The sequence below is a fragment of the Homalodisca vitripennis genome, chromosome X (assembly GCF_021130785.1).
Source record: "Homalodisca vitripennis isolate AUS2020 chromosome X, UT_GWSS_2.1, whole genome shotgun sequence".
NCBI lineage: Eukaryota > Metazoa > Arthropoda > Insecta > Hemiptera > Cicadellidae > Homalodisca > Homalodisca vitripennis.
The window spans coordinates 55,890,342-55,962,430 of NC_060215.1; the positions used below are offsets into that span (position 1 = coordinate 55,890,342).

Sequence of the window (72,089 nt, forward strand, 5' to 3'; positions counted from 1 at the left end):
TCACGCGTAACCGGGTTAAAGAAGTGAGGCTTGCTGATTATTATCGCATCTATCAATCATACACTCATTTTGTTTGTGGAACCCACTCGATCGCCGGTTAATGAAGTACCGACCAACACAAAAAGAAGCCACGAGCCTAAACGTATTACTCTTTGATGCGACGTGGTATAGAATTACGTACCAGATTGAGATGGTAGCCTACGACCGACCAGGCTCGAAAAGAATAGTCAACTACATCACCAATTCGCGTCATCACTCATAACTTATTTATTTTCCAAAATGGTTTACTGGCTTAAATTATGTTTAATTATTGGAAATAATTCTCGCATACGCTATAAATCTTTGAACGGTAAATGAGTCCAACAGCCAGTCCATTCATTGTGATGACAAGTAAATTAAGGTGACAAAATAAATAAACAAATGACAAAAATTTTAAACCACACTATATAAACCACATATAATAGGTATTTTATTGTTAATGTTAATTATTTGTACTATATAAGATATAATTATAAATGGTAAATATTACAAAATAACATATGATTATATTTCAGTGATTAGTACCTACCAAAGTTTGCTGTGATATTTTAAAAATATTACAATTTCTCAATTATTAATTAAATTACATATATTTAGGCTACTTATAAATCTACTATGACGTATAGATACATTCGAGTAATACCCATATTTTACAACGTTTTTATTTTTCATGATATTGGTAGTAGTACCTACCAAAGTTTGCTGTGATATTTTAAAAATATTACAATTTCTCAATTATTAATTAAATTACATATATTTAGGCTACTTATAAATCTACTATGACGTATAGATACATTCGAGTAATACCCATATTTTACAACGTTTTTATTTTTCATGTTATTGGTAGTAGCACAGCTGGTTGTGTAAACAAAGCAGACGAACTCGAATGATTGCCGGCTGTAAGTTTGTTTGGTGGGAACGGGAGGCGATAGAGGGCAAGGTACGTGTAAAAACAAATAATACAACCAGGAATTCCGGGTTGATACTAGCCAGAATTAGAAAAAATTGGTGGGGGAGTACAGGGTAAGGTACAACGTGGCTGTTATTCTTTATTAGTTAAGTAATCGCTTCGGTGTTTATCACTTTCGTCTTCTTTATTGTAAGTGTACTCTTAACCTTTGTAATTTATTATGAAACATAACCTCTTATATAAAATAAGTCAAAAATTATAAAGAATGTATACATATGTTTATAGTAATTCTATTATTAAATATAGATTAGTAAGGATATAATCAATATGACGTAACTAATAAATGTACATTACATGGAAATCATCACTGCTCAAAATTTATTAGGACATAAACCATAGAAAGCTTGGATGGAATTTTTTAAATTCAGTTACTTATGTATTAAATATTAATTTAATAATAAATAGGCATAGTTGTTCCATTTGTTTAATTTTAAAATTGATGAGCTATAATTGCAATATTGATATCCACTCACGAGCTTATTTCTATATTATAATTTAATACAATTTTCATTTTATTCCACATAGGTTAACTTACTACTGTAAAAGTATGTTCAATATAAAGTCTTAACCCTTTGAGTGCCGCAGCGTCTACATAGTAGATGTTGTGAAATGTGCATAAATTGCCGGCATCTACCCAGTAGACGATTTTTATTTAATTAATATCACATATAATTCATTTTTGTTTTGACAAATAACTTATTTCACGGCAATCTACAAGTTTCGAACTATCAATTGTGATTGATTTTTATTGTTCACCGCCCCCTTGTAGTTATTTGTCATCAGAAAAAAACAGATGACGCAATAGTTGATCAGCTGCTACTTGTTGCCATTAACTACACAGTTTCGTTCATTGTGTGTTTACATTGTGCTAGTTTCGTGTGTTTATGCTGAAAACTTTTGTTATTACTATTCTGCAATTGTGTTCAGTAAAACTTACAATGCATTTACAAACTTCTTTTTCCGTGTTTAGTGACATATATTTTATTGTTGGATTGGTGATGAACTAAAACGCAAGTTCCAATCAAACTATTGATTTTAGGTGAAGTAAGGTTATAGAAGTAAGGTTATATTGTAGGCCTGTGTATATTTTTATATACTTTTTATATAATTAGTATTTTACAGTCGTCTTACTTCATTGAGTGAAATAGGGTAGTTATAATATTGTTTCTAAACTTTTGACAAACTTGAACAAAAATTGATTTTTGTTGTATTTTGTATATATTGCAGTATCTGGTTAAATATTACTGTAACACACCATATTATGCATTATTTTTGTTCAGTTTTTCATGCTCTTTCATATGGTATAGCTAAAAAAAATTTAAAAAAATATTGTATAAATAAAATTTTAGTTCAAACTTGAAATTTATTTTTTTTCATTTTTTAGTTTTTTGTTATAACCTATATTCTTTTTGTTTAAATAAAAATAAAATTATAATATTATATGGAAAAAATACCTTGTTTTATAACACACAAACCAAAAAAAAAAATTATTCAAATCGGTTGAATAGTTTTTTTTAATATAGTTTTTTTCCCCACACGCTTGCAAAACAGAAGGCAATGCTCCGGCAATTTATGCGTATGACTTGGGAATTATGCTGTGGCACTCAAAGGGTTAATAACTTTCTCTTGACAGGAAGTAACATTGTATTCTACTCTCTACAGAGACACAGTTATTTTACTTTCTAGTAGCTCTCTATGTTTATTACTAGCCTATTAGTCTAGTACATTGCTAAAAAATGTTATTCATGGACTATTGAAGTTATGGTGTACATAAGTGTTATATATAATGGATTATTACATAGAATCCTAAATGTGCTTTTTATTAAAACTTTTGTTATTCAAGGCTGCAGTATAATAAGCGGCCACCAAGGAAAGCGAATCATCCATATTCATGATTATCGAATCACTGATATTCATGAATAATAACTCCTCAATGTAACTACTGAAACCAATTTAAGTTATAGGTATTTCATTCAAATTAAAGTATAGTTGAAATGTTTTAATTTATTAAAAAGTAATAATTTAATCTTGAATTATAAAACTATCTAGGCACTGTAGGGGAGACCGGGGGCACTATTGGACGTAATTTCATGTTTCACTTTATGCATTTTTCTAATTATGAAAACTGTTAGTTAAAAAATTTTAGTTTTTTGCCTTTGTGTTTAGTTGGTCTTCTAGAACCCCACAACAAATTTTTCTAGATAATTTGAGCACCCTTTTTATGTGGATTATTTTTTTTTATAAACCTCTACATTTTGTCCAAATTTTGCCCCGTCGGGGCAGTTTTTGGACAAAATGATTTTTTATTGGGGCACAATTGGACAGTGCTAAAAATTGGTTTAATTGGACATAAAAATAACTCATTTATAGGTTTCAAACATCATCTATATTTAAGTAAACATATATACAAACTTTATAACTGAAAAAAAACAGAAGACACACGTAAAAAAACTATTTGAAATTAAAAGTAGTCAAATTTTCCTTGAAAACAAAGCAGTTTGCTGCTCTGGATGTCCCACCAATTATATCTGGTTGTCGCAGCTTGAACTCGATGTCTTTTGGTTTCGACAAAGCTGACTTCAACATTTTCTGGGAAGTAAAACTTGTAAGAGTTTTGGTTCTTTTTGAGAAATTTCACACTGAAACCATCAGTCCACATGCTCCTCTATTTGGCCAATAAAGTGGTAGATGGCCTTCTTAGAAGCAAACTTTGTCAGTATGAAGTCATTTGTGGCATAGTTTTTATCAGGAAGGTAATCAAACAGTTCTTCTTCATCCTCAGAAAAGTCTTCAGGACTAAGGCCCTCCATCGTCTAGTTTTATTTGTATCTCATCTTCGTTGCTAGATGAGTCATCTTGATACAGCTTTCTACAGGCCCCCCCTCAGTTTTTTTCTTCTTACTTTCCTTTTTTACTGCCCTCTCTTGTTTTCTTTTTTCCACCAACATTTTCTTATGTTCTTTTTCTTTTAACTCTGCTACAAGAGCATCTTTCTCTGGAGTATCAGTCAGAATTCGCGAACGACCTTTTTTTTCGGCCTCGCCTTTCCTTTCCCTTAGGAACGTATTTGGGGTAAGGCATGACATCCTCTGGAGTAAGCGTCAATGTAGTAGGTCTTTTAACATTTACTGGTTGTGGCGTTGATGGGCCAGGTACATTCGGGTCAATAGTTGGCTTGTTTGATGATTGTGAGCCTTGTGGGTCGTCAGAGCTTTGGCTATTTTCCATCAACGGAAAGTCACATGACGTACCAGGCACTGGATTATGGTTGTTGGTTTCTTCTACTTGCGATGACCTAACACGGTCAGTCACACTGGCACCCTTGAAATCATTGTCAGTGAACACACTGCGGCTGAGTGGATAGATTCCAGCTTTAACGAAATCCACTTTTGATGTTAGATGCAGTGAAAGATTCAACAAATGGTTTAGCAGTAAGCTGAGCAATTTCTCGAATTGTAATCGTATGACCAGGATGTTGAGATAGCCAGAGATTGAATTCAGAACGTAAGCGCCTTTTAAACGGACTAAAAACTGCTACATCCAGCGGCTGACTTTTGTGCGTTGTGTGTGGATGGCTAGTGATTCATATGTATGCCATGATCTCTGCTGTACATCACCACATCCAAGCCAATGTGGGACTCATGATTATCCAGGGTTAAAACCACGGGGTTTTCTTTAGAACATTTTGTGGCCTTTTGGATATGTTTAAGCGTCTCTAAAAAGAGAGCTGATGTCATCCAACCAGAATCAGAATAAAGAGCTTTGCTTCCTTCAGGTGCCCCAATCATGTAGGCAAAGTTTGGGCGTTTTCTGGGGAAAATGTAAATTGGTGGCAAGTAAGTCCCATCGGCGCATATGACGGCACAGAAAGTTATTTGCTCCCCCCTCTCTCCTGATACGACTTGGCCCACCTGTTTTGTTCCCCTTGCTGCAATCACTTTTGGCGCCTCCAGCACAGTACTTATTCCACTCTCGTCTAAATTTAAAATTCTTGACGGAGGAACTTCTACTTTTGCGAACAAAGCTTCTAGGTTGTTCAAAATACGTTCCCACGTTGTGTTTATTAAAGCTAGTGTTCCTGGACAGACTAGTCTTTTCTGCTTGGCGAAGTGAAAGTCCTTGATGTCTCTTCATTAAAATGGTTTAGCCATTCTTCTCCTGATAAGCCTGTAGTACGCCATTTAGCAGGTATGCGTTGATCGAGATTCAAAGCCAAGGCATATTTGAAGGCTAATTCCCTGGCCATCATGTAAGTTAGGCCATAGTTCATTCTGGACCTTTCAATGCAATAGTCTGCAATTTTTTGTTCTTGTTCAGGGTGTAAATACTTGTCTTTGAGAGTATTTAGTGTTTATAAACAGGGGCCATATCTTCTATATAGTAACCTCTTTTACTGGCTGGTGCTCATCTCTTCAACCTCTTGAAATAAAGTTACATTTTCATTGCCCACAGGTCATTGACATGATCCTCATTGTTAAGCTCATCAACTCCATTACCATTGTTAGGCTCATTAGCTATAAGACTATTCTCATTGTTGACTTCCTTTTGCTTTACTTTGTTGAGTCTGAAATGTAGGGTCGACTTTTTAAGCCCATGGGCTTCGGCAAGCTTCTCTAATGGATCGGTAGTTACCATTTCTATAGTCATTTAATGCCGCTACTATAGATTCTTCAGAAATATTAGCCCTGTCTGTTTTCTTTATATACTTCCTAACCATCTTTAACCTGGAAAAACAAAAAAAAACAGTATGTAGCAATGACAAAACATAAAATACTGTTTTGTCCAATTGTGCCCCATATTTTGTCCAAAACTGCCCCGAGGTAGGTTAAGATATAAAAATTGAAGATTACAGAAAGGAAGTGACATAACCTCAAAATGAATGAAATTCATTGCATAGTCAGTTAAACTAACAATTTCAAAATAATAGACACAATTGTTTCAGGATAATAACTTACTGTGAAAGAGATAAGTTTGTGAATATGCAAAAATCACTTCATTTTTGGGTAAAAAACATAAAATATGAACTCAATTTCTAAGAAGATGTGCCACAAATAACCCAAACTTTCCACAGTGAAATGTGACCGTCTCAGGCATACCAAAATGGGAAATTGAAGGGAGACAAAAATTTCCCTCTAGCTATAAAAGGCATTGTCCAATAGTGCCCCAGTCCAATAGTGCCCCCCGGTCTCCCCTATATTTATAAAATGTAACAACAACAAAATTGTAATAATTAGCTGAATTTTTAATATTTTGAAGGATAGGCTATGCATGTCTGATACCTCATGATATGAATAACAAATGTACATTGCCATTGTACTTGCGGCCATTAGAAATGGGTGGTTCGTAAATTATTAGTGGCAGAAACGTGGTTATTCACTGGTAACGTATAACTGAGATGAAGTGTTACCAGAAATACCCTGTTATTTCAGTAACAGCTGGGCTGAATGAATTGGCGTTCTCATAACGTCACTGAAGGCAGTAAAAGAAAACTTTTCTGAGATAGTACCTAAGTTCAAGTTCTGATCACGTAGCATGATGCTATATATTACCAAGAGTGGATTTGGCTAGTGACATGTTACCACAGTAACAGGTTACTGGAACTGGAACATAATACCTGACCACGTTATATTGGTAATAAGATATTGACAAATAACAGTATTTGCCACCTCTAGCGGCCATTACTCAAATGCCATACACAAAATTTAACTTTTTTAAAACTGATTTTAATGTTCAACCGTATTACGTTGTAGGCGTCTAAGATTGTACTAAATAATATTTTTATTCTGTAAAATAAAGACAGGTGGTAATTATTAATTAGGAATATCTGTAGGTCAAATGTTTTTATATTTGATAGTAAAGATATTTCTGATTGATAGTTGGTGAACACTTGTTCAAATCAGATAAGCTGTTTCCTTCTGGCATTTTAGTTGTGTATCTGGATTCGCTGGTCTGACTTATAATCAGTCCTACTCATAAAAACATTCCCATAGCCTTCTTCTTTAGAATGCCAGTACAGCCAGCTCTTAACTCAAGAACTGGCATCTGAATTACCTTTATTGGCAAGCCAATTTTACATGTTTTGCAAGGGTATTTTATAACAAATATTAGAAATACTAAAAGTTATTTGATCATGTATTGTCATATATAATCTTTTTCTTAAATGTGTATATACTTACTAAATCAAAATTTAAAAAATATACAAATTATGCATACGTTTCTCTAGTTTCATGGACTTATTTCATAACTTTTAATTTTTATATTGACAAATATTGCAGTAGAGCATTCTTATGAAAATTTACCCAAGGATGATTCCGATAGGCGATTGGAATTCTGTGAGACAATGATTATCCGCTCTGAGGCTGATCCAAAAATGTCTTGCGATCAATTTTGTACTGATCGGATGTAAATCCTCAACGTAATCCAAGCAGAACTCAATGTGCCTGGTGTTATGGTATGGGGAGGTATTTCAAGTACTGCACTGATAGGTCCTTATTTTCTTCTTTTCTTCAAGGAAATGTTAACTCAGAAAGTTACTTACGGTTGCTGCAAGAAGTAGTAATTCCCAAGCTCAGAAACAATCCTGTTTTCAGTATTCATTCGCTCATCTGGCAACAAGATGGTGCCCCAGCTCATTTCGGTATCCAAGTTCGAGATTTTTAAATAACACATTTAATGAATGGATTGGTCGCTGTGGTACAATCGATTGGCCTGTGCGTTCGCCAGACCTGACTTCAAGTGATTTTTCACTGTGGGGTATTGTAAAGTAGACTGTGTATGATTAAAAACCACAAAATCTTGACGAACTCAGAAACCTTATTAGAAATGCATTTGAACTTGTTAATAACGATAAACCTTTATTGCTAAAAATTTGTGATTCTGTTCTTAGTCGTTGTATGAAGTGTATACAAAATTAAGGTGGACATTTTGAACAACTGATTTAACATTGTATGGTAATATGTAAGTAATTTCATATAATGAATTTGTTTTCTCGCGAAAAAGTGTTTATTCAATTAACCTATAACGCCTTTAAATTTCTCTCCTAGGGAAACTGGTATATGCGCCACCCTGTATAATGAATCTAAGTTTGGGAAACACGTACTGAGTTTGTGTCTGCAAATTGACATAAGATGTTTTAAGTGGTGTTTTAAACCTATAAATCAGTGATTTAAATGCTCATAAAAGATTAAAGTGAGTGATTTATTTTCCCAGCTAGTGAAATCAGTTATTGAAAATTTAACAGGGTATATTGAAATTAATCTGCTTTATAAAAAAAGTAATATTGCAACAGTGAGAGAGATATTGCAACTATGTAGTTTTGACAAGTGAGAGTCAAAAATACATAGTATAAAAGTGCATCACACTACATAAACAATGAACATCATCATATGGCTCAAAATAAGTGGGGCTAAATGCTGATCAAATTTGATAAACTCACACCAAATCTTCATCAATATGACATTCAACTTCTGAGCATTGTCATTATGACAAAAAATGTGGGCTATAATAATTTACACAAATTGAACATCTTCATAATATGATACAAAAATGTGCGACCTCAATAATTGACAAACATTTGTCTACTTCATCTGGTGACCAACTAGTGGGGCTAATAAAATTAACACAAATCGACGTATGATCAACATCACATTATAAAGTTATAATATTTAAGACATTTAATGTTATTTAATACTTTGTTTTACTTACATTCAGTACATAAGGTTTACATATTAATTTGTTCTAGGTCAAAAATGGCTGTTGTTTTCCAGTCTTCACTCAGAGTCTGCAGAAGGAGTTTACAGTTTACCCCTGTATCACTCAAGGTAAAACTAAAAGTTACTGTGCTAAATTAGTCCATCGATCTAGGGGACCAGGAGGAATCAGGGTTTGTGGGTGGGGGAGGATAACAATTAGGGAGGGGTAGGTATAAGAGGAGGGGATTTAACAGGTTTGTCAACATTCATATAAGAATTGGAACGAAAGATTTTGTTGCATAGACATTTACAAAAATAGTAATGGTTCTCTCTCTTGTGGTACTAGTGAGTGTATTTTAAAGTATACTACTACTACTACTACTATTGTGTTAGAATGGTTAGAAAAGATGTGTTGTTTTCTTTTACTTCGTAAGGGAAATTTAAATTTTTGTGCAATTCCAAGGTCGGCTTATTGTTCTGCTACGTAGAATAATATGGTTAAGTGAGGTTGTAGTATTTTTTAGTTCTCAGGCAAGAGTGATCAGCTTTTAAAATTTTATATTTTACTGATCACAAGGGATGTTTTTTTGTTCATCGCCATCATCGTGAGGCAGGATGATTGGAGGCATTACTTTCAGCCTGTTTTATTACTAGTTCCTTTAACATTTGTTTCTTTTCAGCCATTCAGATAAAAATTTAATCGTTTTCTGTTTTTTTAATTATTATTATTTACTTTTTAAGCATTTTCATTTAAAAAAAACAACAAATATTGTGAACCGGTTATAGTAAACATTTAACCTCATCTTTTCACAATTTGCAACGATATTCCAGACGGGGTCAGGCGTACAGAGAAGTATAATACTAAAAGATGACAAAAATGTAAAAAAGACACACATTAATCAGATATGTCATAGACTTTTTTGTGACTGTTAAGTTATAAATTGATCCTAATATGATAGTGTTAACCTAAATAAGTATTGTTCTTTAAAATAGTTTGTTTGATTATATTATAAGTCAATTGTAATTAGATAATTTTTAATTATATTGGCTATATAAATATAGTACTGTACCACTTGAAATGTCAATAGCATTGTTTCCCCTGTTACACATACCCTTGGGTGTAGTGTCTCATATTTAATTTTGATAACTGTAAATTTTGAATAAATAATTAAGACCATTTAATAAAAAATGTGTAGAATTTTACATTTTACTATTACTCATTTCCCAAATGCTGTGGCAAGGTTCATTAATACTGTATGAGGAGACAACATGTATTAAATAAAACAAACATGTATGAAATAGGAGTCCATCCTATAATAAAAAAATTAAATACCATCCTGACTAAATGTTTCTAAACTAACTCTTCTTTTCATTGTTATTCCCTTCAACTTGTAGTATCCATTTCCTCGGGACTCAAACCTTATTGCTCAAAACCTATGAATAACACAAACATTCTGTTAATTTCCAATTGATACAAAATTGAATCTATAAGTTACTTAAATTCAGTGTTAAGTCTACTTTTTTTTTATTATGTATTACATTTCAACATTATATATGATTCAACAGAATTTATATTTTACCACAAAGAGAATATTCTTTGCTTAGTTTATTTTGTGGTCAGTAAGAAGAATGAACAAGTTCAATAACATTTCTCTTTTGTAACTGATGTTCAGTTTAACGTCTTTGGTGAAACTGCATTTCATTAGGTTTACAGATCAGTATTTATTATAAGTTCTTCAATTTTTTCAGTTCTTTATTTTATAACGCTTTCAGCAATAATATACTCTGATTACTGAGGATTATGAAGCATTACTTCAGCAAATTACGCTCTTTGCCTCAGCAACTGGAGTCAAATATTCTTAAGTAATGGCTTTGATACCCAATTGGATTTTGGATATTTTGTTAGTGAATATCCGCAATTTTATTTTGTTGCTGGTGAGGAGGAGTAATTCTCTAGCTATTCTAGCTAGCCCAAATAGAAAGGCAGGTGATACTATAAAGTCGGTTCAAGGTCATGATAAGAATGACTCAAATGTTACAGGGAGTGTATAGAGCAAAGATCAGTTTGCTTTATAGCACTTATCTACTCATCTTATATGCCTTTATGGAAACAACCTTTAAATTGTATTAAAGTTTATTTTTAAATTACAATTTGAGGTTGCTTCCTAAAGATCTGTGCAATTTGTTCATATAGAAATTGACTGTACTTAATATTGAGGGTCATAGCTATCACCCTACTACTATACTGGTCCCAAAAACCACAAAAGCTTTAACCCTGGAACAGGTATTCGACATTATAATGTCGATCTGACACACACCCGTTTTGGCAATTCATATAGTATATAATTCAACAAGACATCTTACATGTGAACAAAATGACATTGAGTTGCAAGTTTTTTTCACCCACTAACAAAACTGAGGTCAAAAATATAATTTTAAATCTGAGCAACAGTAGTTCAAGTGGATGGGATGAGATCCCTAATAAGATACAAATGGTCCTAAATGGTCTGTTGATACAATCTCTGATGTACTAAGTGGACTTATAAATAAGTCCTTATGTGAAGGAATTTTTCCTGAACTATTGAAGTTATCAGAAATTCACCGAATACATAAAAAGGGTTCACGTAGCGAAATAAACAATTCTAGACCAATTTCTCTTCTAAGTTCGATTTCAAAAATTTATGAAAAAATTATCCATAGCAGACTTTTTGACTTTTTAGAATCTAATAACAAATTATGTAAAGAGCAGTATGGCTTTAGAAAAAATTCTAGTACACAAGCAGCTCTGTTCTCTTTCGTAAACAGTACCATTGAAGCCTTGGATGAGTCAAGTTACACTGCAGGAGTTTTCTGTGACTTATCTAAGGCTTTTGTTTGTGTAAACCACACACTTTTACTGACAAAGTTAAGAAGAATGGGTGTCAAAGGCACAGCTCTTACACTATTACATTCTTATTTATTTAACCGTAAACAGACGACAGTTATTACTAATAAATCATTAAAATATTATTCTAATTGGGCAGATGTAAAACATGGTGTACCCCAAGGGTCAATATTAGGCCCATTGTTATTCATTATCTATGTCAATGATCTGCCAAATTACCTCCCTAAAGAAGTTTGTAGCCTCTTTTTATATGCAGGTGATACAACTGCTCTAATTAGACGGAAAATGTTAAGTGACTTAGAACTTTACACCAAAGATGTCATTGACAAACTTCACAAAATTTTCCTTACTCACGGTCTGTTGTTAAATCGAGACAAGACCAATACGTTACGCTTTAAATTAAGAAATGATAATTTTTGTAAAGGGTTTAGTAATAATACACACGTAGCAAAATTTTTAGGCATACATTTAGACACTAAATTAAATTTTTCCGACCATATCAATATGTTAAATAAGAAACAATTCAACCAGATATGCTTTGAGTATACTAGTTCGAATAACATCTTTGGAAGTTGGTTTAGCTGTATATTATGCCCATGTATACTCGATGTTGAGTTATGGAATTACTTTGTGGGGTAACTGCTCAGATGTGCAAAAACTTTATTAGTCAAAAGTCAATTATTAGAACAATAGGTCATTGCAACTCAAGAACAACATGTAAACCGTTATTTAAAAAATTTACCATCCTTACTTTGCCATGTATATACATTTTTGAAATGCTTAAATTAGTACATAAGAATCCTGATCAATTTGTAAAATACAAATTTAATCATAGATATCACACAAGAAATTGTAATTTGTTTCAATATCCGGCACATAAACTAAAAAAATTTGAAACTAGTTCTCTTTATCTAGGTTTGAAATTATATAATAATATTCCACAGGCATATAAAAAACTTCCCTTATCTACATTTACAAAAAAATTAAAAGAAGTACTTTGTCAAAAAACATATTATAGTATAAATGAATTCTTTGAAGATAGTTTATGATGATAACGAATAGTAAAAATATATCTTTAAAAATATGTACAATGGGTTTAGCCTTAGATTTAATCAATGTTTTATAGATCAATGTGTCAAAAGTTATTTTTTATAAGTATGAAAGTAATGTTTTAGAATAAGTTTAGTTATGTAGTTTTTAATCATTGACTATGTACCAGTTTTTATTACATTGTGATACCAGAAAACGTATTGTACAATAAATATTTGTCTATTGTCTATTGTCTATTGACTATTTATATACCATTTCAAACAGAAAGAATTGCTGATTTCAGTGCTGAAATTTGTTTTGCTGTTTCGGCAACAGTGATGTCACATTGACGTGATAAACTTGCCAGACGAAATGTATTGTTTGTTTCTCCAAGTACAAAAAATGTTTAATAGCTTTACATATAGACAATATATTCATTAGGAATCACAAGAAATAAATACCTTTTAGACCTGCCCTCAATTAGACTACATCAAATTAAAAATAGTCATACGTTTTTAAGAATAAAACTCTTAACTAGTTACCAAAAAAAGAATGGGATGTTCCAGTCAGTAAATTTAAAGTAAATGGAATGATGGTTGAGCATTAAGGCTTTTTCCTCAGTTCATGACTACCTGACCTGATATTTACTCCTTAACGATTTAAACCTGCTTTTAATTTAGTTACAAGATTTTATTGATAAATAGGTGTTAATTATTTGTCTGTTATCGTCACTGTAACAATTTATTTTAGTATAATATAAGATTTTGTTCCTTGAATTACATGAGTGAATAGGTTTGGAAAGATGTCCTTAATTATTGTCTATAATAAACCTATACAGTAACATATTTTGACTGTGTATCACATAATCTGTAATTGTGCTTATTGACAATAAAAATATCTTGAATTTTGAAATAAAAACCATTCTTAAAGTCGATAAACAGTTTTTCTTGTTTTCAAATATTATTAAAGTATGCAGTATTTTTTAATGTAAAGAAAAATTCTTTGTTTGAATAAGATTTAAACCGTTTTTGGTGTCTCTGCTGCTTGACACTACTAGGAAGGAGTCCGGTCAATATGGCTATAACAATAGAAATTAGGAAACACTGAAATGGATTGATGAAATTTAATATGAAAACGTAAACTTGTGCGATAAGACACATACAGCAAGAAGAAAATTTTCAAACAAATGAGTAGAAATTATATATTATAAGTAAATAATCTAAGGAGGCCAAGATCCTTTTTTAAGGGCCAGCCTATTACCTAAACTCTGTTTTCCTTATACTTTTATTGAAAAAGTTACCTTTGCCCATTATTAATATGTAGAAAGGAAGTTGAACAGTTTTGAAGTTGGTGCTCTCTTGTTTACTAGTGCTAAGAATGATATCATGATAATTTTGCTTTATTCTGTTAAACTCGTAACTTATGAGACTCTAGATAACATTATAGAAAGATATTTCAATGCCCAAAGATGTGGTATAAATTCTAATATTAAGCCCATCTCTATGCCTCTAGGATTATATATTTTGTATCCATTTTTATTATGTATGTAAAACATTCTCATATAGCATCTATATTCAATTTTTGTTAGATAAAAGTCTACAGTTTTAGAAAATAATTCTCTGCGGACAAGTTTTAACTTAGGACCTCAGTTTTTCTTGATAGTAAAATAATTCAGTCCAAATAAGCTAAATTGGTCATTTATGTGTACATGTATGTATCTATACACTTGAAAACCATTATTTATGTGTAATGAAGACTTCACACATATATCAAATGTATTGTAATAATATGGTTTTTGCTAAGAACATGTGATCACTATGTAGTGTTTACTTTGATTTATTTTCTAGGTTTGTAATCAGCAAGTGCGATATTTGAACCTATTGGAATGTCACAGCAAGGTCTTGCTTCAAGATAATGGTATAAATATTCAAAAATTCAAAATTATAGAAGATTCAAAAGACATCAAGAGTTTAAAAGAGGAATTCAGTAAGTAAGAAACAAGTATTTTTGTTTATTTAGAACTCCAAAGTAACTTTATAACGTTATATTAAACCATTAAATAAAATTACAGTAGACCTGAATTATTTGCTCTTTGCAGAGGTCTGTACAGTGGCATATTGTGGGATGAGGGTAGGGGTTTACCCTAAACCATTTGAGAAAATCTAGAATATCCCCTGAGAAGGTTCTATAATTTCATTTATTACTTTATGAATTTCTACTTAATAAGAACTCAAATAGAAATCTTATGTATTGGTTTAGATATGATACATTTGTTTTAGTTATTTGTGCAATCCAAAGATCGAACGGTAATTCAATTATTTCAGCAGCACCACACAACTTAGTAGGTTGGCCCTTATGTCTAATCGTAGTACATGGTAGTTGTAATTTTGTTACTCATAAAGAATCCTACTTTTTGTGATAAGCATGTTTAAGAATATTGTAGAGATCTCTGAAAATAAAATCTGAAATCAAATAAATCTGGCATTACACTCAACTCGATTGGTTTATATAACTTGCTTATATTAAACTTACAAATATTTACCACTAGAATCCAATTCGGAGGTATTACCATAGACAACTACTTCTGCTTGGAATACATGAGTGGACAAACCGCAGCTTATTGACCTCTCCATTTATTAAAACCATTACATGTTATTATGCGGAATACGTAAGTGGTTCGACCGCCTGGTGAGGACGCATCAGTGTGGCAGTTGGTGGATCGAACACGTCAAATCGGCACACAGATCGTCAGCTCTCTGGATTACAAGTAGCAGCAACAAGTGTTTCCCCTGTGCTTCCTATCTTCCTGTCCTTGGTGAGCGAGTCCATCACACTGAAATAGTGTTTTACAAATTGCAACATGTCAATTTGTGTTGAACACAACATGTGACAGATGGATTATGTTCGTGTTAGGTACATTTTCTAAGTAATCTAGTCTTGTATTTTCAAAACATCCTGTATCCTTTATACATAATATTAAAAAGGATAAAGTCGATGTACTCATGTTCATGTGATGAATAATAAGTGTCTTTCACCATTTTGAATTACGAATTATTTCTTTCTGACTATAGTTCTATTATAATTTTATCTAATGTAAAACTATGGTTACATGTAATTACTAACAGTAATTTTTATCTTCTACCATTCTCAATTATGTAAAAAACAATGGTAATCAATAATTACAATATTAACTCACTTTTACTTTTCTTTTCTTGAATTTTTGGACCATGTGGGACAAGATTGAACCAAGTTGAAAAATATGAATATAGTTCAATCCTACTTTTTATGGTAAATTTAATTTATTTCTTTTGAATTACTTTAATTAGTTAATACTACTTACAAACCATTAACAACTTTACAATTATTTCAGTAGTTTTACTTAATTATGAAAATTAATCCATAACTGCTACTTTGCAAAATCCCTCCCACAGTTTCTTAGTTAATCAGAAAAAGTAATACTTTCCCACCTTATGCCATAAATTTCTTTTTTTATGTCTGTTACTATACAAGGTATGTTAAAAAAGTAACAGGGAATTTCATTATTTTAGTATTTATTGATTTGTCTACATTAATGTTATCACCTTCAAAATAGTTTGTATTAGATACCATGCACTTGTGCCAGCACTTCTTGCAATCCTCAAAACACTTCTCAAACTTGATCTTTGGGATATTCTTTAGCTCTTTCAGTGACGGCCCTTTTAGGTTCTCTTTATTTCTTTTCAGATTGTTTCATGCAGAGTTGAATGTACAAGTAGTACTCCTTATTGACCGTTTCATATTGGCAAGAATTCATGATGCACTATGCCATTAAAATCAAAGAACACAATGAGCATAACCTTCACGTTTGACTGCACTTATTGAGCCTTTTTCGGTCTTGGCGATCCAGAATGCCCTACGATTCAGTTATTCTCCATCGTCGACTTCATTTAGTGACTCCTGAGCAACTGCCATTCACCGCCGGTTTTGTTCAAAATTCAACGATTTTAGGACAAATTTTGCTGTCACACCCAAAACGTTTCAAAAAAATTTCATGGTATGAGCCATATTATATGTCAACATCATCAGCGACTTCTGTGATCGTAATACGGCTATCGTTCATTACCATTTCTTCCACTTTTTTCTCGTTTTCATCGGTTGTTGATGTACTGAGGTGTCCAGAGCACTTGTCATCCTTAATGTATTTATACAATCTTTGTACACTTTGTTACACTTTATTTCATCTTTCACACAAAATTTGATACACATTGTTTGATCCATTTTTTTAACAAATAAAAATCGGCAAGCTCATAAAATATGTCTAACCTTAGCAGCTGCCACTGAAAAAGTAAAGAATTAATACAGTTAGAAATTTTATTATACTTGACAAGCTGAGTACCAGCATAATAAAAAAATCTTGGCAATTGAACTCTCCAAACCCGCAAAACTTTAAAATGCCCGTTACTTTTTGAACACACCTTGTATAAAGAGGAGTAAAGCATCAGAGTACATTTCATTTTATAAAATTAACTTCTGCACAACAATTTAGACATTAAGAACCTACTTTTATATGCCATCATCAACCCCTCACCTCATCTGGGGGATGGATGAGTTGGTGAAAAAGGTTTAAATAATAATAGAGTATCAGTTCAAACATAGTGATAAAACAAAAACAATTACAAAAAAACGCTAAATGTTTGAGAACTTGAACAAAATTGCAGGTACTTTTAGATTTCGAATATTGAGTACTATATAGTGCATACAATTTTTTTCATAAGGTTTATCAACAAACAGGCAATGGAAATGTCAAAAAATAACTTATGATAAAAAGAGCTGTTTCACGTTTGAAGTTCATTAAACACTTTACTTACTGTTTACATTTTCTCATGTTAAGATTCCAGAAAGTGTAAAAAGTTGTTTATCACATCTCGACTTGTGACACATAATGTTTCCAGATTTCTTATATTAATTAATCTTTAAAGCGCGGAAATGGGAATAGCTTGCCTTATATAAGTTTATTGTGTACATTATAATTCACGAAAATGCTGAGAATATGTAGGAATGCATGATTGTATTGATTTTCAACTTTTGAGAAGCAAATTAGATTGCATTACACGTGAAAACCAATAAAAAACCAGTTCTATTTTTTTATCAATGTTTTGTCTTACAATGTATAGCAATGTATTACAATGTATTACAAAGTATAGCATGCAGATATAACCATTTTTTAAATATCCACCATTTTATTTAGGGTAGTTTAATTGTCATCTTATCATATTATTTGATTTTAAAGACCTGTAAAAATTTCATGTAAATTTACCTAATTTGACATTTAAGATTTAGGGAAGGTTAAAGATCAGTGGTTACAAAAATGTTATTTGTTAGCCTTAATTCATATTCACACTTTCATTTCTATAATTTAAAAATGATTACTCTGATCCAATATTTCTCAGCACTTTGCTTTTAAAAAGGAGTTTTAAACAAAAAAGTTGTCTTTTCAATCATTATTGGTTATAAAAATAGTGAATGTTTTTTTACAGTATATACATACATACATACATTCAATTGCACTCAGGAAGATATGCTGAGTATATTGATATAAAATACTTGAGGTTTACATAAACAAACACCAGTTTTTTCTATCTTTTGCATATGACAAATCTGACATACATTTTTTAACAAATCTTTACTCTATACATAAAAAATGTGCCTAAACGTGTACAAATGTGTACAAAAAACTATAATTATGAAATAATATGAAAGGGCATTTCCTTGCTAATAAAACAGTATGCAACATAGGGTAAGTATAAAAACTATATTTTTTTATGAATTTTTTGAAATATAGCTTACAAATACATCAAAAACACCTTGCTAGTATAGAGGGGGTTAAAGGACACAAAATCATATCTTACCTGAAATATTCTTTCTTGTTTTTATCTGTTTGACAGGGTTCAATTTTTATTGAGCAATTGAACTGTTATGCGGTTTATTTGGTAACACTGTAATTTATATATGATGTGTGTATTTTTTTACAGAAGTGAACGAGTATGTAGTCAAGGCTCAGGTCTTGGCAGGAGGGAGGGGGCTTGGACACTTTGACAATGGCTTTAAAGGTGGTGTTCACTTAACCAAAGAGTAAGTCAGCGTAACTAGTATTTTTCTAAAATTAATTTATACTTAATATTTTAATTTTATCAGAAATGGATGTGTGAAAGAGATGGTAGAAATAATTGAAACTGTAGTTACAGATTAGTGATATGTTACGATTAAATGAGATATCACAATGTTAAGTGTGGCTCAAATATAAACCAAATTTTGTTTTACCACTAGTAGCCTACATGAAAATGGTAAATATTTAGTTAGCTGTGTAGTTTGGTGTATTTATCAAGGGCAATTTTCTCTCATAGTTGAGTAGCTAGTTACTATCGGCATCATATAAGAATACATCTATGACCATTATAAATTATTTTTAAAATACATTCCAAAAATCTGATAAATTTGACAACCAGTGTTGATATTGTTGTTTTTACTTTTAGCCCCTCAAAGCTAGAGGAAATTATTGCCAAAATGGTGGGCCACCGATTAATCACCAAGCAGACTTCAAAAGACGGAATACTTGTGAAAAAGGTTATGGTGGCAGAATCCGTAAACATTTTTAGAGAAACTTACTTCTGTATCCTTATGGACAGGTGAGTGTGAACTTTACTTTGTAAATACAAGTAATTAGGAAAAATCTGTGGATATGTTTCTAGAGTAAATTGTGAGTAATTAAAGAATGTTCGCTTAGGTGTATGTTGCATCACCTTAAAAATGTTGAACCACCACAGTGAATTGTTTGCCAGTTAGCTTCTTTCTCTCTATAAAAGAATTTTGCTCCTGTACACTTTTATTGGTGGTTTTATTTACATACACCGCATGTATTAAAATGTAAAAAACATATGTATTTTAGAGAGAGAGAGAGAGAAAATAGGAAAATAGTATCTTGAAAGGAGGTGGCTCCTACCCCCAACTTACCCATCCAGAATATCCTTTGGAAGCAGTGCAAAGGTCCTTTTAGGCATAGGTGCAATTTCTAAGCTTCTTGTCCTAACAGAACAAAAAAACCATGTATATAATAAAATACATAGTAATGTAACAGACGTTTTATTCTGTCACTTGTAAGCTATAATATCTTTCACTACAGACTAGGGATTTTGCAGAATTATTAATCTGAGCTAAAGTTTTTTTTGTATACAATAAAATGTGTGTTAATGGTATTTTTCCAAAGAAGTTACAATATAAATGTCATGGAGCATACATAAACTATTCATTGCAATGGTAAAACTTTTGTCTTTTTATTATAATTGTTTCAATACAAATTGAAGCATTATGTTTTTAGTAAGGTTTGTATGTGTCAACATTTTATTTTAATTGCAACTGATCTTTACGTATGAACCTAAACTCATTTCTGTTTCTTTATTATGTATACTTAAACACCATATCTTTCTTATCAGAAAGAGAGCCAGCAATGCATACTTACTTGCTTTATCTCTAGAGATTTGTTTCATTTAAAGGTTTTTTTCATTTGAATTTTTCAGATATTTTGTTTGTTGTTTTACATGTATAACTTTGAGTATTAACATTGTTAATATTCATAGATAGTATTGTCACATTTTATTTTAAGACTAATATATAAATATATTTATTTAAAAATAATACTAACAATACACAAAATGTAAAATTAGGAACAGCAGATAAAAAAGGACGCAAAGCAATCCAATGAAATTATAAAAATTTGACTTTTTATTCATTACAATTATAACTTGAGCACACCATTAAAAAGTTATTTGTACTAATAAAGATTTATTTACAAAATAGGGGCTCTGCAGTAGCCACAAATATGTTATTTTTATTGTTTTACAACATTTTAAATTTCAACTTTAAAAAAATGTTTACAGGTATTACAATATTACTATTTTGAGTTACATTCAAGGTTTAATATTCTATAGGTTCATCATAATTATTCTCGTTTCTAAATAGTGGATCCTGTGATTTAAAGTTAATTTTTGGATTTACCAGTATATATAGCAATAAATTAAATAGGTTGAAGTAACTAACCGTCTATATCCTGATAATATTGCAATATTAGAAAGAATCAGATGTTTTATATCTCTTATACCATTTTTCTTGCTACATCCTCTCAGAAGAAAATCCCAAATGAATTAAAAATTACATGATAATGTAATTTGTAAAATCTTGTCAGTTGAAGTTAATTCCTAAATAGATATATATCTGGTGATCCCTAGATTTTTATCAATTACATAAGTTACTAGAAAATCAAGAGTTTCAATATGTAGTTCTAAATGCTACATTACCTTTTTGTGTTTGCGTTGTATATATACAGAAAAGTTGTTCTCATCAACAGAATGTAGCATTAAAAATAATTATTTAAATATTTACCTGCTAAAAAGGAGAAAACTCCTCCTTTCTTTAACCCTTCAACTGGCTTTAAGCGATTATCAACGTATTAACTATATTGTAGTATGATCTTTCACAGCAAGTCTACTTTCAGTTTGTTTGAACTAAAACATGTGTAAATTTAAAGATAAAAATCCAAGGTTTCATATGATACTGTAAAATATTCTATAGTTATCCTATATTGTTTACTGAATTTTAAACTGGGAGTTTACATTTCTGATTGGTTTTTATTCTCGTAATTTTCGTACATAAAAAAATTATTTTGTGTTAGGTATATTTGTCAAAATTCCCTGTAGAGAGCTTATGTTCTACTCGATTGTGAGTGATTGTATTGAAAAGGGTCTATTCTTGGCTTTCAGGAACATAGTTTCAATAGCCTGTAAGCAATCAAATGTTTATAGTTGTTTAAAAAGGTCATGTTCTATAAATTCCCAAAATGCTTGATGCGTCAAAAATTGCTTCATTGTAATTTTGTAATTTATCGTTGTCCGGAAGTAGTGAAAATCATATCAAAGCAAAGAAGAATTGTACTAAGCAACAGAATCGTCATTGAAGACCATGAACTAGTATTTTATTTTTGTTCTGTTGCACAATCACGACTCAACTAGTAGGTAAGAACTGCGTATCTTTTAGGTGCTGTGGAGATTTCTCGGTTGTTATTACACCATTGTCAATACTAGTGTATTGTTTGCTATTTATTTAGATATTTTAGAGTTATCATTGTTTAGTGTGTATAAGTAAATTTTTTTGTAGTGTTTTGTGAATTAATGAAGTGAAAAATGTACACATTTGTGTAAGATATAGTGAATTGATTGCATTTTGGCCTATGTTCATATATTTTATCAATACTTTAATTATTAAGTAAATAATTTATCTTACATTTCACAATGAGTGTCAATTTGAAAAGTAGTGGCATTAGGAATGTATTGGATAGTGAATCAGAAGACAAAGTTAGTTTTGTAGATATGGATGAAGACTTATCCGATTTGGATGAACCAATGTCTAATTGAATGAATCATTGAATTAATTTCGTGTGATTCTACTGATGGAAAAATAAAAATACATTGTAAATTTAAATTTTAGTAAACTTATATTTAAATGTACTTTCTAGAGGCCCATAAATAAATTTTTTAGGAAAACTAAATTTGATGTAAATAACTGTAGGTCCATATTTCACAATGTTTACTATTGTACAAATTAAAAATAATTGCTGTCATACAACAAAATCTTATAGAACATAAACTTCCATAAATATAATTTTCTTCCTCCTACTCGTATTCACCTTTTAGAAAAAAATGAAAAAATGAGTTCATCCAATAGAATCCAAACTGTCATAATTACATACAAAATAGTGCACTCTAAAAATTTTGCAGATTTGGTAGTCTTTATGAATATATTATTCAAAAGTACCACCATATTTTATACCTCAAATATTTTTTTAGATATATTTAAAAACTTACATTACATAAATTATATTTTATATTTATTCAAATAAATTTCACATTCCTTGTAAGGGTGGTATACTTTGGAAAAAAGTGTATTCGTTACAGTTTTGTTTTACATTAATTTATTTATTTTTAAAGGTAAAGTTAAATGATTAAATATTTAATTCTTTTGTTGTAAACTACATGCATTTCTAAAGACACTGATACTTAAAAATATTTGTATCTTTAAAAATAGATGAGCAGTGATTCAAATTTAAAAATCCTTACAAAAACACAGAAAAGTGCTTGCCATCTTGAGAGAAATGATGGTCAGTTCCAGGGTTATCAATTTATTTGTTTTTTACTTAGTACATACATATAATGCTTGGTATGTAACATGTTATGTTGCAGATTTTCTCCAATAAAAATAATTGATTGACAGTCACAATAGTTTTGAAGGGGATTGAAATAGGAGGATAGTAAAAAGGTTATAAATAGCAAATGATAATTTTGTGAGAGGTTCTTTTCATTTAAAACATTTAAACCAGCCATCAGATGAAGTAGCCCAATAGTTTTATCGAAGTCAGCAATCAAGATAAAGAGACTTGACTTTGACCTTTTGCTACTCTTATCAAGTTGACTCTCACCAAAGATAGAACAGCTGACAATAAATTCCTTTCTTTGAATAAATTCATCTATCTAAAACTATATTCTGACCTCATAAAATTCAAATTAGCTCCTGTCATGTAGAGTATAATTACATTTCTGTAAAATATAACTTCAACAACCATAAACCCTGTCTTGAAGGTGAAGAGTGTGCATAAAAATGCTAGTTGTTTTTAAATCCTATATTGTACTACTGATTATGGCTATCTCCGCAGCTTTGCAACTTCCCGATGCCCAAAACATCTGTCCCCCGTGTTTTCAGGATGAAGTTGTCTCAAATCTAGGCTTGAGTCCCGAACCCGTGCAGGACATTGATTGATGACAACCACGATGCCTGTGGAAGTCTGGACACCTCGCGGGTGTCGGGAAACTAGCCGAGAGGGGGGGTGAAAGACGTCTCAAGGTCGCGCATTTAAACATGAGGTCTCTTAATACGGGCTTTGATGAGATGAGTTCTTTCGTGCGTGACTTTGATTTTGATGCGTTTGGGGTTTCTGAGACCTGGCTTCGTCCTGAAACCTCATCAGTTGGTTTCAAAATACCAGGGTACACGCTGCTTCGTTGTGATTGCCAAGGTACCCTAAACAACTCCTCTATTGATACGACAGGTGGAGGTGTGGCCCTGTACGTGAGAGAGAGTATTCCTTTCGAGCGATACACTCTAGCGGATGTGGGCTCTGGAATTGAAACTCTTTGCATTATTGCCAAAGTGGAAGGGGTGAGGTTTGGCCTGTGTGTGGTTTACAGGCCGCCACACGTGAGGTACACTTCGATGTCAGCTCTTCTACACTCTCTCTTTGTTTGCCTGGCTATGGAAGTAAACACAGTAATGTGTTTCGGGCATTTTAACATTAATTTATTATCAAAGACATGCCATGAAGCTAAATGTTTACGCCGACTCTTGAAAGAATCAAACGCATTACAACTTATAAATGAACCAACAAGAGTTACTGCAACTTCAGCCACCTTGTTAGACCACATAATCGTGGACAGGTCGGCTGAAATCGAGAGGACCGGCGTCATAGACGCACCTAGTATTATAGATCAAAGAGGGATAAAAATAACGGATCACAGGCTTATTTATTGCACGGTTAAAGTTCCTAAGTATAAGAAAAAAACGCCTAAAATGATTATCTACAGAGATTTTAAACATTTCAATGAAGTAAGGGCTGTAGTGCAATCGCAAATGTTAACTGGAATAGTGCAACGCAATTAGATGGAATAGATAATATTGAACAATTTATTTCAAGGAATATTAAAAAGGTATTTGATGAACACGCCCCTCTTGTTTGTAAAAGAGTCACAAAAGAGAAGGCTCCTTGGAGAAATGATGAAATAATTAAGAATACAAAAATTAAAAATAGACTGCATAGAAAATATTGGAAGTCCAGAACTAATGGAGACTGGGAACTGTACAAAGAGGCACGAAATAAATTGAACCTGATGATGGAAAGCAAAAAAGGCATATTTCACTGAAAAATTATCATCTTCAAGTAACCCAAAAGATTTCTGGACGAGCCTCAAGAAATGTAATGTAGTTGGAAATTCTACCAATAACTGTTTGCCTCATAATTTGAATATAAATGATATTAACAGATACTTTGTTGAGATGGGCAGTGCAAATGAGGGTAGCGAAGAAAAAGTAATTTATTTCAACTCGGACAAGATAAATAATGATGCCGTTAATTTTAACTTCCATGCAGTCACTGACAAGGACGTGAAATCAGCAATGAATGAAATAAAAACCAGAGCAGCGGGCAGCGATGAAATTACTATTCAGATGATTAAAGCCGTGAGTCCATATGCACTAGGTGCCATCACACATTTGATAAATGAGTCCTTGTCTGAAGGCATGTTTCCACAAAGATGGAAAGAAAGTATAGTTCATCCCTTACCTAAGGTACCCACCCCTCATAGTGTTAATCAACTTAGGCCAATATCGATTTTACCAGCGATGTCCAAAATATTGGAGAAAAATGTTACTAAGCAATTGATGAAGCACATGGATGATAAGAACATTCTTCCTAAAACTCAATCTGGCTTCAGACATAATCATAGTACTTGCACTGCCCTGATGAACTTATTTTCAGATTTGATTGACTCTAAAGACAGTGGAAAATACAACTCCATTGTTATGTTGGATTATTCGCAGGCATTTGACTCAATTAGTCACAAAATGTTGGTGGCCAAGATGCACTATTACAGCTTTGGAGAAAACGCTATTGAGTGGGTGAAGTCTTATCTTGAAGGAAGAAGCCAGGTGACAAGGGTTGAGGGCGAGACATCTGCCTCTCTAAGTAGGGAGCGAGGTGTGCCTCAGGGAAGTTGTCTTGGTCCTGTACTGTTTAACCTGTACACCTCTGACTTCCCAAAGTGTATTAAACACTGTACGGCTCATATATATATGCTGATGACTGCCAGTTGCATTTGTCCTATAATCCTAGCTCAGTTCAGGTGGTTTTTGCCCATATAAACTCTGATCTTGAAAACATCAGTAAATGGTCTGTAGACAATGGGTTTAAAGCTCAATGTAGGCAAGTGCACTGTCCTTCATACTATACCACACAACACAATACAGGCCTTGACAGACAGTGGTGTGGGGATTGCTCTTGATGGGGAGTTTTTGACCTTGTGTGACAGGGTGAAAACGCTCGGCATCATGCTTGATAGCGATCTAACATTCTCTGAACACGTCACTTATGTCATACAACGTGCACTTGGCAGATTAAGAGGTCTATACAGATTCAGATCTCTACTGCCGGAATTTGCGAAGCTTCAGCTTATGCAGTCGATGGTTTTTTCCGTCATTTACTGCTGCTATCCAGCCTATGGTAACAGCATCTCGCGGGGGGACGTAGAACGTATTCAGAGACTTCAAAACTCTGCTGTGCGTTTCATTTTCAACTTGAAACGTTTTGATCACGTGTCCCCCTTTCGAGATGCTGCCAGCCTGCTACCAATGGAGTCCGTCTGCAGGATGTTGACTTGCTCATTGGTCCACAAGGTCCTATCACACCAGGAGCGGTTGTTGTTCCAGGAGGGGGTCTCGCAATGCAGTACCCGCCATGGCTACCTTCTTGACTTTCGAAAAGTCAGGCATGAAGTCGGGAGGAGAAGTTTTTCGTATTTCGGCCCTAAATTGTACAATGACCTCCCCCTTAGCCTTAAGCAATACAGTTGCAATTCTTTTAAATTAAAACTTAAGGACTACATATGTGTTGATAAATAATGTAGTTAAGTTGTTAGTGTATAAGTTTTAGTATTTAGTATAATCCAATGTTGTTCCTTTTAGTTTTAATCACAAGTCTTTGTTATTTAGTATTTAAGGCCATTAAATGACTTGAGTTGTTCTGCAAAACAGTGTATGTACTGAGAAACGCTTGTACATAAAGGCATTTTGATTTGATTTGATTTGATTGATTAAATAGGATTTATTGGAAATACAATTGTATATTTTTGGAGCCTTCAGGGAAATTGTTAATACATTAATACAACATGTTTTTCAAGTCTTATATTAGTTTAATGAAGGTTTGTGTGCAGTTTTGAATGTAATAGTGTCATACTAATACACCAAATCAAATTCTGTATCTCCCCAATGGAACTTGTGATAACAGGTATTTTGAATGGGTGTTTAGGTCACACAATGGCCCAGTGATAGTGGCATCACCGGCAGGAGGAATCGACATAGAAAATGTGGCGGAAAAAACTCCTGAGCTCATTGGGACATACCCAATCGACATATTTGAAGGACTCACTCAGGAAAAAGCAAAGGAAATTGCAAGATTTCTCAAGTTTGAAGGAACTTTACTGGAAAAGGTAACAGAATATTATCTTATTTTTGGAAAGTCTTTGTTTTTGAATTGTGATCAATTTTCTGCTTTATTTCATGAATACTACTAACTTAACACTGTACCTCTAAAACCACATTATATAAACACAGAGTGGCCACCTGACCGGGGAATCCAGGAATAAGCCAGGAATTTAACAAACCGGTAATTAGCTGGGAATCTTCCTGTAGAACTGGGACAATCTTAAAATCAATTTTTCCGTTTCCGAAAACCTATGAAATCAAGAATCAGGACCTGATTAATGTCAAAACATTGTATTTTATTTGATGTGGTTCGCGAAACTGTGAATGAAGATCGTCATATGTTCGCAAGTCCTATCTGACAGTATCAGTAGCCTCCACTAGTGTAGTGGAGTTTTTTTTGGTTAGTTCTATTCCTGTGTTGTAAGCCCCCAAACACGTAACAATCCATTGAACAGTTCAAGTTGACCAACCAATTGTCGTGAGGCCTCTGCCACTATACAAGCGTAGTGTAAGTGGTAAATCTGCAATACAAATGGTGTTTTTGTGTTGTAAGTTTAATTCAGTCACCAAAATGGGTCTCTGAACAAAGTTGTCCAATTCTTATTCTTGAGTGAAAATATTATTTTGAAAAGACGTTTGTTAGATTGATTGTGCAGGCCTAAAATGTGTAGTGTTCACCATATAAACACACTTAGAGTTTGGTTCTGTGAATACTATCATCTTAATATTGTTGCCAGTCTGCAGACGGCCAGCTGGTCAAATCTAACACACACGTCAGTTTTCACTGTGACGACGGTTAGTAAAAAATCCCATCAGTTCTCTGGTCAACTATTCATCTGAACATCTTCCCTGCACATGTAACAATCGGTCTGAAAGTATTGGGACTGTTCAAACCAAATAGTCTAACGTATATGAGGAGCCTTAAGTCGTGTTTCGTAGTGCTTGGCTATAATCTAAGGAACACATTGTGACTTGAACTTAGCCTTTCTTGTATTTATTTACTTTGTAGTTGTGTTGTCTTGATGTGGTGATTCTATTCTTGTATTATTTTAAAGAGCAAACACAAAATATTTAAGAGCCAGGAATTTATAACACTAATTGCGCTCTTATTTTGGGGCAATTATGGAAGGTTCTGTTCTGTACTGGTGTCTACTTTTTCTACAGATCACAAATTAACTCCATTTCAGTAATATCTTGAGTAACTTTCTGATGCATTCTTCATATATTGGGCGGGCAGTGGGATATATTTGGAACCACGATATTTGCGTGGGACTGTAACCAAGACTGCTAACAACGATGATACTCTGGAAAAACGTGAATTATGCATGAATTTCTATAATGCCCCTGGAGTTTTTACTAGGGATGAATTGATTCCGATACTCAATACTGTGTGTATGGAGGTTGAATCTCAAATTCAAATAAGACTCTTTGCGCACGACAGCTAATCTGCAGTTCGCAAATTACCGATTGCTAACTAATTTTTTACTTTCTGTATGAAAAATGTAGATAGATAACCAAATTAACAAATTATTTTAATTAACAAATAATATTTTAATTATAATTTTTTTATACTTATTTTGGCACATCGTCGCGAGTCTGCTGTGTCTATTCGTGGACAGCAACTGATCTGTAGTACACAAATTACTGATTGCTAAAACATTTCTTCTAATTCTTTATGTATAAAATCTGTATAGAAACCGTTTAAAAACAGTTTAAAACAGTAACAGTATAACAGTAACAAAAAAAAATGATGTACAAATAATATTATAATTGAAGTTCATAAGAAAAGTTTGTTTATTGGAGATTTATTCGTATTATGTAATTGTATTATGTATTTTGTAACTGTAGGAATACAATAAATTGTAATGTCTTGGTATGAGTTGCACAAGTAAGGTTAACTCTCAGATCTGCAGAAGGAACTTAAAAAACAAAAAAACAACATGTGTCTAAAAAATGTGTAATAAAATATTCTGTCATGAAAATTAAATAAAATTTGAGATCAACACAGTTCGTCAAGTCTTAAGTGGTGACCATTTTATATGATGATGGGTAAGGAAGATTAGAGGTGTTAAATATTTGTTCTTTACCTGCACAAACTAATTAACTAGCATTATAATAGATAATCAAGGATAATTTTCAATCCTCATTGTGGTATAAAAATGTCACTTTTCAATAATGAAATAAGTAATAGTAAAGACAAAAAATTCAAAATGATTGAATTTGATCTGGTACAATTTTGCAAAATACACCGATCCCATTAACTTTTACCAAACCAACTCTTGTTAATTTAAGGTGGGCCCTTCTGCCAGCTTTATCAAAGACAAGTGACTCATATAAGTACACATCAGACCGCAAAAATCCCTAATGTAAGGCGTGAGTATTGAACCTGCGACTTTATGGCCAGCTTTAAGAATAGTGCCTTAGATAATATAACCATCCTGACTTGATGTCTTGGATGTACAGAAAGCTCACTTACCATTTCGCTCCAGCAGCACTCACTCACTTATCGTTTTGGTGCTTAACATTTATAAGGTTAATGGAGAGTTTTATTATGCTGTTATTGTTAGGGTATACATTCACTTCCAGAAAAAGGAAAGGAGCTAACAATGAACAATAAATATAATTTTTACAATTTTCAATTTTTACATAAAAAAATAACAAATATTAACTCACATATTATTTAATTGCGTTTTTTTAATATATGTACCAAAATTCCATATTTTTCACAAGTACTTTAAAATATAACTGACTGCTCAATCTTACATGTATTTTATTTCGTACCAATACATATTTTTAACAAAGATGTTGTGTTACACAAAGCTGATAATTTGCTGCATCTATTAATTTCAATAGATTGAGCAAAACTCTTGAAAGCCATTCTGTTATTACATTGAGGGTGTACAACCATTTGTTACCCTTAGTCCTAAAGTACAATAAAAAAATATTTTTGAATAAATATTACTTATGGCTGTTAAATAACCCATTTTATGCACTGGACGAGTTCTTCCGATTAAAAAATTTGATTTTAAATTCCCCAATGCCACTGACTGTATTTGAGTATTGTGGTTTATGTTTGCGTAACTTAAGATATAATTAATCTAAGTTTTATAACTGACTTGGCTATATTTATAATGAAAGCTGTTATGAGACTTTGTCAATTATCTTTATTTTATGGCAATAAAAAATGTTGATTGATTGATCTTTAAGTAATCCTTGTGTTACAAACCTAAATTACACTGTAGAAACAAAAGTGTATAAAACTGACAAAAACAGAATATACTTGTTCGGGAGTTATAGAAAGTTACTTAACTGTTTGGAAATATGATTCTGCGATTAACCCAATTATTTCTGGCCAATTTAATGCTCAACACTTTATTCCTGATTTATTTACAAAACAGTATCGGGTAGTAACATTTTATTTGGTCTTATTTTAATACATTTAACTCAGTTTTATTCTGAAACTCAAACCCACTGAAGTAGCTCTGTGGTTAGCATGTCAAAGAACGGAAAGGTCACCAGTTTGGTACTACTGCTGAGTAATTTATGATATCTTCCCTCGTCTAACAGAACCATATTTGGCTAAAACTGTTGGGGTAGATGATGTAAAAGTCTATTTAACAAATGTGGGTGGTTCAAACTCAAGGGATATGCGAACAAATTGAAATCATTAACAAATTTGCATTACATAAATGAGAAAGGAATGCAAAAATTATGTAAATTCCATGATAACCAAAAACCTAAAAACATAGTTGAATGCTGTTTATACTGAATTTTTAATACAATAAATTTATGTACTGTAAGAAAAAAATTAACTAAATGTAACTTGTTACATAACGATTATTATCATTATTACCTGTTTCATTGTTACTGTTTATGCTTTACAAATGACCAGGGTATTTGGTCACAAAAAGATGTTAGTTTTTTAATAAGATCGATTTATTGTGAAATCCTAATACCAACAACTTTAAACTATTAACACTTATTATATGTTACTTTATACATGCTTAAAGAGCTACATATTTATACATTTTTTGCACAACTAACTTAAAGCTGGTTAAACTATTTAGATGGATTTTTTGTTAAATTAAGTGTATTTCTGGACTAATAGATTCTACATCTCAGTAATCCTCATACTTGCTAATGACATCCAACTTACACAAATTGTTCAAATTGGCCTAAAGGCTCAAAGCATACAATCATGAGAAAAGTGACATAACCCCACTAGACAAGGTTCTAAAAGCATGTGTATAATACCTCATTGAATGGCCAATCATTTTTATATATTTTTCAGTTTTAAATCTAAAAACATAAATTATTATCCAACTGTATGCGCATAGCCTATGAAATTTACGTTTAAAGAATGGATAAACTAACGATTTCAGATCTTTCTGTAAGTTTGATTTTTCAATTTATCATCACGTGATAACAATTGTGTGGTATATGATGTACAGGCCGCCAAGGAGATAGAGTTATTGTGGAAGCTGTTTCTGAACGTGGATGCAGTACAGCTGGAGATTAACCCTCTGGTGGAGACCAAGGAGGGGGAGGTTGTTGCTGTTGATGCCAAGATACAGTTTGATGACAATGCTGAGTTTCGTCAGAAAGAGATCTTCAAAATGAATGAGACAGGAGAGATGGATGCCAGAGAAGTAGAAGCTGCTCGTTACAACCTCAACTATGTTGGACTTGATGGAAACATTGGTTGTCTAGGTAGGTAGGTTTGGCTGTTCTCTTGGTTGAAAATTCCGTTACGAATGTTGTCATTAGTATAATAAAGAGGTGACACATAAGTAGATTTTGGTTTACGCTTCTCAGTTCTGTTCAGATCCTATATTTGTCCTTTCAAAGTTGTATAACTTTCTTATTCCATTCTAAAGGTATTACAGAATTTATACCACTTACAAAGTTTTTACAATAGACTAAGCAATTTTGCAGGCAATAGATTTTTTATTTAATTCTCATAATATTTACTGAATTTACATACTCTTTCGATACTGTTTTCAATGTAATTGAAAAAGAAAACAATAATTATTCCTCATGGTAAGTGTTAATTAACAATTATAAACTATTGTTATTTGAAATGAGTCCTTAGAGCAAAATTCACTCCAATTAGTTTTTTTTTATTATTATTATACACCTCATCATGTAGAGTCATCCAATCACAACCAAGAAATGTTACCACCAGTCAATCATCGAGGTCCACATATCAGATTGTGTAATGAAATAAAAGTGATGTTCAAAAAATAATAGAAACCTGAAAAAATAGAAATTTATCTCATAATGGACATTTTCATTGTACTGAGTATTATAAATTTAGATTATTATATATTCTTACAGAACATTTAGTTGTTATTTGACAAAATAGATATTTTTGAAACGTTCCCAATTTGGTATTTTATGAAGAATTGTGCACAAATATTATGAAGAAAAGTATAATTTAGTGATGAAATAAAAGTGATATTTATATAATAATCTTATTTTTCATATTATTATAGCCCTAAACTGTGTACAGTAGAACCCCTCATATCCGGCCTCGGTTTTACCGCACCTCGGTTTATCCGGCCACTTCCCGGAAGCCAATATCGAAATTTATTTACCACGGCTTGCAGACGCGCAGTTGCACGCACTAGTCTCCCACGACTCGTGAGTTATTTTGGTTATCTATTTGTTTACATTTTCCTGTGTTGTCCTCAGTTGAGCTAATAGGTTTAACATGTAAACAGTTCTTGATTATTTCCAGTGCGGTTAGTACAGTACAGTACCATTTTTTTTTTCGTCAAGTGTTGTGTACTGTAGGTTGGTTTATCCGGCCGAATCGTTATCCGGCCAGGGGCTCGGTCCCGTGGTGGCCGGATATGAGGGGTTCTACTGTATAGACAATTAATATTTACATATACCTTTGTCAAACAGTTCATATAGTACACATAATACATGTATACATGTATACATAGTTTCAATTTCTAGCCATGGCCAATGGTTAAAATAACACTATGGTGGACGAAATAGTATAAAAACAAAGGAACAAAATACTGATAATTAATATAACAAGGAATGTAATATAACAAAAAATCAATGCTAATCTTTTTAGACCTCAAAAAAGCCTTTGACTCTGTTGATAGAAATAAGTTAATGAATAAATTAGAACAATTAGGTGTTAGGGGCATGGCCCTTACTTGGTTCCAAAGTTATTTTACCAATAGAAAACAATATGTCTCAATTTGTAATGTTAGTAGCGATGCAATTAATGTAGACTACGGTGTAGTTCAAGGGAGTACACTTGGGCCAATTCTGTTCTTATTATATATAAACAATATTGCCAAGCTAAATTTAAACGGAAAAATAACATTATTTGCCGACAACACACTTATTTTTCTGAAAGGAAATATATGGGCGGATGTGAGACGAGAAGCATTAAGTGATTTAATGTTACTGTAAAGTGGTTTGATTAGAATGTCCTTTCCTTAAATATAACTAAAACAAAATTTATGCCAATCTCTTTGAATCATCAGTTGGATTATGTCTTAGGAAATCTGATCATACATAATTGAGGAAATCATAGTAACAGTACCTATAATTGCGAAGCAATCGAAAAAATAAACTCGTATAAATATTTTGGCGTTATTATAGATTTCCGTTTGAAATGGTCAGATCATATTGAATATCTCAAACAAAAGACCCGAAAGTATATCTTTGCTTTTAAGAACCTTAGGGATATTCTTGCTGTTCAAGAAATGAAAATGGTATATTATGCATACATGCAATCTCTTTTTGCATTTGGGATAATTTCTTGGGGGGCAGCTTATAAATCAAATCTTAATCCTCTGTTTACGGTTCAGAAATCCATTTTGAAAGTAGCTTTTAAAAAATGTCATAGATTTTCAACATCCATTTTATTTCAAGAAACTAAAATTTTTACAATAAGACAACTTTTTATAAAATTTCTTTTAATACACATGTAGACAAATTTAGATGATTTATTTGAAAGAACTCAACACACCCATAACACACGTTATTCTAGATCAACAGGAATTCTAACACTGCAATTAACTGAATCTTATTCAAACACCAACTCATACTATCTAGCTCACATGCTTTTTATTAATATAAGTAAACAGTTTCCAAATTTTAGTGTTTTCATGAAATTTCCACAATTATCTTTAACACTTTGAGTGCTGGCCCTAAATGACATGTAACTCTGTAGAATGCTGGGCGTTTTTGGTGGTTTTCAAAAATTTATTAAAAAAAAAAGTATTTAAGGTATGAGAAAAATACTTACATGCCTTAATTCAGCTTACTTTCGTCTTTCTTTTAACGTGAGATTGTTAGTGGTTTTTTAAAAAACTACACATAAAAAATGTTTTTTTAAAACATATATTTTTGGAAAAAAAATTATTTTTTGAGACAGTTTTTTTATCTAACTTACTAAACTAAGCATATATACAATTATTTACGATGACCCATTTACAAATATAAACTGTCCTTTGAATAATAAAAATCATGTTTTTATGTTTTGTAGTTTTTTGACAAAAAACTATGCCGTCATATTGATGCGTCATCACTTTCGCTGTCAGCACTGTTTTCAGCATCTGTAACATAATAATATACTATGTAAAATATGAATATATTTTCATTTTATTCATAAGAATAGAATATTAGTTGAATAAAGTTAATTTATTATAATACAAATTATAGTTTGATTCACGAAAACAATAACATAACCAAACTTTTAGACTGATGTTTATATGATAAACAGACTTACTTATTCTTACCTGAAGTATGTGTCAAATCTTCTTCCATTAAATCAGGATCAATGTCAGAATCGTCAAAAATACTATCTACACCAATAAAACTATCTTCATCTAATACATCACTGATCGCAACGTCGTTCAAGCTGCGAGAAGCCGTGATTGCGACATCGACTGCCGGCTGCAACGAACGTCACGTCAGCGGCACGTAAACAACGCGTCCGAAGTTGCTTTGTCATTAAGCTCATACAATACATCTGACGCTTTCTAGCGGTGAATTGTGTTACTAAAAACCCAAATAACATTGTAGAGTAGGCAAAACCTGTTTAAATACAGACAATGTAATATAATACCAATTGAAATGACAACCACGTAAAACTACGGGATTAGCATTCTTCGGAAGTTTCGCCGTTCCGTAAAATTACGGGATTAGCACTCTAAGTGTTAAAAGGAAAGTTAACCGTGGATATTATCATTGTCTATTGAGGAGGCCGAGGCAGTGTTGTCTACGAACTACGGGCGGACAGTTTGACATGTGAACAGCCACCACTCCTATCCCATCATTATTCATTATCACTACCCCATTATAATCTGTGGTGACCCTGCTTATTTACCCTTGTTGCTAATATGTAAATGTTTTTAAAATTAATAATATTCAATTCTTTAAAACAGGTACATATTAAAATTACACAGTTTTATCCTTTTAATATATTCATTCCATATTCACGTATGTATGTGTATGTATGTGGTATATAATAGTGTATTATTTTGTATTATATTTTATATTCATTTTTTTTTTTATTTATTTATATCCAGTCCGTCATTTCTTCAGGCGTGAGCAACTCGAGTCTGCGCACAGGCATCATAGCCCATGCAGGCTCATTTCCCGAGGACAATGTTTTATACATGATGTTATTTTTATGATGTTTATTTTATAATGATTATTTCTTTTGATATTTATTCTTTTTTCTTATTTCAAACTCCGTTCGGTAATGTAATAAAAATTTTTTTGAAGTTAATTGTACAGTTTGGATTGTAATATTTTACATATATTTGGGAAATAAAATCAATTCATTCATTCATTCATTCATTCATTCATTCATGTAAAACAGTACAGAAACTACATATACACTGAGTAAAGCCCAAAAATACACATTGCACTTAAAAGACCTTAAATCTCAAGGCACAGGCCTGGTTTTCACAAAAACAAACCACACTAGGAACATTTTAAGATGTAAATCTCTGAATTTATAAAATCACGTAGACTAGCATATTATATAAACCAATGTTCCAATTGTTCTAGTTTTTATATCGGACAGACAGGCAGGGCATATGGCCAAAGATTTAAAAAGCATTGTCTGAAATATAAATTACAAAAACAGATTTTGTTGTTTGCTCATCATTTGACAGATGAGAACCACGCAATAAATTATAATTTAGAAATTCTACATCAGTGTCTCAAAACAATCAATGTCAGCAAACTAAACAGCTTGAAAAGTACAAAATTTATGAGAATTTTAAAAATTACCCTTTAGGTAGATTCCTGTTAAATGAGATGCAACAGTTCAGCTCACGTTATTTGTTTAACACAATACTTAATTGTAACAGCGCCTCGCCCTCTAACCAATCAGCTGATAACGTTGATGTACCAGATACTGAAATCACCTAATGTCAATTATCCTGTCTTCTGCCAACCACGAGTTCATGTTATGATATGAACTAGAAAAGAAGAATATCACACACGAATTTTTAGTATGCTAAAAATTCATGTGTGATATGCCTGTCAATTGTTATATGTCACGTTATTTTATTTATTTATGGTAAATCCAGTATGTGGTAAATCTCACAATAATTAAGCGAGGCACCTGCAACCGAAACAGTTTGCCGACCAGCTTGCCCGTTCATCTCCTAGAGGTTAAATATATCCTTAGGTTATCCTGCCTTTGATATTGCTCAAGACGTCTGTCTTTCCTCATCATGCAGCCTTTCATCTCTTCTTGGAAGATGAATACAGCTCGCATCGCCACCACCTCAATGTCCTTTGTTTATGTTCCGAGGTGCTGAACAAACGCATTGGTCATACCAGTACTCAACAAATAAAAGTTGACACAACTCTCCACTGTTACTGATGGAGAGATGTGTTATTATATGATTGTCACGGAATATATTAATGAACTCAGATGACATATGGCATTGAAGAAACAAACTATGGCAAAACATTGTTATAAATTATTTAGCAACAAGTTTTCACATAATTATGATTAAAGCATTGATGCCCGATCTAACAAGCCATCACTTAACTGGTTGAGCCACTGTGTCAAAGTTGATGCTAACATGTATTAGATGCAATAAAATTGTAAACCTGCAATGCATGGATTATATTAATTAGATTCTTTTCTAGTTTGAATATACTAAGCATTTATTTATTAGTTATTTATTAATTTTAACATGGATAAATGGTCTGTACTCAGGAAACAAATAAAATATTTTCTCTTCAGGTGCGCCTACTAAAAGTTAATATGACATGTGATTAATTAAAAATTCATTGTTGCAGTTAAAAGTTAAAAAAAAATAATGACACCAAACACTACTCTTCAACATTTTTATTTATTTGGAGTTTTTAATTTTAAATAATAATAAAAAGCAGTTTACTCTTTAGTTTATGTGCAGATTCATTATTTGATATATTGTTTTATAAGTGAGATATAGAAATTAGTAGTATTTACTGAGGTTTAAAATTATTAATATATTTTCAAGATGACTTTTGTATTTGTTATTCACTTTTCTTTCTTTGTACGCGTGTACATGAAGTTATTGCATTATTAGTGTAATGCCACTCAACAAGTAACAACTTTAATTTGGTCAACAGTGAACGGGGCCGGGCTAGCCATGGCTACGATGGATATCATCAAGTTGCATGGAGGTGAACCGGCCAACTTCCTGGATGTGGGAGGCGGAGTCACAGAAAACCAGGTTCTCCATGCCTTCACCATTCTCACTTCAGGTCAGTTATCTTCTTCAGCATGTTAGATATTCATTTAGCAATGGTTTTGAGCTTAAGCAGTGAGGTCAAGTTTTTGTTATTTATCATCACTATCAAAAGATGTTAGACAAGCTTGCTGATCATATCTTCTTGAGGATTCTTCCAGCTTTTGGATTTTTTCCTGGGGTCTTTTTCGCTATAACAGATCATTTGCAGTAAAGTTTTTTTTAGTATATATTCTAAGACTTGTTACAAATTCAGGAGTGCCTCATTTCTCCAATTAGAAACTGCTGTTTATCGACAATAAAGGCCTTAAAACTCTTAAATTAGTCACTGATTTTCCTGCAAGGTGAGCTGAAATTGACCACATGACCAAAGCCATATTTAGAGCAACAATGTTACAGCTGAACCAGTCAAGGATGACAAGATCCTATGGAAAATTGTGCGCAGAGCACTAACATTCTAATATGAAGTTGTGAAATCTAATATTTTTCTCGTCTTTCGGCAATGGAACACACACATAGGCTATATCAACTGTGGTAATTTTTGGGAAAGACGCAGTTGAGAGGTTGTTGACACATATCACCTCTCTCTTAAACTTGAACTCATTGACTTACCAAGAGAAAAATGATCTATTTCTTCAATAATCTCTCAGTTGCTGAGAGAAGGTTCTTGGTCCTTGATGTTAGTAAAACATCTGCAGTTTGCAGTGAGCTTTAAGACATACAAGGCCCTTCAATAGGCTCAAATATATCACTCAATATACTTGTGTCTAACATAGAGTTTGTATAATATATTGTGCTTTCTGTGAAGTTGCGTAGTTAACACTGTTGGACAAATCAAAAACTTGATTAATTCAAAAGGACTTCATTCTCTTGTTCTATTATTAATATATTGTTCAAACTACATATATTGTTTAGGCTTAAATGCTTCATGCAATTCTAGGGCACGTGACATGTGAGCCTGTATCAATATCAGTGAGCCTAACCAGTAATGAAAGGCTTAACCAATCTCAACAGCTCTTTAAAGAAACCTTTATTCATACAATGATAATTGTCAGTCATCCTCATTGCATTAAACAAACCATAAATAAATTTGATATTATTTGCACCATACTACAATTTTCTACAATTATTTTTAAACATGCTTCCAATTAACAACAACACTAATATTTAAAATTGTTTAACCATATACCTCAAAGACTGAACAAGTTTGCACAGTTTATAGGAGTCTATATATTTTGCAATATTTATAAAGTGTTTGGTTTGATTATATTGTGCAAGTCTGACAATACAAGAAATCTTTATTGCTTGGAACAATTACACAATTCTATTACAATCAACAAAGTTAGTAGTCTATATTACAATAGTAAAATTTATTTACAACATTTCACACAACCACACTTGTACAATACACTTGATTGAGAAGAAGAACTTTTACAATGCTAACATAACAGATGTGAACACTACTTACTAGATGTAGAGAAGAGAATCAACAGGGTGGCCATCCGACCGGAGAAACCGGGAATAAGCCAGAAATTTAACGGACCAGGAAAATTACAAAAACAATTTTTCCATCTCCAATAACTTATAAAATCAATACATAATTTGACAGTTTTCTTGAATCAAGAATTTATTAACACATTGGAGTCTGGCTCGCTATTTGCTGTTTTTATAGCCTGGTCTGCATAAATTAATTGGTTTTCAGATTTTTTTTTAGAAAACTGTTAAATATTATGTATATGATATTACATTTTCTTGAAAGTTCTATCTTTCTTCTTTAAATTGATATGTAAAACTGTATTACTATAAAATCTAATTAATTTGTTTTTTAAATTTCAAAACTTAATTTTTTTGAAGAAAAAGAAAAACTCCCGTATGTCTTGTGTTACTTGAAAACTAACTTTTGAATAAATAAAACAAGTAATTTCAATTTTTTAAAGGCATTTACTATATCCATATTTACAAATAATTTTAATTGCCAAAAAAATTTCAAATGCTAAAAAAATTATTGTTGTGTTAGACAGACTGACGACGCGCCAGGCCACGTCAGTGGATAAACAAAAGCCTCAAGCGGGTATGACGTAGTAGCGCCTAGCGGAATTTTTCTGAACTAACCATCAAAGCTGGCTTTCTAATGCAGCAGACGGCACTCGAATATCACTCGAGCAACTCCATATATCAATCGGCAAAGCTGTGCTCGAGTCACGCTCGAGCACCGGCTGGGGGTTTAAACAATGGCGCTCGAGTCTGGCTCGAGCGTAGGCTCGAACGTGTTAATCTCAAAACATTGTATTATACGCAACGTGGATCGTGAAATTGTGAATGTAGACCGACATATGTTCGCGAGCTTCCTCTGAGGGTTGCCTCTACTAGTGTAGTGGAGTTTATCTTGATTAGTTCTACTCCTGTGATGACCGTTCCAGACTTCGGCACTAAATGAGCGGTATGTATTAAGTGGTAAAGCGTTAGTGACCGCGGTACAAACTGATTTTATGTATTTAAGTATTATTCAGTTGTCAAAGTGGGGCACAGGCTTAATAGTTCGGTTCGTTGAATAATATGTTTGACGTACCCAGTTTTTTTTTAGTAAACCAGAATTTCAGTTAGATTTTTTCAGGCCTGATAATATACCTTTTGGAAAAGAAAATACTGGGTAAGCTATAACGAGTAACGTGAAGAAAGGCGCGGTTGCATCCGACATGTTGCACAGCAGTAGTGACAGAATGAGCTGAAGGCTGAGCAGCAGGAGAAACATTTATTGTCTAGAATTGGTGGCGGATAAGCAACACCGTCCTGCCACTCACCTCTGTTATCGCTAGTGTCGAGTATTGCCCATATGTACAACGCAAACATTAAACTTTAAATTGCCACTCGACCCAGCACTCACTGCCCACCTCTTACTACTCATCGAGGCTGAGACCTTGGTTGGTCTATGAATTATTGCTCCTCGCACACGTTCCGATTGGTCATCATTTACATAGGTTAAAACAAAGAAAGTGATGTTATGTTTTAATATCACGGTCACATCTAAACTTCAACTGAACTGCTTTTACACTAACAGAAAATTGCACAAGTTTTGTGTCCGACTGTAAAAATCGTGTTTCAATGGGTGCAAGAGCTCTCACGAGCGCTGCCGCAACCAGTGTCGTGTAGTTGTTTGCAAGAACTGGAGATCAGTCTCGACTATTAAAATTTTCACTGCCATGTGTGAACAGACTTCGAATAGACTCCAGCAGCAAGTGCTTGCGACAGTTCTTGTAAGTAAAATTGTTTTTTGTTCACATTATGCGACAACAGTTGTGCAAATACTCTCGCAACTTAACTTGCCAGTGTAAACACAGCTTAATATTGTCACCAGTCTACAGACGGCAGACAGCCAACCGACCGAATCAACCAGGCACGTCAGTTCTCCGACCAATTATTTACCTGAACGACTTCCTCCCACACATGACGATCGGTCGGGCGATTCGAACTGTTCAAACCAAATAGTCCAACTTGTATAAGGAGCCTTATGTCATGTTGTTTCTTAGTCCATGACTGTAATCTAATGAGAAAATAGTTAAATTTTTCATAATACAAGTTTAGTACACATATGATATTTTCTTTCATATATATTTGATTACTTGTTTGTTAGTGCTGATAGTGGCAGTTTGTGATTGTCTCAAATTAATGTTCTGTAATTTGAGGAACAACGCAGAAATTTTTCAGAGTACTATACAGACTTTAGTAACAGCAGGAAAAGAAAATCTAATGTTACCGATCTCTATTACCTCTACCTAACACATGTACTAGCTGCTTTATAATTTTCACATAACGCTTTAAGATTCTTTATTAATTTCACATCCAGTGCAGTTTTATACATTTATTACAAGCAGTCAAAGTCCTTTTACGCAATATGTTACAAATAAAGTACCTAATTTGTTACTTGAAAGTATTAGATCTTAATGAGCTTGAGACTTATATGTATTTGAGCTAATGTGGTTCATAAAGTGAATTGTGTTTTTCAAATAATATTCCACTAAGCTAATATTGTTTTGTTATGATTAGATCCAAATGTGAAATCACTGTTGGTCAACGTTTTTGGAGGAATCGTAAACTGTGGAATTATAGCTAAAGGTATTGTGAATGCCACAAAAACTCTGCAACTTAAAGTTCCTTTGATCGTCCGTTTGGAAGGTGAGTGTCAGATAATTTACTATAGTTAATACTCATTAACTTCTTTTTCTTAACCCTTTGAGTGCCGTAGCATCGCCAATTTTGATATTTTCGTATTTCAATAATATTTTATGTAGTACAAGGTTATTTTAGTCAAATAACCAGATAGCTGTGTTCAATAGCTTCCAAACTATCGTTAAATATACGAGTTTTGTGTTGTTTCCTTACTCTTTGATCTGTTACATTGTACTATAAATTAAGATAATATTTAAACTAAGCATAACACAACCATATGATGAAGAATAATAACGAGGTACATAGTAGATGCGCATTTGTGACAACCGAAAGAGCAGTAATATGTGCCTTGGATATGTTTGATTATGGCTTTGTATATTATCATAGATAGACATCTGAACTCTTAGTAGATAGGCATCATAGCAGCTTTTTGAGAGAAGTTAACATTGGTCTTTGATATGAGAGAACTGAAGATAAATGGAGCGATCAAACCTTTCCTTATACTGCCTGTACAAAAGTTTCTTCAATACCACCAATCCCCTCAACTCACGAGAAAACCAAGAGGAAATTTAGAGTTGCCAATTTGTTTTGTAGGTGAATATAGCAGTACACGCTCACTGATAGTCGTGAGAAGACTTTGAGAGTAGTCATTGATATCATAATCAGGATCAAGATTAAATTCCATTTCTGACAGATTAGTCAATAGGGCACCAATGTTGTGTTGTTGTTGTTGATATGTTTAACATATGTGCATTTGGGAGAAGGTGGACAATGATAAGTACTTAGCTCTAGGAACACAGCTGGATGATGGAGATCCAGAGGAACAATCGAGTCAGCATGCTCAACTCGTTGAGTGCTTCCAGTGCTGGACGTAAACACCAAGTCCAGAATTACATTGTTGGCATTTCAAGTGAGATTACATTGCTGTAATGAATGAAACGCAGATAAGTCAAACAGCCGGCAAGCATGTGCAGGGATAGAAGCAAGTGAGTTGTTCCAAGAAATGTTGAGCAGGTTAAGTCACCCATAATTGTAGTCGATGAGTAGTGGGTGCAACCGTTTAAAATATTATCCACAGCATTACAAAAACTGTTGTATTTATCAAAAGGCTGATTCGGAGGAATATAAACTACTATAACAACATTTTGTGTAAGGAATTGGCATAGAAGTTAACCACAACATATACATATTCCACACCGCAAGCAGGACCGTTGACCTGACTACATCTAAGTTCTCTCTTTATCGCCAGAAAAAACACCCCCACCAGCCATTTTGGTACTAGTGTCTTTGGACTTGTCCACTCTAAATATGTTATAATTATGCAAGTGTAACTCACTATTATTTATGTCTACTGATAAGTTTGTTTCAGTTAGGGTAGTTACATCAAATAAACAAATATTCAAACTTAAATCTTGAATTTTAGTTCTTAGTCCATTAAAATTCTGGTAACATGACTTAAGTTTAGGGTTACTATTGGATTTGCTTAGATTTTTTTTGCTTCTTAACAATGGCGGGAGTACGTTGGGATACTTTATGGTGATATTTAATTCAACATTTTTCATCCTCTGTTCGAGCTGGACTCTAAGACCAGCAAGATATTTCCTTTCCAACAGAGTTTTATCTCTGGATTTATACACTTTAGACCAAGCAGGATTAAATTCTTTAAATGAGACATTAGCTATAGCAGTAAGAAGCTTTTGAAATTCCGAATACCACCTAAAACCAGTAGCACGAGATAGTGCTTCAGAACGAAATGTAATTTTGAGAAATACAATGCACTGATCTTGTTACAAAACTCATTGAAAATCATAGCCTGAAAATGCCTCTAGATAAATAACTCCATGACTTCACGAAATTTATCTTTCCAAACGGACACCAAAAGTACACTGATGAACCCTAAGTTGCTGTCGGGTACTCATTGGCACTCGGAAAATCAGATAAGAATGATAAGATTATTGTGCTGTACCTCAAAACTTACAGAGTGACCATCGTAACTAGAATAATTTCTAAGAATTGTATTGTTAAATTTGTGTGTGTGAGTTTTACTGTCACAGTGAAATATTTTTGTAACTGTGCCTATGAAATCTTTGCCAGTAGCTGGCTGTACTGGCTGCTGCCTTGTCTTTAATCTTAATTTTAACCCTGTAAGAACAATTTTAAACCTTAAAAAATCTCACCCAACATTTTTGGTCATAATTTTATAAATGAGATATATCTCATTTTAACCCTTACACTACCTACCTCTTTTATATTGTATTCACCAAAATTACGAAGGAAAGGAATAAATATTGTCATCAATACTCATATAAAGAATGTAGTTTTTTTCATTAGAGTTGATAACTTTTTATATTATTTACTCAGATTTCAACGTTTTTAACATATAACAATAAAACTTTTTAATGTGAAACAAGTTCATAATTTCATTTTAAATGTTAATTTATTTTAATATTATACTTAAATGATAATGATATCATTATAAATTAGATCACACATACAAAATTTGGAAGTCTTACCTTAAGTAATAGCTTCCTAAAACTTGCCATTTATAGAACGACTTGGGAATAAGAAAACATAAATTTAAAATGGTGTTAATCATCTCCTGCTCTTAAACAACCAATATAACGAATATTACGTGATTTTGGTATTAAAGTAGTAAGTCTTAATAAAAAACAGATGTTGTCAGTATAATATTTAAACATATGATTAATATATATTTATACACTATTGTCGGTTCCTCTACTAGTATAACAACATTAAAGTTTTTCTTGTGAAGTTTATACTGTTAATATGCAAAAAATATAATAGTACAGTTTGAGATTGTATCTTAAATAACCAGTTTTAATATCAGTAATACAAATGTGGTATGTATTAATTATGTCTTTAAATTTAACGTGCTTCCGGCCAAAAATAAGGATGTAAAATTCTTTTGGGATTAAAATTGTTCTTATTGGACCTTCCACCAGTACAGTCGCTCTTAAAAATTTTTAAGATTTATAGCAATATGAGAAAATGTTGAATTACTTGTAAAAGTAGTATACTTTAAGTATATCAATGGAATCTGAATAATTTGATGTTTTCCAGGAACAAATGTAAATGAAGGGAAGAGAATAATGAAAGAATCGGGTCTGCCAATACTGTTTGCAAACAGCTTTGACGAAGCAGCACAACAAGCTGTGGCCAGTTTGAACAAATAACACTGCCTTTCCACCCATACATGACTGATAGTTCATAAGTAGTACTAAAGTGCATAGTATATAAACTGTATTTTTTCAAGTTCGTGTTGAAATTATGATTTGTTTCTGTTTGCCTTCGAAAGTCTTGGTATAAACAAATATCTACTTGAATTGGTGAGTAAATTTCAATCAAATTATAAATGTGAATCAAAATTGAGAAAAATATTTACTTACATATAATTATCCCCCAGGTATGTATGATTATTATTTTATTGTTTTTTTATCATAGTTTTCAATCCCTTTAGATGATATTTCCTCTCAGTTTCATCGGATTCCTTTGGCATAATGTCATCCTCGGGGTTCAGTAGGTCTTGTCTTCGATTGTTAGAAAGATGTACTCAGTTTCTCAGTTCAGGGTTTCCTCAACAGTTGACACTTCATTCATCTTGAGCTGATGGTTCTCCCATCTCAATCATAGAGGTTCTAGTTTATATCTGCACAAAGTTCCCTTGAGAACCAGTTTGAGAACCTTCCCAGTGATCTGATTAGGAGAATAGGAGTACTTATAATTAGAGATCTCATGGTTTTAAGGAGGCTCTGTTAAATAAACCAGATCATCCGCCCCCTCGACAAGGAAAGCGATATACTTTGACTTAGAACCCCACAGTACTAAGTGTCTGTTGTACAAACTATTAATGGTAATCCCACAGCTCGCACTACCAAGAATTCCATCTTAGATTTACCAGGATTAGCAAAATCAAGGTCAATTGAAGGGTGCTGATATCTACCTCTCAGTCACTAAGGGAAGCGGGTATATTTACTTTGCATCTAGCATCCTGCTACATTCCCCAATATTCCTCTAATCTGAGGACTCCTCAACCCTCCAGCCATAAATCAAAAACAAATGCATGTGTGAAGATACAGAATATTTCAAGCTCATACAGTTATACAGGGTGACCATTAAGTCTTAGGACGACTTTATAACTTTTAAACGACAAAAGATATCGCAACCAAATTTGTTATACCGTTACTGGAAATTGTAAGCTACTTTTCTGTGTACATGGTGGTCGAATTTCACCTTTGGGGGACGGCCCGTCGGGGGTTATAAAAAATCTTTAATGGCAGCTTATGTTGAGTTGCACATCATTTTAAATGTCTACTTAAACTGAAAACAATGCCGCAAACTGGACTTCAAAAGGTTGATCCAGTCGAAAGAAATCGCTGTTCAAAGTTTAAAAACTGTTTAATACCATTATTACATAAAAAATAACTAATACACCCAAAAGTGAAATCCGACCACTATGTACACAGAAAAGTAGCTTACAATTTCCAGTAACGGTATACCAAATTTGGTTATGATATCTCTTGTCGTTTAAAAGTTATAAAGTCGTCCTAAGACTTAATGGTCACCCTGTATATTATTTTTCGCACAAAATTAAAGTATTAAAATAAATGTGGTTTGCTAGAAATTGACAAATAATGATTTAAATATTTATTGCTTTATGACAATGAATTTGACTTTTGTGATTCTAAGTGTTCTTGTTTGCTCAAAATGTTTACTTATACAAATAAAATATTACAATGCATAATCTTACAAAATGAGAATGCCTCAAAGTTCACCCCCTAAGTTTTTATTGTCACTATTATAACAGAATCAAATTTTATTAGTTTGTTGTTTAACTTGTTATTGTTTATAGTATTTGTCTATATTTTTTCATTACTCTAGAATTGGGAGTGGGTCACTCTAGTGTAAACAATAATACAATATGGAAAAGGAACAGGGAACAACTAACATTGTGTTTATTAGTAGGTGTTAACAAACGAAGTATTTGGTAAGACTTTGCAATTAATGCTAATCATGTGTAGTATTTAATTCATGTCATTCTATTAAATATATTAATATTTTATTAATAGTAATTGGCATAATGTTGTTAATGTCAATAATCATGTTATTAATCTCATGAGAAAGTTTCATATTCATTATGTGACAATTTATGAAAATAAATTATATAAAATAAATACATCATTCTTACAGTCAATATTGTGTGCTATTTATGTCAATTTGTTATATTTGCAGTTTTGTAATATATCTTATATTTTTCTATTGTTAGTGAAAAAGATCTTATTATATGTTGGCTATTAGTTAAACGAGTGCATTGTAGCACTTCATACCCATTGTATAAAAATGATCGTGAAAATTGGTTTTTAAGGTAGTAAAAAGGTTAAGCTTTTTCGTACTTCTCATTTTGTGTAATTACTAGTCACTAAATGTTAAGTAACATTAGAATAAAGGCTTTAAGTTAGGAAGGTTAAATATTTTTAAAGAGACCATCAAAACTTACCTAATGATTCACTTCATAATAAAATTATTAATAATTTTTGTATAAGTTTGACACTTAAGATTTTCCAGTGTTTAAGTGAATCAATAGTTTTTAATCTTATTTCATGTAAAGATCTCTCTAAAGTATGTAAGTAATGTCAAATAATAATGCCATTGGATTTTCTTTAAAGAGCTGCATAACCAGTATTGTTACATTTTGAGGCTAGATTCTTTATTTTTACGTGTCAGCAATAATATAACAAACTCTATATTATTACAAATTTTGGACTGTATAATAATTTAAGAAAGTTTTCTTCCTTAATTGTAAGTAAAAATTTTAATGGGATAAAATTTGTTGCCCCAAACTCAAAGTGGTGAATATTGGAATGTTTTTCAGTACAAAATAAAACCGTTTAAAAAAGGTTAACAATATGATAATGATATTGTACGAGTATGTAAACGTATCCATGACTGCAACTGTTGCTCATGAAAAACGTGTACAGTAAAGAATACTGAAAAGTTATGTTTTAGCACTTCTGCTACTTCATGTTTGGAGAATAATCCTTTTATGCAAATAAAAAAATGTTATTATAAAATTAAAAAACACACTTATGAACTTTCATGTAATGTGACATTTCAAATGTTAGGATTCAAAGCAAAATACAAATTGATCACATTTTATTCTCAAAAATGTTGTTTTGATTCTGGTCAGCAGAGCATAACAGGTTCAGTGTGTGTCAAACCAAACTAATACATACAAATTACTGAGCTTCTGGGATCAATATTATTTTTGCACTTATTATATGAGGAAATCTTTTGAAGGAATTTATTTGTAGGGAATTTCTTCGCCATCTGGTAGACACTAGTGTTGGTGTTTTCTGTTTTATTACTGATTCCAAGATGTACCTCAAGATTCCAATTAGGGGCTTCTGTGTTTCTTGCCTTTTATCAATGGCTTCACATTTAAACTTAATTGTGAGTCCAGGTTTATGCTTATTATATTTATATCTCTTTACCAATCTCTGGAGTAACAGATCATTTGGCTCTGCAATCGGGCACCCTTTAGAGTGGGCTGATACCAATTCATGCCACAGGACGTCAGTAAAACGATGGTAACTGCTTTCACTCACAAAACATAAAGCAAGTCCTGCTGAATATTGGCATTTTTATAGATTTAAAGATAATCTTTTCATTGAATGATTAAGGTTCTTTGTGATGTCTACAGATCCTTTGTAAAATGTCTAGAACAGACATGCTAGCATGGTTAGAACAAAGATCTGGGCTGCACATATATAGCAATTCAGTTCCCCAACTGAACCAAAGTACAGCAGAGAAGATAATTAAGGGCTTAGCCTGCCATTTAGCCTCAACCAAACATAGAAATTCTGTGTTGCCAAACTTTCCACTCGCTTAAACAGCTTCACTCAGAGATGGAATCAGTCTTGTTAGCACCTTGGTGCTAAAAAAAATTAGAGCTGCTCTTAGTCGGATCCTATATAACTAAAAGCTTGAAGAACTCGTTTTGGTAAAAAATATTTTTTTAGGGCCAAAATCAAGGTAATGATTTTTTATATAAAACATATACTTCTTTTCTTCCTATTATATTTTTCCCTCTTTTATTGCTTCATTAGAGTTAAATAATTTAAATAAAACTTATAAATTCCAAATTTTATATTATTCTGATACAAAAATGCTTACATTTTCACAACAACGTGGCTGACGTGTATTACGTTCACATCATCTGTCCGTTGAGAACAATGTTCTGATGTTGTACAATAATCGAAATTGTTACCATAGTTGATTATTTGTCAAAATATGTAAATTAAAAATCATTTATATGACCTTTAATACCTAAAATTTAAATAACTGTACATGTCCACTTTGACGATGAAAATTCTCTTCATGCCAGCTGTAGGGTTAATGAAAGATATCCCGTGTTTGAATTTGCTACAAAACATCAAATAGAATGTGAAAATAAACTATATTTAATTAATTGTATAATCAAACTTCAATAAATACTCCTTTTAAGAAATATAATCATACTAATCAGTGTTAAAAGAATTGATTCATTATAAATATTTAGGTTTGATTTCTGTTGAAAATAAGTGAAAGCCAAAAAGTTTTATAATATAAATCAAATTAATTAGATTGTATCCTACAACTTAGAAATTGTAATAGATTTCAGTAACACACTTATACTTTAGGGAATTTTAAAAAGTATGGAAGAATGTCTTCCAGAAACTCTTGGGTATATTTTCTTAAGACCTCCCCAATGAGAGTATTTTTGCCAGGTGCACGGCGATATGGCAACAACGACGACACATTGAACCACTATTGACCACTTTCTTTTGTGCTGTACTCAGGTTAAGTTGGAGTTGACATAAAACAATCTTAGGCTTCCTGTTCTTTCAGACCATCTTATTGTAGTTGACTTGTTGAGTTAAACAGACTTCTATTACAGCCACAACATATTGGTGTGAAGTATAGACCTCAGTTGTTTTTGACTAAAACTTTTATATGTAATTTTAGATTTATGTCTACCTCTAGTGTGTGATCAGGTAATAAGATATTTACTGCCATAGTAAATATTCTTAACGAGTTAGATTTGTCGATTAAAAACTTTGGAAAGTCTTTTGAGAATGTGAGTCATTTTTACTGATTATTCACACTCACAATTCTATTATTCAAATTTCACGGTTCTTTAGGTGGACAGGATGGATTAGTACAATTCAAAGAAGTAATTCCAATCAGTCAGTTCTGATTTTTTGTTCGAAATATACTTGTAGTTTATGTTCAGTTTGATTTTGTGGTGAATTATTGACAGACTAGATATGTGAGAGACTTCAGGAAGTTAACGTTCTCAGGACAGATGAAGATCGTGAATTTATTTTTTAAGCTTTAGTATATATTTGTTTTTTTTATTGAATGCTGGGTACAGTTTAAATTATTGTTTTATTTTCTAGTTTGAGTGCTATTACATTATTTACTTTGAATCAAAAATATTTAAGTACAGGGTTACTATTATATTCCTTATGAGGCCATTACATAACGTATTGTTGCTCTTAATAAGACTGAATTTATCATGAATTTATTAGTTTTAACATGTTAAAGCATAGTCTTCTATAAGGCTATTTATCTTTGGAATCTGATATTAATCTGTATGTAAAATATTGTCATGTTAGAAGAGTGATGCCTCATATATTGTTGTCCTTTATTTGTCAATAAGATTTTATACAAATGAATAAAGAGAAATTAGAATTACAATGGTATTTCAATATCCCAATCTATTTCCAAAATCCTTCAAGCGCTGATCACCCCCTGATCTTGGTAATAAATCTCTTTGACTGGGTATGATTAAATTTGTTAAACATTAAATATAAACCATAAGAATGGCACAAATTGTACAATACTCAACATTTTACTGAAAACACACTTCGTTACGCCCATTCGACATGATTTCTTAAGTGAACATGTCTTTTATGTTTCCCCATTAACAAAGCAGCTAATTGCAAACTGTAAGGGTTATCCAGCTTGTAAGGTCTAGTTTCTATAAAAAAAACTATTACAGATTTTTCAAAACTTTTTAAAGATATTCTTTCAACAGTTTCATGATGTTGAAAGAAAAACTGATTCTTTTTAGCAATTGTTTTGCTTCATGCTACAGCATCTAGTTGTCTATTCACTTGTCTACAAGAATTTTGACAAAAATATTAAACATACGCATTCAAGTCAAGGTGTTCATTGTTTTTAAAAGGTTTGTCTAGCAGAGATGAATACCACAACAGCTTTTAAAATGTTGATCCAGTACAAAATGGCAGATGTTTAAAAGTTTTACTGAAAGAAGATGTGTTTTTAGAGTAAATGTTGGAATTGTTCATCTCTGGTCATTTAACATTTGGAAAGACACCATCAAAACTATTTATAGAATCTTTTAGGACAACTAGAGGAATCAATTGACATTCTTGAAGTATTTTTTGTGTCAGTTAATCTAAATTAATATGCATTGTTCTGCTGACTGTCCTTGAAGTAACTCCAAGTAAAATAGTCTAATGGAGACATATCTGGTGAACACCACTCTACAGTACTCCACCTACTGATCCACCTTTGTGGAAAAACAGTGTTTAATTATTCTCTTACGTGTACACCATAGTGTGGTGGCGTTTCATCCTATTGAAATCATATATTCTAAAAATTCTCTCCAGACATGTTATGAAGTACTACTAACATAGTATTATTTTGCAGCAAATGTTGATATGATACTGCATTTAAATTGCCTTTTATAAATAAAGAACCTACCAACTGGGTACCTATCACACCAAGCTAGGTATTTACCTTTTGTGCCTATTGCTTATGGCATCAAGCATCTTAGTAAGGATTTTCATCTAGTAAAGACAATTATCTTTTTCTGTTTACGCTTCCATTTTCCATGATTGAAAACAAAATTTTAACAAGACTTTTCTGCTATCAATTTTGTTCACCATTGTTTTGCCAAATTTTATAGGACAAAGTTATCTTCTTTGAGCTTGTGCACAACCTACAACTGAGTAAACTGTTTGAACATCTGCCATCTTTGTACTAGATCAAACTTTTTAAGTTCTGTTTGTGGTATTCTCTGCTATACAAACCTTTTAAAATAATGTACATCTTGACCTATGTTTATGTTTAATATTTTTGTGTAACTCCTTGTAAAGCATCCTCCATTGAATGTGAAGAGTCTTTGGTTACCCTGAAAAATTATTTCATAGATCTGGTATACATTTATTATTAAGTTAAACTTTTCGAACTTGAGTCAAGAAAAGAATATTAAGCCGTCAACAACAGGATCTACATTCTAACTTCTTTAAACTAAACTAGCGCCATTTTTAAAGGATGGACTTTTTTAGGTCGGATTGGTGCAATTTTTGAGATAATACAGCCCTTTAATTTTATGTACTACTCAACCTATGTTCTCATTTAAGATTTTCTTCTGACTCCTTGCCAACCCCTGATATGAGAGAAAACTAGTTACAGTAGACTCGCGATTATCCGAGCTAATTGGGACCGCGCATACCTCGGATACCGCAAAACTCAGATAACGCGGAGACCGGGTATTAACCTAAAATGAACGGAAAAATCGTAAAGTATGACGTAAATTATTTATTATGTACAAAGTTAGTAAACATATATGCAGCATAGTTTAAATAGAAAAATATGTACATACTGAATGATTTTCATTTTTTGAAAAAGTCGTACTGATTTGTGTGTCAACTTCTGTTGTCGTTTTGACGCTGCGCTGTTGCGCCAACGCTGAAGATGAAGGACATCGGCAGGGGTTGACTCCTCCTGTTGCTCAATGTAGGCGAGAGCAGCTTCGAGCGCCTTCAATCCATCGGAGTGAGATATTTTTTCCACTATCTCGTCGGTGTCATCATCTGCGACGTTGTGAGGGTTGGTGACCATATCGGCAATCGCATCATCAGTAAGTTCCATTTGCTGGTCTTGCATGAACCACTCGTTGACGTCTTCATCATTTATCAGCAGTTCCGTTGGTAACTGATTAGCGAGGTTTACTATTTCAGCGACACAGTTGTTGTTATCATTTTCATTGCTTCTTGTTTGAATTTGGAAAAGTTTTCGCCATGACTTTTGCAAAGTTGACACTCTCACATCATCCCACGCTGAAGCTATCCAGTATGAGACGTCCTTAACGGTGATCTTTTTAAGTGCTGCAGTTACCATGATTCCCTCGTCCAACCATGTCAACAACACTTGGAGAAGCCTTCATCGATAGTGCCGTTTCATAGCCTCTAAAACGCCTTGGTCCAGAGGTTGAATAAGAGATGTGACATTTGGTGGCAAGAAAACAGCTTTTATGTCACCACTAACCAATTCACTTGCATCTGGATGAGATGGCACGTTGTCCATAAGAAGAATAGCTTTTCTTGGTAGGTTCTTCTTTTTCAAGTAGTCCTCAACAACACGAACAAACTCGTCAAAAAACCACTCTTTAAAAGTTTGGCCATCCATCCATGCACTTCGTTGATGCCTGTACATGGTGGGTTGGCAGTTAACTTGGATATTTTTAAAAGCCCTTGGGTTCTTTGATTTTCCAAAAAGGAGAGGTCTCAATTTTAAGGATCCAGAAGAGTTGCTATACTTCAAAAGAGTTACTCGTTCTTTGCTCTTTTTTCACTTTGGGCTGCCAATGTTTTGTTACGAAGCATTCTAAAATTGAGACCGGTTTTGTCGCAATTAAATATTTGGTCTGATGTGAGCCCATGATCTAAAATAAGTTCTTTCATTCTTAAGCTAAACGACTCAATTTCAGACGAATCAGCAGAAAGTTTTTCACCAGAAATATTTAATTGTCGGATGCCATACCTCTTCTTCCACCTGTCAAGCCAACCATCACTTGTACTAAAATTAGCCTCACCGTCCTTAAACCGTTTGTTAAACTCAACAGCTTTAGCTTGAAGCATGGAACCACTTATTGGACTTCCCAACCCTCGAAGATTAGAAAACCACAAAAACAACGCTTCAGAAGTCTGTTCGTACTCCCCTTTCTTCATAGTTTTCCGCAACAAATCGCTTCCATCACTTACACTTTTATTAACCCACTGTTCAATATCTTTCCGCTTACGTCTCCAATCTCCAACAGTCACTTTTGCAAAACCTAGGTCAGCGGCAACCTTCTTTAACGACTCACCCTTATCTAAACGTTTTATTGCACTTAACTTTGTTTCTAAACTAACCACTACCCGTTTACGTTTTAAACTCATGATGCACTTATCGTAAAAACAACACTAAGTAACGGCACAATAACGAAATGAGAAGAGGGACGAAACGAACAGGTTGCAGTGATGACTCAAACTGAACTGAACTGACGGACGGGTGACATGGTGACGAACGCCGGCCAGCCGGGCCCGGCTCGACCTAACAGCAGCCAGTAGAGAGAGACATCCCGCCTAGAACAATAACACTCGCTGGTGACTCATCTATTCGCGTACCATCAGCCAGTGCACGCACTTTCACTTCATCGCGCTCTTCATGCTTACTAAATTATTTTTTTCTGTTCAAATACTGTACTACCTCGGTTAATCCAGAGGCTCGGTTAATCGGGCCTCGGATAATCGCGATTGTACTGTATTTCAAAAAAGTAGACTTTTAGGTACAGTAACGATGTATCAAATGTCATTGCTTTATCTGTAATTGTTAAGAAAAACATTAAGATGTATGGGACCTCATGAACACCCTGTAGATATGCGAGTGTGTATTTATTAGAAAACATAATGCGTCAGATTTTTTATTATTTTATTAATAGACAATAGACAACTCTTTATTTGACATATTCATAGAGAACAGCCATGCGTCAATATTAGATAAGGTTCAGTATCAATTTATACGTTGAATGAGGTATTCAGGAATTCCCCCTCCGAGTAGAACGGTCGATCCAGAAGCCATGCTGTCAGCTGTTTCTTGAGGCGCTTTGGATGTTCCCTCTTTAGGTGCTCTGGCAGGTTATTGAAAAAGAGGGCACCTTTGTATTATTATTATCACTGACTATCTATAAATTTAAACTTACTACTATGCCTTCATATTAAGTTGCCAATACTGAGAAGTATTTTAGCTATAGAAATTAACAAGTATATTAAAATTAGGAAGAAGAAGTCAAATTAAACCACTTTTACTTTAATAAAAGATTTAACCTTCAAACTGGCACCAAAGTAAAAACTGCTCGTTGGAAGTCATTGTTTTGGTGGATCTTTCAAAAAGTTCTAAAAAAGATTCTGTTTTTAATTTAAACATACATATACATATATATATATATATATATATATATATATATATATATATATATATTGAAATGTAACCTAAAATTGTAAAGAATACATAGAATTACGTTGCCAGTCCCACATGCTAATTCATTTTAAGTATGTGAGTTCTGAAATTTCTGGCTTGCAATTAGGAGAATCCTCTATATGGAGTCTCAAAAAGCTATAGAAACCTTTTACTGGTTAATTTTGAGTAACGGGAAACAAAGGTAAGCTTTTAAATAAAGGTCTTGTATTTTTATTTATTTATTCCAACAAATTACAAATACAAACTTGAGAAAACGAAATCAAACTTAAGGAACTACTACCATGGGTGGATTTATGGGGTATGAAGAGGAGCATCTCACTCTCAACATTTTAAAATGTTGCAATAACACATGAAAGTGAGACCTGTATGTAAAACTGCCAGTATTAAGGTAAGCGTACGACTGTACTAATACTGTGTGCACCTGTAGCATGTTCTTGTAAAATATATAGAATTATTGGTGAACAAACTTAGTTGGTCTGAAGTTAACATGTGCTTCTAATGTTAGCATTCGAAACTAGAACATGTATAGCCCTCTAGTATAATTGCACCCCGAAAGATCACAACCTAAATCCGCCCATGATTGCTATATATAAATAAAATAAAGTAAATAAACCTTAATTATTGTAACCAAAATATGTGGAAAATACTAAATGAACAGTTTGTGTATAAGTTGAGTTGCTGCATCTGCTTTGAATAGTTGTAATAGGAAGAAATGTTAAAAACATTAAACCAAAAATATGAAATGAAACGAAAATGCATTTAAAATAGTAAATTTTTTTATCTATTGTGCCTTTTGAGTGTTATGTCCTCAATATCTTTAACTTGCTTCTGCTTTTTATGGCAACATGGAGATATTTTTACCTAGAAAATATAAGATTTTATGAGCAAGGAGGTGAGGTGAGAGACAGTAAGACAGGTCTAGGGTCAGGACACCTGTACTCAGCAGTGCGGAATGTCTAACTGTAACAGCTATTTCATGATTTGTTTTTCAAACACTGCTAGATTGTGTACTGAATAAGTTAGAAGCGATGCATTACTGAGAACCTACAAAATGTGTGTGATATTTAAAAATTGTTTGTATAAAATTGTGTTTATTTGTAGTGTGGCTATATGTATGGTGTGAAAATATTACATATTGTAAAAAGAGACATTTCTGAATAAATCGTGTAAAAGTTCATAAAAATATGGATAAACAAAGATTTAATAGAAAGCAGTCGAACTGTAAGGACTGAGACTCCTCTAAATAGAACATCAGTAGGATACAGTACCCTTTTTTGAAAACCAATTTTTGACAGATTTGTTGACATAAAAACAGGGGTGTATAATTAAATGTTCTAGTAGCACCACCACTAGTAATGTATCTACAAAAGATCAAGTGCTGAATGTAAGTGTAACACACAAGTTTTGGTCAAACCATTTTTTAGTATTTTAATTTATGTACTGTGTTTATTAATATAAATTTAAAACAAGATTGTTTCAAGCTGGTGTGTGATGATTGAGACCACTGTCAAAATCCACCCTAATTATGTTAACATCACCTAATGTTACTTAAATAAAAATTGCTGTTATGTGATCGTCAACTAGAATAACTAGACCGTTATTTTTATTTGATTGTATATTAGAGACCACAAGTTTAGATTCATGAATCTGCATACTTTCCTCACCTCCATTTAACTAACAATCCAGCAATAATATTATATGTAATAAAAAAAATTCAACTAACATCAATGTCCTCATTTCCTTCTAACGAAGTCAAAGAAATGAAACCCACACACTGCCCAAGTCCAGTTGGTTAGAACATATTTTTATCTTCATACCAGTACAATAAAAATTATATTTCTTTAATACAAACTGCATATTAATATAGTAAAAAAAATATTTATAATTTAATGGTTTCTTTAAAGATGCAAAATATAAACAAAGGTTTAGTTATTACATGAATTGCAACTAAAAAAATATTAATTTTTATTGCAAAATGTTTAGACTGTATTAAAAGATAATAATATAGTAAAACAATGAATAAAAATTTACTTGGTAGAGACTCATACCAAGTATAATTAGTAACTTAATGACGACAGTCGTGGCCACCAAATAAGGCAGGTGATAGATTTGCGCTGCTGCCACGTATGGAACTAGTGCAGCAGAGGAAGGTCGAGAAGGAGACAGACAAAAGTCACTCAAAACATTTTTTTTCCGAAGCATTCTGACAAAAGTGGTGGTTTTAGAGTGCCAACAGGGAAAGGTGGTAGATTAATAGTGTGTCATGTGGGAAATGCAAAAGGTTCCATAGTGTAAATGGGTTTTTCGATCTAAAACAGCCGGTACAGACTATCATTCTGAATTTAATCATGAGTCATTTAAAAGGTGGTTTTATGAAGATCTACCAGGCCTGGAAGAATCTACAGTCATTGTTAGGGACAGTGCATCCAACCACTGTGCAAAAATTAACAAAGTTCCTTCAATTAACTGGAAGAAAAAAGACGTACAAGGTTAAGCAGAAAAAAATAGTGATTTTCTTGAAAAGGAAATTAAAGTAGAATTAATTTTAAAAGTAATATCATTTATACAAAACAAGAAGTACGAGCTTGACGAACTACCTTTGTCATGGGGCCATGAAATGGGGAGGTTGCCTCCTTGCCACTGTCAGTACAACCCGATTGAACTGATCTGGGCACACGTAAAGCGAGAAGTTGCTACAAAAAATAATACTTTCAAATCAGTAGATGTTGTGAAAGTCACTTCAGAAGCCATAGATGACGTCACCGCTGCTGATTGGGACAATTGTGTGAGCCACAGTAAGAATCTGCAGTTTGACAATTGAGCTAAAGAAAATGTTAGAGATGACATAATGGAACCTTTTATTATAAACCTTAGAGATGACTCATCAGACAGTGAAAACAGTGACATTGACAAAGATTAAAAGATTTTAAGACTAAAAACAAGGATGCTTTATCATTACTTTTACTATACGTGTTTTAAAGTTTTATACTTAAAATAATTTTACAAATGAAGGCAAAAAATTTCAAATGATTATTTAATTTTCACTGTGGTTACAATACATAAAATTGGAGAAATCATAAAAATAATATAAATTAAACTATTCCAAAAGTAAGAAGGGTTGAGTAGAAATTGTGTGTATATACACAGCACGTATATTGTAACAATAATTGTAATTTTAACAATAATTTAAGTTTGCACACATTTCCCGGCTAAGTAAATAAACTGAGAAAAATATATTTGAAATAAAAAATAAAGTTAATGTCAATGAATTACATTTAGTTTTGCGGTATTTAGCATTTCAAAACTACATTTTTGTGTTTACATCAAAAAATTATATACCGTTAATACCAGCAGTTTTTCTTGAAGCCAATAATATGGTTTTACCTTTGTAACAAGAAATTAAATTCTAAAATGGATATAGTTTAGGGATTATTCTATTTCACCAAGTTTGCACCATCTGGCAACGGTGCAATTCTAAGCAACCGCCTAATTTGGTGGCCCCCACTGCAGCATGTTTGCATTGAAATTACCTAGCAACAACAGAAATGGAATAAATTTGTGAATAATAATAGTTAATATAGGATATTTAGGAACTTTAAATAAATAAATATTGGTTATAATCTAATGTCTAACAAGTAAACCGCTTTTAGGTTTATACATTAATATAATCCAAGAAAGAATAACATATTTTGATAAAATTTACTAAAAAATTAAGACTATCATAACAAGTATATTGTTTACTTAGATTAATCATACGAGTATAGTGTGAAATAACAACATTTTAATGAATGAAATAAATTATAAAGTTATCTTTTATACTCTGTCAACAGACTTAATTCTAATGATATAATTCTTGCAAAACTATCTTATTATTTCATTTATTTTTAATGTTAATATTCATTAAAAACAATTATAGTACATGAATAATATTTTTGTTTAACAATAAACAAGAATGAATAAGATATCCATATGTTAATTCAAAGTTAACTAAAATATTAAGACTCTTCTTCATAAAAAGGTGTGTTCAGTATTTGGTCTAACCCTTTGGCATCGGCAGTATTTGACTCAGGCACCCTGCAAGTGGCAGCACTATACAGACCTGGCTGCCATGGCTGACCAGAAAAATGCTCCTCACATTATGCCAGTTGATTGGTTTTAAGTGGAAAAGTTGAAACTAAATTACTAGTTTTTAAAATACTGAAGTTAAAAACTATTTCTCAAAATAAAAGTAATTACTGATGCAAGTTATTTACGCACCAAACCAAAAACTATTGCTACATAAAACTGTGTTCCTGGAGTGAAAATTTTTAATATACATTTTTTAGAAAATATGGCTCTTTACCATTTACCAAGCAAAGGGTGAAAATGTGATGTAAAAAGGTAAATAAGTAAAGGACAGAGCTGTGTAGTAATCGACTACCATATTATGCTGGGATGGACGATGTTCCGATTGTGAATTGGCCATATTGGGGCAAATGCTGTCCCTGCTAATCCCAAAGTGTTAAACATATAATGTGAAATAAACAAAATTAAAGATATGCAATAAAATACAAACTTAACCTGACCTGATTCTAAACCTGATTTACATTATATCATCCCTATTATTTTATTTATTTTCCTTTTTAATATCTTATAAAAATAAGTATAGTGAACAAATATTATAAAAAAATTATTACATTCTAATTAAAAGTGAATGATTTGATATTCTTTTTGTTTGTTTTAAACAAAATCTACTAAGAAACAATGTATATACTGTATATGTGAAGTCATAGTAGGTAATGGTCCAAGACTTCCATTTAGAGTTTTGCCGACTGTAACAATATCAACAAAACAATTAAATTAAGCTTATATCGCATCACCTTGGATCTAATGCTCCACAATAGGATTTGACTTATTTTAATAAAGAGAATCAAATGGATAATCTCACATAAAGTAAGGAGTATTTTAATAAACTTTGGTCAATACTATAATTGTACCAAAATATAGTACATATTGAACGATTGAAATGTAATAAGTTTACTAAATATTCTTACACCAAATGAACGGGTTAATTAAGAGCTGGTTGAATTTTACTCCATAAAAACATTGTTAGGCGTCAAACAACTGTACACCCTTAATTTTGGTTGTAGAATTTGGAAGATATAATGATAAAATATCCAAATTCTTAATTAAATGTATGTTTTTTTAAATATTTTATGACGTGGTATAAAAAATGCTTGGGGTTTTTTCTGAATAACCAGCAAAATTTAAGAACTGGCTGTACTGGCACCAAACCAACTCTGTGTCAAAGTTCAAACACTTTCACAATATTTATTTTTCAAAAGCGTGTGTGTACATATTTAAAACAACACATACCAACAATTTTAGTTTAAGGTTTAACATTACTCTTATGAGATAAAAATTAAGGTTGTGTTATTACACCAAGCTCTTAATATTTGTTTATTTTTTCATACTGTTTTCTTGTAATGCTCTTCTTTCAGACTCCTCTAGTAATAATCTTTTGTGTAATAAGAAATAATAGTATAAATGAATATTATGTTAAAGATACAATATGTAAGGCTATTGATAAAAAAACAAAATATTATTCAGAAAAGAAAATAGATCTCAGAGATCATGATGGAGAACCTCTAATACTATTATTTACCTAGACTGACATCTATCAAGTTCTAGCCATTATTACTCCGTTAGTGCCATTTGTGATTTCCTCTATTCAAGAAATGATATATTGAATGAAACTTTTTAAAGGTAAACATAAATTTAAAATCTTGACTAGACACATCTACTGGTATGGTAATATATCAGTAGTCAATATAGTCAATTATTTATTGTGGATACAAAATACATTTGTATAGCTAACATCAAAACATTATAAAATATTGGACATACATACCACATTAAGCTCTCACTTAGACATACAGTTAAACACTCATTCCACATTCTTTCATCACAAATGCTTCCCAATTTGTTCAAGAGTCAGTCTTGTCACAATGTGGTCTCCCCGTCATACACAGAAATTCATTTACGTTATAAAATGCGTTTGCTAAACAGTGTTTAAAAACACAGGCATGAGGTACTTCTGCCTGTGAAGGCAAGCGTTCATAAACCACCGTCCTCTGTCTCCCAGTTCAGTAGTTATCTCTACCTCTAGTCTCCTACGAATTAATGTCTCAGCCTGCAGTCAGAGCATATTTAAAAATACAACATAACATTGTTTTTAAAATGTAGATAGTAGGCAGGTTTAACAGTTGTAACCTTTTAAAATTTCGCCTCCATGGCTCTCTGAAATACCATTTTATAATGGTGCACATCGCTTGCTTCTGCAATTTGAAAACTTTTAAAAATTTTGTATTTGCACAGGCACCACACAACATCAATCTATGAGAGAGATGGTGATAAATTAAATCACAATACGCCATCATCAGAACTTGATTCAGGCAGTATTTGGCTAAATACCTCAAAATGTAAATGCCTGAGGCTCATTTTGAGCGAAACGTGATATACGTGAACATTCTATGTCAAACCTCGACCAAGGTAAATACCAAGGAATAAACTTCTTCTATTATTGTATCTACCAACATGATGCTAGGGCCTTACTCGTAGTCTACTGAGTTCAAAATAAAATTAAACAAATACTTTTGAGTAATTTGCCTTTACATTGAGGCTGTGAAAGTGTTGGACTAAATTGTTGGTTCCAACAAAAACATTTTGTTCCAAAACCGTATTAAAAACTTTGTTTGAAATAAAGAGTTAAATCATCAGCATACTGCATGATTATCCCGCGTAGCAGTGATGATTTTATGTCATTGACATAAAGCAGAAAGAGAATGGATCCTTGAGGGACTCCATAACTCATTTTCATAGAACTGGAAACACGTGATTAGATATTTGGACAACTTGAGATCTTTGACTTAGAAATAAAGTAAGCCATAAGAAAGACACCCCTCGAATGCCGTGGGACTCCAGTCTGTCAAGCAGTGTATTATGGTCAACACAATCAAAAGCTTAGGATAAGTCAAGAAACATACTTAGAGTTTAAATATTCAAACTTTCCAATCCCTCTACAATAAAATCGGTAAGACCCACAATAACATCTATTGTCAATTTGCCCTTTCTGAACTCGAATTGGTCACTTGAGAGCTGATTTTGTTTGTTCAAAAATTGAATCATTCTTACTAAAAACAGTGTTTCAAATACTTTTCTCAGAATTGATAAAATCAAACTGTAAAGAATAATCCTAACTTACTCTTTAGATTTCCAGAGATTTACTTTTTGCTCTTTTTGCCAGGATCAGAATCATTGGTGACTTGATAGAGATTCTCATATCCTTTTGCCTGAAGAAGAGATAACATGCAATTATAACAAACATCAATGTACAACATTTAAAATTAACAAAGTGTTAACAGTTTATATTTATGGATTATGTGATACAGATTAGGACTCTAACTTATTCAATTATAACACAATTTCTTTTTAATGTTTGTCATTGCCTTTTCTTTTTAATGTTTGTCATTGCCGTAGAAATAAAGTCTTGCACGGGTTAAGCTTTTATCTTGTGCTCTTCTGCTTGTCATAATTCAAAAACAGATATAAAACACTTACTGTGCTAAGTATGAAAAATCTCCTAAGCCCAATTTTAGAGTTTTAAAACTTTAATCTCTTCCATCAGTTTATATTTACCGGGCATTAATTATGATTTAGAAAACATAACTAATCTCAGTCCATTTTATGACATACCATACTCTACTTGATACAGAAATCCACTTATTTTTCTGTTACACAACAAATGTGCCTTTGATAAATGTTATGATTATAGAGAAAGATATGTATTTCTGATAAATTGTCTAATTATTTCAGATCAGATAAACTTTTTAGACACCTGCTCAAGAAGTGCTTCAGTGTGTGAAATAATATAGTAAATTATAAAAAAAGTTAACTAAACAATCATAATATTTTTAAACACTGAGATACCCATTATATATATATATATATATATATATATATATATATATATATATATATATATATGTAATATCTTTTACTAATAATTAGCACACTTTGAGATATCATTTAAATTATCACAAAGTTCTACATTCTCATTCAGTCCACTTTTATATTCTATAACTTTGCATGATTTGGTATAAAAATGTATCATTGAATGATTAGTTATTAAACTGACAGTTTGACGCATAACTTCTTCTCAGTGCTTAAAAAATTATTTTCTATTTCTAATCAGCAACTACAAGATAGCTTTCTATAGATGAAGACAAGAAAATATATAGATATTACCCTCTCCAGGGGTATGTCCAGCTCCATGTGAGTACGCTTCAGTGGTCTGAAATCAGGAGTGCCTTGATTCAAAAGCATGTAACAATGGCATAACAAAAAATAAACTATATAGGTACTACAACTTTGTATACATTAATGCATCAATAAACAGTGTACTCAAATATTACTAATAATGTGGAATTCATGAAAATATAATATACTCTCTGAAATTTTTCAACTGACAGTGAAATTAAAAGATTTGCTGTAAAAGACAAAAATATTCATTTTGAACAATTCACGCAATTCCAAAATATTAACCTTTCCTTAAAAAAGCATGGAGGTTGTCCAGGTAAATAAAGGGTTTTTAACAGTAACCCCTGTGTGACAAACACAGCATCCAATTTAAGTTATAATTTTTCATTCGTTCAAACGCTACCTATTTTGGACAAAGTGGTCAGAAACTAGTTTTCTTGTTGTTATTGGTTTTCCTTATCGAGTCTTAATTTGAAGTATCAATTGATGGGTCAACACACTTAAAAGTTTTTAGTGGCCCTCTACACCCTACTTTAGGGAAGTAGGAGATAAATTTGAAATCTATCAAAAAAATCCTCATGTGATGTAATTTTATATTTTTGTAATGATTTTAAAATTCTCTCTCATTTAAACTATAAGATGGAAGAGTGATATTAACTGAAAAAGGTGTTATCTATAATTGGTCTGAGATAACTATCTATTCATGTACCATCAGAGAAGAGTTGATCACCTTGCAAAACCCTACTAAATATACAAAATAAAGTGTCTCACATTGAGCAAATAATTAATCTACATCTCACAAGAAATCAAGGACAGATAATACAGTTGCAAAACTGGCTGACCGAGTCCGATTTGTATGAGTATACAATGTATAAACTAATTGATATGTGTAGCAAGGAATATCACATATAGGAGACTATGGGAGCCATTGTCATTCCCTCATCTTGATGGTAAATTTGACCCTCCAACTCAAAATAATGATATTGAGTACATAATTCTAATTACTGGTAGGGAAGTTTATACCTGTCATTTAATGTTTGGTCTTCTTTGAGACGTGATTAGATTCCAAGAGTTTTTGGAACTGGTAAATTTGTGAATAACTTTCAACATCAAAACTTACTAGTATATCAGTTTAAATAAAGTTCAAGAGTTTGACTTCTCTACAAAGTCCTTAAAATTTTTGATAGAAGAGTTAGTTTTTCCTATCAATAGTATTAAAATACCCAAAAGGACTTCAGACAATTCTCTGGAACATAAATTACAAGAAATAATTATTGGTCAGGGAGGGATGCCAACACAAACGGAAGATATACTTGAAGTTGATACACAACATGTTTGTTGTAATTTCTATGTTATGCGTGCTACAAAAGTCAGGTTTGATTTTTCTATTTTAAACGGGATTATATTATTTATGTACAGGGTGGTTATAAATTATTGTACACATTTTAAGATTGAATAAATAAATAACCAATCAACTTAAAAACATGGAAATTGTTTTATTAAATATCAAATTTAAAACAATTTTATTACCAATGAAGGACAAAAAGATTACTGTTACTCATACTTTTACAAGTAAACTAAACTAATTCCATGTGCTCTCCGAGGTTCGCACGCAAAGTTTGTAGTCTAAATTCAACCTCACACCATGTGTTTCTGAGAATTGCTGGAGTTATGCTTCCAATAACCTCTCGAACTCTATTCTTGAGTTCCTCAATATCTTGAACTTTTTTGGCGAAGACTCTGTCCTTGACATAGCCCCACAAAAAAAAGTCTAAGAGTGTAATGTCTGGGGAACGTGGAGGCCAAGGAATTGGACCATCCCGTCCAATCCAACGACCAGGAAACGTGTCATTTAGGTAGTCACGTACTATCTTACCCCAGTGTGGAGGGGCACCATCTTGCTGCCAGTAAACATTTGGTTGTATATGCTCAATTTGCGGTATTGCAAAAAGTTCAAGCATGTCGAGGTATACCTCTTTAGTGACTGTCGGTTCTGCGAAGAAAAAGGGTCCTATCACTTCATTTATAGCCAATGCACACCAAACATTTATTTTAGGGCTGTCTCTTTCTTGTTCTCGAACATTATGAGGATTTTCAGTACCCCAAATCCTACAATTGTGTCTATTCACCTTACCAGAAACATAAACGGTTGCTTCATCAGAAATAATTACTTTTTTCAAGAAATTGCTTTCTCCAATGTTTATTGTTTGTTCTTCGAGGTCAAGTAATCTAACAGCAAAATCGTAGCGTCGAGGTTTATCGTTAGGTTTTAGTTCATGTAATAACTGAATTTTGTATGGATGGAGCTTAAGGTGTTTGTGCAAAATTTTTAAGACTGTTGATCGAGGTAATCCTAATTCCAAACTTGCACGCCAAGTAGACTTACCAGGGCTCCTCGTAAACAATTCTCTTACTTGATCAACAATAGCTTCAGAAACTGGAGGTCTACCAGCACCTTTTCTATGTTGGACACTTTCCGTCTGTTCAAACTGCCTATACCAGCGTTTTATAGAATTGTTACTCAGAGGATTGCGGCCATACTCTAAACGAAACCTTCTTTGAACAGTTATTACAGATCTGCTTTCATGAAACCAAAGAACACACCTTGCTTTTTCTTGCACACTAGCCATTTTGATACTGAGGTTAGTTTAGTGTTTGTTTAGTCAACTGTAATTAACAGCTGGTGTGGAAAGATCCATTGTTGACCAGCTGACTATGTCACAACACAAGTCATTAAGAAGAATCATACCTTACACCCACAGTTTAAGTGACATTTTTACTTTCTTTTTATAACTACTTTTTATAATTATTGTAATGTGTACAATTATTAATTTTCAGTCAGTATATAAAACTGTTTTAAATTTACAATTTAATAAAACAATTCCCATGTTTTTAAGTTGATTGGTTATTTATTTATTCAATCTTAAAATGTGTACAATAATTTATAACCACCCTGTATTATATTAGTTATCCACCTCAGGTATGGATCTGATTGCAGGTCTGAAACCTAGTGTTACTGATTTCTTCTATCACTGAATTATTTAATTTAATTTGAACATAATCTTTGAATTCTTATCATTAGTGCATCTGGGGTGGCAGTTGTTCCAGCTTGAGCCTCCAGTGGAATTTTTATCTATTTAATTAAGTATATGTTTTGTAGTAATGATTTATTAGAAGAATGGACTGGAAGCAACATTTTAGCTTACGGTTTTCCAAGAAAATAGTAAGCACCCTTAATAACATATAGAGTATTTTTGTAATATGTAGATATAATTGAGGTAATTCACGATCTTATATCTGCCAAAATAAAGAATCATTTTTCTATAAATGTTTGCCCTAGAATGCTCTCTTTCTTCCTATCCACCTTTTATTACTAAATAATTTTTATATGTAGAAGGACCTAACACATAGACTGCGGCAGACACCTTATGGTACCCAATCTCATTGCGAGTTGTTCATCTCACTCAGTATAGAGCTGCAGTGAAGGTGTAGAAGACTGATTTTAAATTCATACTATTAATCCATACAAACAGCTGGTTAACTAAATTGGTCAACTCCCCAATATTCCATTTCAAAATAATAAATAATATTGGCTGTGACACTACAGAAGACAGAGTTTTATTTAGCCTTAGGTTTGGGTGGAAGTAGTTAATATAAATGTATCAATCTTAAATCAACATGTAATCAATAAAACCACATAAAACGTACAATTTTATTTAATCCCACAGCTATACAATTCTACAATTATCTGAGGATTTTATTATTTTTCTCAGATGATTTGACGACATTTCCCCCTCCCCTCTAAATAATCTGCAGAAAGGTTCCCTGAACATATATAACATATTAAATATATAAACTCTTGCACTTACTGCACATGCTTTCTAAGACAATATAACAAAAAGTATTTTTTTTCCTGACCATATAAAATTTCCTCTGAGTATTTCATACTCAGGAAATACAGATGAAAACCACTACCATTGCCAAGTTCAGTTTCAAGATATTGCACTTAAAGAGGTGGAGCTTGGTTTGCCATTGAGTTTAGAACATTTATATTAATATTAAAAATTAAACTAAGATTTTAGAAGTATGCTATTTTGAAAGCTCTGATCCAAGCTACTTGTTTTACTTACGGTAACTGGTTAGATGATTGGGATGATCCTCCAAATCCCTGGGTTGAACTCCCAGCTTGATTCCTTGGGTCACCTCTGTCCATATTCTCATTTCTATTGAATTCATCCATACTCTTCCTGTCATCTCTTTCTTGGCCACGACGATCCATTTTGTGGAAACTTAAGAAATGTATTCCATAATAACTTTATTTAATATCATACCTCCATATTACACTAAGCTTTACAATAGGTAAATAATTGCATGAGGATAATATTTTAGTTAATATAAAGTAAACTATACATAAGAGTGAGTTATTTCTTGTTTTATGTTAATGGTTTACAGAACTACAAAGAAAATGTCTAATGTGTTAAATAAAACCATTTCTGATGGAATAGTACAGAAAAAACTATTTTTTCTGTCATAAAAAGCTGATAAATGTTTGAGTCTAAAGATTGTATTTTGTAAAATGTTTTGCAACAATCAGAGAAAAATTGATAATGGCCATTCAATGACAATTGATGTGTTGCATTGATGACTGACATTTTTTCTTAATCATACTGCATTATTTACAGAAAATAGAATGATCAATTCATCACAACCAAAATGTGTATTACACTTGCATTTATTCAATATTAGTTGCCTATTAAAATACAATATTTTATAGTGTGTTCCAAATTTTATGCACACTGAAGGGATCTTTAAAACTATAAGAGATACAGCAAAGATTAAATGGACAAAGTTGTGCATGGTAACAAGACCAATAAATCAGTGTGGTCAAGTTGATTATTGGTTGTGTTGTTCACTCGCTGAGCTCAAAAAACTGTTTTTGGTGAAAATTTTATACAGGCAGAAAAACTGTGTAAGTGATGATATGTTGTTATGAGCATATTATGCATTCCTTCATTCACACTTGCTCTATGGTATGCTGAAATGTATTCTGTGGGGTAATAGTGAGAGCTTTAGCAAAGTACACGTGAAACAGAAAGAAGTAATACACATATACACACAAACGCAGTAATCAAATCAGGTAATTCAAGAAATGAAATTTTGTTAGGAAGCAAAATGGTAAAATTTTTAATATGCCACCATTTTGTTTCACAAATTGCTAGAGAGCTCAAATTTTCACAGAATATTTTTAAAACCTATTTAATGAATTGTGTAGAGTTTGAAAATCATTGGTGCATAAGTGTACCAGTAATATAAATTAAACGTTTAAACCTCTTTGTGGTACACCCTGTATATATGAAACCCTTGCTAATTTTGAACATCTTCGACTTGATATTTGAAAATTACAGCCACACACAAAAAAATGTACCTCTATTCCAATTGCACCAAACGTGATTTCTTTTTATTCAACGTCAATAGCTATTGAATATGCGAACACAACAGTTTCAAGTTAGGTTTTAACTAACTTGAATATGTGTGGACTACCATAAAGTTGGCCTGCACATTAAAAAAAATCAACAAAATAAATGGAATAAGAAACTATTATTTTTTAAAGACTGAACTATTGACAAATAAAGAAGATTTTATTAGTATGTTTCATTTTCTTATTCTAATTAGCTTGACGTTGGATTATGCTGTGAAATATCTTTAAAAAGGTAATAAGTGAAATAAAAGTATCTTGAATAAAGAAGCGAAGTTCAGGCTTAAAAGTTACCTCTACCACTTAAAAATAATAAAATAATATTATTCAGCTGACCTAATAAGAACAATCGAAAACCTAAGGTGATATGCAAGCTATGATGAAGTAGTCCAGCACTTCAAATCAAATCTCATTTATTTTTTACAACATATATTTGTAAATTTGTGTTATATAGCAACACAACTCTAGCTGAAGTGAACCATGTTAAAACTGGCTACCAAATGATTCAATATCTAATTATACGAGTGTCATCATACACCGCTACTGTACACATCGGTAGCAAACGCGTAATATAACAACATTATTCTATAATATTAACAATGCCTAGCAAGAAATTTAATATCTGATAATATGAATGTCATCATACACCACTACTGTATCCTTCCGTAGCAAACTTATGATATACCAATACTACTCTAGCTATAATGTTAACACTAGCTATCAAGCAACTTAATATCTGATAGTAAGAGTTTCATCATACACCACTACTGTACCCTTCCGTAGCAAATGTGTTAAATCAGAGTTAACATCTATTTTAAACTAATAAAGCACAAATTATTTATAAGGTACGTAAGAAATAAACACTTCTCTCTTAATCAATTCACTTTCAACATGTTTAAGATCTGAAATAGAAAGAAATCCCCAGCAATTTAGATATTACTAAACATAAATTTACTCCATATAACATTTCCTTAACATGTCTCTTACAGTAACAGTCATGAATGTCAAGACATTTTAATTAATTTTAAAGTTGTTTTATTAAGGAAGTACAATCTTTGTTTTATGATCTGAAACTAAAATATTTTCTGTATTTTACTATTTCATTTTTTCTTGCATCTAAATCAGAAAAGAACTAAACAAATGAAATAGCCTAGTTTTTGAAAAGCAAAATGCTTAGAACCATTGTTTCACAATATATAAAGAAGTTTTGAAGCCTGCAGATCTTTGTGAATGGGTGTGATAATAGTTATTTCTAAATGCTCACAAATTGAATATGTTTTGAGTAAATTTATTTCACTGATACTAAGAGCTGAAACATATAATATTTAACAACAGGCAACAAAAAAACTAAAAGATTCAATAGTTTGGGTATATCTTACCTGCTGAGTAAGAGCAGATAAAAACTAGCAGAGGTGCATTCCTCACAGAGCACAAGGTAGGACTGAGTGAAAATGCTGACTCCACATAGGACAGTAGATAACTATGAATTACTCAGGATAACATTCTTTCATACTGTTGTATCAATTAGCTGTTGCATGAAATTCTACTTAATTCCTACTCTAATAAATTATTATTATCAAATTTTACTTACTAACATAAAATAAAACTGGCAAAACATTTCAGCTTGTCTTAGTTGAATATTAAAAACAATACACAGTAGTCTCCACTGCGTCTAACTTAGCTCCTTCTATCTCTCAGGCCTGAGATATCCATTTGACAAAGACAAAGACAAAGACAAAATTCTCTTTATTGACATGGACATAGAGTACAGTCATGGCGTCAGAGTTTTTCTTGGGTTCATATAAATTATTGTGGTGATCTTGCTCTATCCAGAAATTCTTCAATGGAATAGAACTCTCTCTCCAGCAGCCAGTCAAGAAGAGTTTCTTTAAAGTTCCTCTTGCCTCTTTGTTCTTTCAGTCTTCTTGGAAGGATGTTGTAGAGCTTAGCCCCGATGTTGGAAGGTTTTTTTCTCAAAACCAGTCAAGTGTTGTACAGGAAGTATATAGTTTCCTCTGTATCTGGTAGTATATAATGATGTGTCTGAGAATTGCGGGGGTTCTTTCTTAATTGCACAGATGATTACTTCACTAATGTAAAGGTTGGCTATTGTCTGTAGCTTCAGTCTTTTGAAAACCCCCCTGCAGGAATCTCGAAAACCCAGTTTGGCCAATACCCTGATTGCCCTCTTCTGAAGAAGCAGTACCCTGTGGAGGTTTTCTTTATATGAGTACCCCCATACAGACAGCCCATAGCGCATTTGCGACTCAAACAGTGCAAAGTAAGCTGTTCTTGAGGTTTCTATGTTGCTGATTTGTTTGAGTTGCTTAATTACATATAATGCAGTGCTAAGCTTTTTGCACAGCTGGTCTACATGAAGTTTCCAATTCAGGTCGCTGTCTAGGATTATCCCAAGGTATTTTGCCTCTTGAGAATATGAGGCATTGGGTAGTTCGAGAGCATTCCTTCTTTGTGGAACAAAATGAAGCTCCTGTGTTTTGTCTTCATTTAGTACTAAGTCATTCTCCTGACTATATTGTGTTGCCATGCTGGCTGCGATGTAGGCATTGATTTCTAGGTCCTTAATGTTCTTGTGGGAGATAATGAGGGCAGTGTCATCAACATATAGGAATACTTCACTATTGTCCTGTAGTACTGAGACAATGTCATTAGTGTATAAGACAAATAGTACAGGGCCCAGCACAGATCCCTGCGGGACTCCTCTTGTTGTTTGTGGTTCTGTGGATCTGATTTTCTGAGATGTCTTGTTGATCATGTGGACTATCTCCGTAATTTGAGTTCTTCCGCTGATATAGCTTTCAAACCACTGATGCGCCACTAGTCTTATTCCTAGAGATTGTAATTTATCCAGGAGATCTTTATGATTCACGCTTTACTAAAGCCCAAGAAAATGCCAGTTGTTGTGGCCCCTTCTTCAGTTGCATCAATGATAGTTTCTACCAGGTCAGTTGTGGCCGTGATGGTGGACTTGCCTTTGTACTTAAATAAAAACAAATGTTACCTCAGGAACAATACGTTTGTATTAATTAGTATCAGCTAAATACATGAAGACCCTTTAAGTGCCAACTTTCAATCTCTATCTGCTGTATTTGACTGATGATAATCAGTGGCATAG

The 72,089-nt window shown here is 32.5% G+C and overlaps 1 protein-coding gene across 3 annotated transcripts; it reads left to right on the forward strand.

The window, feature by feature from the left end:
- The first annotated feature begins 885 nt into the window (after window positions 1-885).
- Window positions 886-45,954, forward strand: LOC124369010 (succinate--CoA ligase [GDP-forming] subunit beta, mitochondrial). 3 transcript variants are annotated; one of them, XM_046826635.1, is made up of 10 exons: window positions 886-979; window positions 8,751-8,829; window positions 14,461-14,599; window positions 18,625-18,724; window positions 19,126-19,278; window positions 26,772-26,952; window positions 31,399-31,657; window positions 37,562-37,696; window positions 41,725-41,853; window positions 44,929-45,954. In XM_046826635.1, exons 2-10 carry the CDS (start codon window positions 8,758-8,760, stop codon window positions 45,039-45,041), a joined length of 1,281 nt encoding a protein of 426 aa, XP_046682591.1. In that variant the 5' UTR covers window positions 886-979; window positions 8,751-8,757; the 3' UTR covers window positions 45,042-45,954. The 3 variants fall into 3 exon arrangements, with proteins under 3 accessions (XP_046682591.1, XP_046682589.1, XP_046682590.1); XM_046826633.1 differs by having other exon boundaries at window positions 911-1,062; XM_046826634.1 differs by lacking the exon at window positions 886-979 and adding an exon at window positions 1,006-1,138.
- The last annotated feature ends 26,135 nt before the right edge of the window (window positions 45,955-72,089 follow it).

Excerpts from the sequence above, each read along its gene's own strand:
- LOC124369010 (XM_046826633.1), top strand. The coding sequence starts at position 926 with ATGATTGCCGGCTGTAAGTTTGTTTGGTGGGAACGGGAGGCGATAGAG. Across the intron at positions 19,279-26,771 it reads TTCTGTATCCTTATGGACAG|GTCACACAATGGCCCAGTGA; the intron begins GTGAGTGTGAAC and ends ATGGGTGTTTAG. Across the intron at positions 37,697-41,724 it reads CTTCACCATTCTCACTTCAG|ATCCAAATGTGAAATCACTG; the intron begins GTCAGTTATCTT and ends TGTTATGATTAG.